Genomic DNA, 60,948 nt, shown 5'->3' with positions numbered 1-60,948 from the left:
TAACAACAACTATGTCAGATAGATAATAACAACTATGTCAGATAACAACAACTATGTCAGATAGATAACAACTATGTCAGATAGATAACAACAACTATGTCAGATAACAACAACTATGTCAGATAGATAACAACAACTATGTCAGATAGATAACAACAACTCTGTCAGATAGATAACAACAACTATGTCAGATAACAACAACTATGTCAGATAGATAACAACAACTATGTCAGATAGATAACAACAACTATGTCAGATAGATAACAACAACTCTGTCAGATAGATAATAACAACTATGTCAGACAGATAACAACAACTATGTCAGATAGATAACAACAACTATGTCAGATAGATAACAACAACTATGTCATATAGATAACAACAACTCTGTCAGATAGATAATAACAACTCTGTCAGATAGATAACAACAACTATGTCAGATAACAACAACTCTGTCAGATAGATAACAACAACTATGTCAGATAACAACAACTATGTCAGATAGATAACAACAACTATGTCAGATAGATAACAACAACTCTGTCAGATAGATAACAACAACTATGTCAGATAGATAATAACAACTATGTCAGATAGATAACAACAACTCTGTCAGATAGATAACAACAACTATGTCAGATAGATAACAACAACTATGTCAGATAGATAACAACAACTATGTCAGATAACAACAACTATGTCAGATAGATAACAACAACTATGTCAGATAGATAATAACAACTATGTCAGATAGATAACAACAACTATGTCAGATAGATAACAACAACTATGTCAGATAGATAACAACAACTATGTCAGACAGATAATAACAACTATGTCAGATAGATAACAACAACTATGTCAGATAGATAACAACAACTCTGTCAGATAGATAACAACAACTATGTCAGATAGATAACAACAACTATGTCAGATAACAACAACTATGTCAGATAACAACAACTATGTCAGATAGATAACAACAACTATGTCAGATAGATAACAACAACTATGTCAGATAACAACAACTATGTCAGATAACAACAACTATGTCAGATAGATAACAACAACTCTGTCAGATAGATAACAACAACTATGTCAGATAGATAACAACAACTATGTCAGATAACAACAACTATGTCAGATAGATAACAACAACTATGTCAGATAGATAACAACAACTATGTCAGATAGATAACAACAACTATGTCAGATAGATAACAACAACTATGTCAGATAGATAACAACAACTATGTCAGATAGATAACAACAACTATGTCAGATAACAACAACTATGTCAGATAACAACAACTATGTCAGATAGATAACAACAACTATGTCAGATAGATAATAACAACTATGTCAGATAACAACAACTATGTCAGATAGATAACAACAACTATGTCAGATAGATAACAACAACTATGTCAGATAGATAACAACAACTATGTCAGATAGATAACAACAACTATGTCAGATAGATAACAACAACTATGTCAGATAAAGATAATACAACAACTATGTCAGATAATCAACAACTATGTCAGATAGATAACAACAACTATGTCAGATAGTAACAACAACTATGTCAGATAGATAACAACAACTCTGTCAGATAGATAACAACAACTATGTCAGATAGATAACAACAACTATGTCAGATAGATAACAACAACTATGTCAGATAGATAACAACAACTATGTCAGATAGATAACAACAACTATGTCAGATAGATAACAACAACTATGTCAGATAAACAACAACTATGTCAGATAGATAATAACAACTATGTCAGACAAACAACAACTATGTCAGATAGATAACAACAACTATGTCAGATAGAACAACAACTATGTCAGATAGATAACAACAACTATGTCAGATAGATAACAACAACTATGTCAGATAGATAACAACAACTATGTCAGATAGATAACAACAACTATGTCAGATAACAACAACTCTGTCAGATAGATAACAACAACTATGTCAGATAACAACAACTCTGTCAGATAGATAACAACAACTATGTCAGATAGATAACAACAACTATGTCAGATAACAACAACTATGTCAGATAGATAACAACAACTATGTCAGATAGATAATAACAACTATGTCAGATAGATAACAACAACTATGTCAGATAGATAACAACAACTATGTCAGATAGATAACAACAACTATGTCAGATAACAACAACTATGTCAGATAGATAACAACAACTATGTCAGATAGATAACAACAACTATGTCAGATAGATAACAACAACTATGTCAGATAGATAATAACAACTATGTCAGACAGATAATAACAACTATGTCAGATAGATAACAACAACTATGTCAGATAACAACAACTATGTCAGATAGATAACAACAACTATGTCAGATAGATAACAACAACTATGTCAGATAGATAACAACAACTATGTCAGATAGATAACAACAACTATGTCAGATAGATAACAACAACTATGTCAGATAACAACAACTCTGTCAGATAGATAACAACAACTATGTCAGATAACAACAACTATGTCAGATAGATAACAACAACTATGTCAGATAGATAACAACAACTATGTCAGATAGATAACAACAACTATGTCAGATAACAACAACTATGTCAGATAGATAACAACAACTATGTCAGATAGATAACAACAACTATGTCAGATAGATAACAACAACTATGTCAGATAGATAACAACAACTATGTCAGACAGATAATAACAACTCTGTCAGATAGATAACAACAACTATGTCAGATAGATAACAACAACTATGTCAGATAGATAACAACAACTATGTCAGATAGATAACAACAACTATGTCAGACAGATAATAACAACTCTGTCAGATAGATAACAACAACTATGTCAGATAGATAACAACAACTATGTCAGATAGATAACAACAACTATGTCAGATAGATAACAACAACTATGTCAGATAGATAACAACAACTCTGTCAGATAACAACAACTATGTCAGATAGATAACAACAACTCTGTCAGATAGATAACAACAACTATGTCAGATAGATAACAACAACTATGTCAGACAGATAATAACAACTATGTCAGATAGATAACAACAACTATGTCAGATAGATAACAACAACTATGTCAGATAGATAACAACAACTATGTCAGACAGATAATAACAACTATGTCAGATAGATAACAACAACTATGTCAGACAGATAATAACAACTCTGTCAGTTACACCCGGAACACACAAGGGGTCTGGTTCCCGGACACAGAAGCAGCATGCAAATAATAACATCTGGTCCATATTGGAAACCCAGGGACAGGATACAACTAAGGACTGAGTAGGAACGATAGAGTTGCTGTTGTCATCCTCTGTGGATGAGAATACAATAGCAGGAAACCACTCGTGGTAAAGCTGGGCAGGTGCAGAGTAGTGTGGGTGTGCTCATGGGAGCGAAACAATCTGTTAAGGAATTCCTAGATCCACATACCTTACCTACACAGACAGAGACACAGACGTTTGCAAGCATGCACGCACAAAAACACACACACACACACACACACACACACACACACACACACACACACACACACACACACACACACACACACACACACACACACACACTTCCATTTGTGGACATTGTCTATGAGTACTACCAAGTGGTGTAGTGAGAGTGGTTGGTTGGCCTGGGTGAGAGACAGGGTGTGCGTCTCAAATGGCACCCTACTTCCTATATAGTGCACTACTTTTTACTGGGGCAAATTGCACTCTATTTCATATATAGTGTACTACTTTTGACCAGGGCAAATTGTACTCTATTTCATATATAGTGCACTACTTTTTACTGGGGCAAATGGCACCCTATTCCCTACATAGTAAACTATTTTTGACCAGAGACCAAAAAGTTGTGCATTTTGGGGCAACCTGGCTCTGCCCTAAGTCCTGTTGTCTCCTCAGAGTTGAACAAACAGCCTGTCGGTCCCCAGCTGGAGGGACCAGGGAGCCGCTGGCTCTGCCCTAAGTCCTGTTGTCTCCTCAGAGTTGAACAAACAGCCTGTCGGTCCCCAGTTGGGGGGACCAGGGAGCCACTGGCTCTGTTCTGAGACCTGTTGTCTCCTCAGAGTTGAACAAACAGCCTGTCGGTCCCCAGCTGGGGGGACCAGGGAGCCGTTGGCTCTGTTCTGAGACCTGTTCTCTCCTCAGAGTTGAACAAGCAGCCTGTCGGTCCCCAGCTGGGGGGACCAGGGGGCCGCTGGCTCTGCTCTGAGACCTGTTGGCCCAAGGCCTGTAGGGCTCTATAGGCTTTACATTCACATGGTAATGTTCTGGGGCCGCATGCTTTGTCCATTGGGAAACTATGTTCACAGGGCACTAAAACACTGCTTAGAGGTCTACACAAGACAGTGCCAAATAAGACACAAAACGGGGGGAGAGAAAGGGGGGAGAGAGAAAGAAGGGGAGGGAGAGAGAGAAATGCTAAGCCAATGTTTGCTTAGTTTACAGGTGTTAGGCTACTACACTGTTTGTCATCAAACAGCTAGAATGGGATTTTTTCAATCAAATGAATTAACAAGTATTATGGTGTGGACTGAATTGATTCCTGAATTGATTCCCACCCTCATCTAAAACCGTCACAAAGTCAGCAACGTTTGTGTCAGCATAGGGTCTAGGCTACTGGTAACATCCAGTGGTTTCATGCTAGGCCTCCAGTCTCCTGGATCACTTCACCCGTTGTAGGCTAGTGTCTTTGCCTTTTAAATTATATTCATCTAACATTAAAAATGAACCTTTCGTATTCCAAACGAAGTAAAAACATTCCACTCTAGGCTAATTATTCCGTAACAATGTCATGTGAAAAAAAGACCCTAAATCACATTTAAAAAAGCAGAATATTAATTGATGTAATAAAGTAATTATTTAAATATCGAATTAATTAACATATTACAGATTTACCGTCGCTTTCATTGTGTATTGTCATAGCGGCATTTTAGTTGAAACCGTCCCATTCTGCGGTAGGAAGCACCTGTCCACGTCACATACACTACCTGTTTCTGGGTGGGGTCTGTCTGTCTCCGCAACCGTCAAACCAAATTCCCCAAAGGTGTCGGACAAGGAAGGAGCCGTCTTCAACACAAAACACAACACAGACAGAACAATGGGGAGTCTGTTTAGGAGGATAATGTAGGTCTTTCCTTTTTTTATATAGATAATTCATTGGACGATATATTTATTAGTTTAATCGATCAATCATCAACGATGAGGAGGTTGATACTGGCCGCGTTCGTCCTCTCTTCCCTACCGACAGGTGAGTTTTTGTTGATGAAAATTAGCAATTCATATTTGAATCGTTAAACGTTGTCAATTCGTCCTGTTCTTGCATTAGAGCTTCGTTTCATTTAGTCGCCTCAAAAGTTTATACTATTGTAATGTATCCATCCACAACCCAAAAAGTTACAATGACTTTAGGCACGAGCCGGGGTATCGGTCACATGATGGACAGATACCGATGAGTTCTCACGATGACTCGCACTGTAGTCCTATCAAATTACAGTTACTGATCCTTATCTAGAGTTAGACCTACTCATAATGAAATACTGTAGATTGAAAATGGAATTCACCTTTTTTAGAGCCAAACTCCTGTTGGTTTGGCTCCTCTCGAGAGAGGTGGAATGGGTGTTAGTTAATCTGACATTTCACCTCAATAATTGTAATTATGGAGGGTATTCAAGGACAAGGACATAGACTGACAGTTACAGAGTAACCTGACTAGCCTAAATGGCAACCTGGTCTCAGAGCATTTCGTATTATTCTGTACGTAAATCCGGGTCACTCCATTTAGTGTGATATGTCATGTTTGGTATGGTTACATAAGACTAACTGTTACTTAAGGCAAAAACGAAAGTTGGGTGGGTGTATAATGCAAACGTCTAGCTCTAGCAACCCAAAGGTTACGAGTTCATCACGGACAACTTCAGCATTTTAGCTTATTAGGAACTTTTCAACTACTTGCTACTTTGCATCTACTTAGCATGTTAGCTAACCCTTCCCCTAACAATTTTAGCTAACCCTTCCCCTAACACTAGCCTTAATCCTTTAACCTAACTCCTAAACTCAACCTTAACCCCTAGTCTAGCTAACGTTAGCAAGCTGTCTAACGTTAACCACCTAGCTACAATTTGTAACATATCATACTTTTAGAAAATTCCTAACATAATGTATGTTTTGCAAATTCCTAACATGTAATACGAATTGTAAGTTTTAACATATCATAGGAAATGTGTGATGGACATCCACAAATTAATACATACCATATGAAACTTAACATATCATACTAAATGGAGTGTCTCGGATTTACATACAGAATAATACGAAATGCTCTGAGACCAGGTTGTAAATGGTGGTCTATTGCCTATATCCCTCAACTCTGGACCTCAAAGTCAGTTCCATTGCGTTTTTTCAGGGCTCTCCAAAACTGTCCCTGGGGAGAAACCGTCCCGTAGGTTTTCACTCTAACCTTAATCTAGCACACCTGATTCTAATAATTAGCTGGTTGATAAACTGAACCAGGTTAGTTACACTTGGACTTAGAGCGAAAACCTACAGGAGGGTAGCTCTCCAGGAACAGGGTTGGAGAACCCTGTCGTATGGTAAGGGTTGAATACACCTGGCCTATACTGTAGAGGTATTTTTACAATCAAAATGGAAGTTGAGTCTATTTGAATAGCATCAAACTGTTTCCTGTCTCTTTCTTTCAGTCACTAGTTTTTCTGGTTGAACCACTTTCAGCAGGGCTCTGTCACACACACGTACACATACTCTATTCCATTATTTTATTCTCTCTATCTCAAATTCAATATGCTTTAACCCAATGAGTCCCACCGGAACGCCAGCGCATTTTGGTAGCAACGATTCATCTGTGATATAACGGGGGCTGAGCTAGAGCGGTGTTTGTGAGACTAGGGCAATCCGAATGGTTTGAGCTACAAACTATTAAAGCCATCTCTGAAAAGCTGAGACTCTCAGGAACACGTACATGTGACATATTTAGGTCTATGACCTCACAAGCTACAGAAGTGTCGTTAGAAGGTAAGGTTCTTCTACATAGATCATAGGAAATCCCAGGACATAGTGTCTATAATACTGTAAGGGGTTCTTCTACATAGATCATAGGAAATCCCAGGACATAGTGTCTATAATATTGTAATAAGCTCACATAGTTGCTGTCACAAACTCCACACAGTTGTCACTGACTAGTTGGATATTCATTTCCCCAGTGAGCAAAGTATTTCTGTACTTACAGCATTCATATAAATTCATTCTGATCAGGTTTGTGCTTTGGCTGACCTTGTTTTTTGTATTGACATTTGTCATTAAAACTCATGAATACAACTGTTTATGTCAAATAGTTTTGTGTTCTACTTGTAGCCCTGGTTGTCCTGAAAATAAACTGTTTAAACACTTCATTGTGAGGGTAAATATAAGGGCTGGACGTGCAGATCAATGAGAAGCTGATTTTTGCTGGGGCCTCGGGACTGATGGGGTTAACGCACAACTGAGCAAGAGGACAAGTACATTAGAGTGTCTAGTTTGTGTCTAGTTTGAGAAACAGATGCCTCACAAGGCAGCTTCATTAAATAGTACCCGCAAAACACCAGTCTCAACGTCAACAGTGAAGAGGCGACTCCGGGATGCTGGCCTTCTAGGCAGAGTTCCTCTGTCCAGTGTCTGTGTTATTTTGCCCATCTTAATCTTTTATTTTTATTGGCCAGTCTGAGATATGACTTTTTCTTTGCAACTCTGCCTAGAAGGCCAGCATCCCGGAGTCGCCTCTTCACTGTTGACGTTGAGACTGGTGTTTTGCGGGTACTATTTAATGAAGCTGCTAGTTGAGGACTTGTGAGGCGTCTGTTACTTAAACTAGACACTCTAATGTACTTGTCCTCTTGCTCAGTTATGCACTGGGGCCTCCCACTCCTCTTTCTGTTCTGGTTAGAGCCAGTTTTCACTGTTCTGTGAAGGGAGTAGTACACAGCGTTGTACGAGATCTTGTTGCTTGGCTATTTCTCGCATGGAATAGCCTTCATTTCTCGGAACAAGAATAGACTGAAGAGTTTCAGAAGAAAGTACTTGGTTTCTGGCCATTTTGAGCATGTAATCGAACCCACGAATGCTTATGCTCCAGATACTCAACTAGTCTAAAGAAGGCCAGTTTTATTGCTTCTTTAATCATAACAACAGTTTCCAGCTGTGAAGTGCACCAGTCCCTCCTGCAGCAAAGCACCCCCACAACATGATGCTGCCACTCCCGTGCTTCACGGTTGGGATGGTGTTCTTCGGCTTGCAAGTATCCCCCTTTTTCCTCCAAACATAACGATGGTAATTATGGCCAAACAGTTCTATTTTTTTTCATCAGACCAGAGGACATTTCTCCAAAAAGTACAATCTTTGTCCCCATGTGCAGTTGCAAATCGTAGTCTGGCTTTTTTATGGTGGTTTTGGAGCAGTGTCTTTTTCCCTGCTGAGCGGCCTTTCAGGTTATGTCGATATAGGACTCGTTTTACTGTGGATATAGATACTTTTGTACCTGTTTCCTCCAGCATCTTCACAAGGTCCTTTGCTGTTGTTCTGGGATTGATTTGCACTTTTCGCACCAAAGTACGTTCATCTCTAGGAGACAGAACGCGTCTCCTTCCTGAGCGGTATGACAGCTGCGTGGTCCCATGGTGTTTATACTTGCGAACTATTGTTTGTACAGATGAACGTGGTACCTTCAGGCGTTTGGAAATTGCTCCCAAGGATGAACCAGACTTGTGGAGGTCTACAATTTTTTTTCTGAGGTCCTGGCTGATTTCTTTTGATTTTCCCATGATGTCAAGCAAAGAGGCACTGAGTTTGAAGGTAGGCCTTGAAATACATCCACAGGTACCCCTCCAATTGACTCAAAAATATATCAATTAGCCTATCAGAAGCTTCTAAAGCCATGACATCATTTTCTGGAATTTTCCAAGCTGTTTAAAGGCACAGTCAACTCGGTGTATGTAAACTTCTGACCCACTTGAATTGTGATTCACTTATAATTCACTGTAATAATTTGTCTGTAAACAATTGTTGGAAAGATTACTTGTGTGATGCACAAAGTAGATGTCCTGACCGACTTGCCAAAACTATAGTTTGTTAACAAGAAATTTGTGGAGTGGTTGAAAAGCGAGTTTGTGACTCCAACCTAAGTGTATGTAAACTTACGACTTCAACTGTAGATATTCCATGAAGAATCTGCCGTTTCCAGCTACAATAGTCATTTACAACATCAACAATGTCTACACTGATTTAATTTAATGTTATTTTAATAGACAAAAATGTGTTTCTTCAAAAACAAGAACATTTCTAAGTGACCCCAAACTTGTGAACGGTAGTGTACATTCACCCTTTCACATTTATACATATACATACACACACACACACACACACACACACTGACATGATGTATTCTCTCCCATCAGAGGTGCAGAGTGTCCAGGTGAATGTTCCTCAGACAGAGAGGAGTACAGCTCTGTTTGCCTCCGTCATCCTGAAGTGTGACTACTCCACCTCCGCTAACCAGCAGGATGTCCAGGTCACCTGGCGATACAAGTCCTTCTGCAAGGACCCCATCCTGGAGTATTACTCCCAAGGTTAGTTATGGACCCTGTACTAGTCCCCAGGTTAGTTATGGACCCTGTACTAGTCCCAAGGTTAGTTATGGACCCTGTACTAGTCCCCAGGTTAGTTATGGACCCTGTACTCGTCCCCAGGTTAGTTATGGACCCTGTACTAGTCCCAAGGTTAGTTATGGACCCTGTACTAGTCCCAAGGTTAGTTATGGACCCTGTACTAGTCCCCAGATTAGTTATGGACCCTGTACTAGTCCCAAGGTTAGTTATGGACCCTGTACTAGTCCCCAGGTAAGTTATGGACCCTGTACTAGTCCCAAGGTTAGTTATGGACCCTGTACTAGTCCCAAGGTTAGTTATGGACCCTGTACTAGTCCCCAGATTAGTTATGGACCCTGTACTAGTCCCAAGGTTAGTTATGGACCCTGTACTAGTCCCAAGGTTAGTTATGGACCCTGTACTAGTCCCCAGGTTAGTTATGGACCCTGTACTAGTCCCCAGGTTAGTTATGGACCCTGTACTAGTCCCCAGGTAAGTTATGGACCCTGTACTAGTCCCCAGGTTAGTTATGGACCCTGTACTAGTCCCCAGGTTAGTTATGGACCCTGTACTAGTCCCCAGGTTAGTTATGGACCCTGTACTAGTCCCCAGGTTAGTTATGGACCCTGTACTAGTCCCCAGGTTAGTTATGGACCCTGTACTAGTCCCCAGGTTAGTTATGGACCCTGTACTAGTCCCCAGGTAAGTTATGGACCCTGTACTAGTCCCCAGGTAAATGATGGACCCTGTACTAGTCCCCAGGTAAATGATGGACCCTGTACTAGTCCCCAGGTAAATTATGGACCCTGTACTAGTCCTCAGGTTAGTTATGGACCCTGTACTAGTCCCCAGGTAAGTTATGGACCCTGTACTAGTCCCCAGGTTAGTTATGGACCCTGTCCTGGAGTATTACTCCCCAGGTTAGTTATGGACTCTGTACTAGTCCCCAGGTTAGTTATGGACTCTGTACTAGTCCCCAGGTTAGTTATGGACCCTGTACTAGTCCCCAGGTTAGTTATGGACCCTGTACTAGTCCCCAGGTTAGTTATGGACCCTGTACTAGTCCCCAGGTTAGTTATGGACCCTGTACTAGTCCCCAGGTTAGTTATGGACCCTGTACTCAGTCTCCCCAGGTTAGTTATGGACCCTGTACTAGTCCCCAGGTTAGTTATGGACCCTGTACTGGAGTTTACTCCCCAGGTAAGTTATGGACCCTGTACTGGAGTTACTCCCCAGGTAAGTTATGGACCCTGTCCTGGAGTATACCCCCAGGTAAGTTATGGACCCTGTACTGAGTTACCCCCAGGTAAGTTATGGACCCTGTCCTGGAGTATTCTCCCAGGTTAGTTATGGACCCTGTCCTGGAGTCTCCCCAGGTTAGTTATGGACCCTGTCCTGGAGTATTACTCCCCAGGTTAGTTATGGACCCTGTCCTGGAGTATTACTCCCCAGGTTAGTTATGGACCCTGTACTGGAGTCCCCCAGGTTAGTTATGGACCCTGTCCTGGAGTTACCCCCAGGTTAGTTATGGACCCTGTACTGGAGTTTACTCCCCAGGTTAGTTATGGACCCTGTACTGGAGTATTCCCCCAGGTTAGTTATGGACCCTGTACTGGAGTTTATCCCCAGGTTAGTTATGGACCCTGTCCTGGAGTATACTCCCCAGGTTAGTTATGGACCCTGTCCTGGAGTATTACTCCCCAGGTTAGTTATGGACCCTGTCCTGGAGTATTACTCCCCAGGTTAGTTATGGACCCTGTCCTGGAGTATTACTCCCCAGGTTAGTTATGGACCCTGTCCTGGAGTATTACTCCCCAGGTTAGTTATGGACCCTGTCCTGGAGTATTACTCCCCAGGTTAGTTATGGACCCTGTCCTGGAGTATTACTCCCCAGGTTAGTTATGGACCCTGTCCTGGAGTATTACTCCCCAGGTTAGTTATGGACCCTGTCCTGGAGTATTACTCCCCAGGTTAGTTATGGACCCTGTCCTGGAGTATTACTCCCCAGGTTAGTTATGGACCCTGTCCTGGAGTATTACTCCCCAGGTTAGTTATGGACCCTGTCCTGGAGTATTACTCCCCAGGTTAGTTATGGACCCTGTCCTGGAGTATTACTCCCCAGGTTAGTTATGGACCCTGTCCTGGAGTATTACTCCCCAGGTTAGTTATGGACCCTGTCCTGGAGTATTACTCCCCAGGTTAGTTATGGACCCTGTCCTGGAGTATTACTCCCCAGGTTAGTTATGGACCCTGTCCTGGAGTATTACTCCCCAGGTTAGTTATGGACCCTGTCCTGGAGTATTACTCCCCAGGTTAGTTATGGACCCTGTCCTGGAGTATTACTCCCCAGGTTAGTTATGGGGGAAGTGAAGGGAACTGGCCTGGAGCTGGGTTTGGGAGTTGGGCTACATGTTAACTACTTGGGCTACAGTTTGACGGTGTATATAGGCAAATTCTAAGGTTGTTAGTGGTTGGGTAGATGAGTTTGCTGTAGTGTTTTCTTCAGGTTTGTAGTGAGGCCCAAACTTCCTGTCTCCCTCTAGAACCTGAAATATTAATTAAATTACAGGTGATGTACAGTAACACTCAGTCAGTCACACACAGACACACACTTCTGTATGAAACATATCTCCCTCTATAGCGTACCAGAATGCTCTGCAGCTGGGTCAGGATCCGGCCAATGACTGCCCAGACCGCCAGCGCACGGTGAGGATCATCGTCCAGAAGAGAGGCACCAACGAGGCCATACTGGGCACAGAGTACCGGGAACGCAAGATCTCCGTCCAGAACAGTGAGTCTAGACAGCCTTGGGTTGCAAAGTTCCAGTAACTTTCCCTAAATCCCCCAGTTTGATAGAAATCCTGGTTGGAGAATTCCAAATTCCCTGCTTAAATCCCTCCTGATACCGGATATCATCCAACCTGGGGATTTCTGGAAAACCTGGGAATTTTAGGAACGTTACTGGAATTTTGTAACTTTAATCCAGACACAATATCACACCTGCATTAACTAATCAAAATAGTGGTGGAAAACAACAACAATGTGAAATGACTGGCGGTTCCCAGAAGAATGGATTGAGAAACAATGTATGAATGTGTGCTCTTTGTTGCTACTCTGACATGTTATGACGTTGTTGGGCTGTCTTCCCCCACAGAGGCTGACCTGGTGATCAATGAGATCATGTGGTGGGACAACGGAGTTTACTACTGTTCTGTGGAAGCCACAGGAGACACCAGCGGCGGCTTGGATGGCGTGATCAACCTCATGGTCTACAGTAAGTTGACCACAACCACAGCTATGACCACAACCTGTCGTGTTCATAAAGCGTCTCTGAGTAAGAGTGCTGATCTAGGATCAGGTCCTTCCTGTCCATGTCATCTGATTCGTTAAGAGGTCCTTCCTGTCCATGTCATCTGATTCGTTAAGAGGTCCTTCCTGTCCATGTCATCTGATTCGTTAAGAGGTCCTTCCTGTCCATTTTTATTGTATTTTTATTTCACCTTTATTTAACCAGGTAGGCCAGGTGAGAACAAGTTCTCATTTACAACTGCGACCTGGCCAAGATAAAGCAAAGCAGTGCGACAAAAACAACAACACAGAGTTACACATGGAATTAACAAATGTACAGTCAATAACACAATAGAAAAATCTATTGCACCTACTTGCACCCATGACCAGTGTGTGCAAATGTAGTAAGATTAGGGAGGTAAGGCAATAAATAGGCCATAGAGGTGAAATAATTACAATTTAGCATTAACACTGGAGTGATAGATGTGCAGATGATGATGTGCAAGTAGAGATACTGGGGGGCAATAGAGCTATATATATATATGGGGATGAGGTAGTTGGGTGTGCTATTTACAGATTGGCTGTGTACAGGTACAGTGATCAGTAAACTGCTCTGACAGCTGATGCTTAACTTCTATGGGCTAGGTGGGACGCTTGCGTCCCACCTACTCAACAGCCAGTGTAATCCCGTGGCGCGATATTCAAATACCTCAAAAATGCAAAAACTTCAATTTTTCAAACATATGACTATTTTACACCATTTTAAAAACAAGACTCTCGTTAATCTAACCACACTGTCCGATTTCAAAAAGGCTTTACAACGAAAGCAAAACATTAGATTATGTCAGCAGAGTACCCAGCCAGAAATAATCAGACACCCATTTTTCAAGCTAGCATATAATGTCACATAAACCCAAACCACAGCTAAATGCAGCACTAACCTTTGATGATCTTCATCAGATGACAACCCTAGGACATTATGTTATACAATACATGCATGTTTTGTTCAATCAAGTTCATATTTATATCAAAAACCAGCTTTTTACATTAGCATGTGACTAGCATGTGACTAGCATTCCCACCGAACACTGCCGGTGAATTTACTAAATTACTCACGATAAACGTTCACAAAAAACATAACAATTATTTTAAGAATTATAGATACAGAACTCCTCTATGCACTCGATATGTCCGATTTTAAAATAGCTTTTCGGTGAAAGCACATTTTGCAATATTCTCAGTAGATAGCCCGGCATCACAGGGCTAGCTATTTAGACACCCAGCAAGTTTAGCACTCACCAAAGTCAGATTTACTATAAGAAAAATGTTATTACCTTTGCTGTTCTTCGTCAGAATGCACTCCCAGGACTTCTACTTCAATAACAAATGTTGGTTTGGTCCCAAATAATCCATTGTTATATCCAAATAGCGGCGTTTTGTTCGTGCGTTCAAGACACTATCCGAAAGGGTAAATAAGGGTGACTAGCATGGCGCATTTCGTGACAAAAAATTTGTAAATATTTCATTACCGTACTTCGAAGCATGTCAACCGCTGTTTAAAATCAATTTTTATGCCATTTTTCTCGTAAAAAAGCGATAATATTCCGACCGGGAAAGCCTGTATACGTACAAAGAGAGAGAAAATAAATACATCTCGTGCCCTCGTGCACGAGCGTGAGTCTCAGAGTACTCTGACCAGCCACTATCCAAACGCGATAATGTGTTTCAGCCAAAGGCTGCCTCGATATCATTCAGCTTTTTCCCGGGTTCTGAGAGCCTATGGGAGCCGTAGGAAGTGTCACGTTACGACAAAGATCCTCAGTCTTCAATAAAAAGAGCCAAGATGAACAACAACTTGTCAGAGAGGGCGCTTCCTGTTTGGAATCTTCTCAGGTTTTTGCATGCCATATGAGTTCTGTTATACTCACAGACACCATTCAAACAGTTTTAGAAACTTTAGGGTGTTTTCTATCCAAAGCCAATAATTATATGCATATTCTAGTTACTGGGCAGGAGTAGTAACCAGATTAAATCAGGTACGTTTTTTATCCGGCCGTGTCAATACTGCCCCCTAGCTCTAACAGGTTAAAGTTAGAGAGGGAGATATAAGACTTCAGCTTCAGTGATTTTTGCAATTTGTTCCAGTCATTGGCAGCAGAGAATTGGAAGGAAAGGAGGCCAAAGAAGGTGTTGGCTTTGGGGATGACCAGTGAAATATACCTGCTGGAGCGCGTGCTATGGGTGGGTGTTGCTATGGTGGCCATTGAGCTGAGATAAGGCGGGGCTTTACCTAGCAAAGACTTATAGATGACCTGGAGCCAGTGGGTTTGGCGACGAATATGTAGCGAGGGCCAGCCAACGAGAACATACAGGTCGCAGTGGTGGGTAGTATATGGGGCTTTGTTGACAAATCGGATGGCACTGTGATAGACTACATCCAATTTGCTGAGTAGAGTTGGAGGCTATTTTGTAAATGACATCGCCTAGGTCAAGGATCGGTAGGATAGTCAGTTTTACGAGGGTATGTTTGGCGGCATGAGTGAAGGAGGCTTTGTTTTGCGAAATAGGAAGCCGATTCTAGATTTCATTTTGGATTGGAGATGCTTAATGTGAGTCTGGAAGGAGAGTTTACAGTCTAACCAGACACCTAGGTATTTGTAGTTGTCCACATATTCTAAGTCAGAACCGTCCAGAGTAGTGATGCTAGTCGGGCGGGCAGGTGTGAGCAGCGATCGGTTGAAGAGCATGCATTTAGTTTTACTTGCATTTAAAAGCAGTTGGAGGCCACGGAAGGAGTGCTGTATGGCATTGAAGCTCGTTTGGAGGTTTGTTAACACAGTGTCCAAAGAAGGGGTAGATGTATACCGAATGGTGTCGTCTGCGTAGAGGTGGATCAAAGAATCACCAGCAGCAAGAGCGACATCATTGATGTTTACAGAGAAAAGCGTCGGCCCGAGAATTGAACCCTGTGGCACCCCCATAGAGACTGCCAGAGGTCCGGACAACAGGCCCTCCGATTTGACACACTGAACTTTATCTGAGAAGTAGTTGGTGAACCAGGTGAGGCAGTCATTTGAGAAACCAAGGCTGTTGAGTCTGCCGATAAGAATGCGGTGATTGACAGAATCGAAAGCCTTGGCCAGGTCGATGAAGACGGCTGCACAGTACTGTCTTTTGTCGATGGCGGTTGTGATATTGTTTAGGACCTTGAGCGTGGCTGAGGTGCACCCATGACCAGCTCTGAAACCAGATTACATAGTGGAGAAGGTACGGTGGGATTCGAAATAGTCGGTGATCTGTTTGTTAACTTGGCTTTCGAAGATTTGAGAAAGGCATGGCAGGATGGATATAGGTCTGTAACAGTTTGGGTCTAGAGTGTCTCCCCCTTTGAAGAGGGGGATGACCCCGGCAGCTTTCCAATCTTTGGGGATCTCGGACGATACGAAAGAGAGGTTGAACAGGCTAGTAATAGGGGTTGCAACAATTTTGGCGGATAATTTTAGAAAAAGAGAGTCCAGATTGTCTACCCCAGCTGATTTGTAGGCGTCCAGATTTTACAGATCTTTCAGAACATCAGCTGTCTGGATTTGGGTGAAGGAGAAGTGGGGGGGGGCTTGGGAAAGTTTCTGCGGGGGGTACAGCGCTGTTGGCCGGGGTAGGGGTAGCCAGGTGGAAAGCATGGCCAGCCGTAGAAAAATGCTTATTGAAATGCTTGATTATCATAGATTTATGTTTCCATGTCATCTTATTCATTAAGAGAAGCCACAGCTTATATCAGCACTAGTCCTACTGTGAAACACTTTGTAAATACGGACCCTGGTGGGAATGGACTCTTAAGTGAAGTGACATGGGTATAAGTGCATGTCTGTTTCCCAACCTAGTAAGTATCATCTGGTGTAATGATTTCCTGTGTTGTGGCTGTCTCCAGACTGGCTGACGGTGCTGTTCATGGTGATTGGAGCTCTGCTCCTCATCCTGCTCTTCTGTATCTGCTGCTGCCAGTGTTGTCCTCAGAGGTGCTGCTGCTACGTCCGCTGTCCCTGCTGCCCACAGACCTGCTGCTGTCCTGAGAAAGGTAGGGAAGGGCCTCTCTGTCTGTCCCTGCTGCCCACAGACCTGCTGCTGTCCTGAGAAAGGTAGGGAAGGGCCTCTCTGTCTGCCCCTGCTGCCCACAGACCTGCTGCTGTCCTGAGAAAGGTAGGGAAGGGCCTCTCTGTCTGTCCCTGCTGCCCACAGACCTGCTGCTGTCCTGAGAAAGGTAGGGAAGGGCCTCTCTGTCCCTGCTGCCCACAGACCTGCTGCTGTCCTGAGAAAGGTAGGGAAGGGCCTCTCTGTCCCTGCTGCCCACAGACCTGCTGCTGTCCTGAGAAAGGTAGGGAAGGGCCTCTCTGTCCCTGCTGCCCACAGACCTGCTGCTGTCCTGAGAAAGGTAGGGAAGGGCCTCTCTGTCCCTGCTGCCCACAGACCTGCTGCTGTCCTGAGAAAGGTAGGGAAGGGCCTCTCTGTCCCTGCTGCCCACAGACCTGCTGCTGTCCTGAGAAAGGTAGGGAAGGGCCTCTCTGTCTGTCCCTGCTGCCCACAGACCTGCTGCTGTCCTGAGAAAGGTAGGGAAGGGCCTCTCTGTCTGTCCCTGCTGCCCACAGACCTGCTGCTGTCCTGAGAAAGGTAGGGAAGGGCCTCTCTGTCCCTGCTGCCCACAGACCTGCTGCTGTTCTGAGAAAGGTAGGGAAGGGCCTCTCTGTCTGTCCCTGCTGCCCACAGACCTGCTGCTGTCCTGAGAAAGGTAGGGAAGGGCCTCTCTGTCTGCCCCTGCTGCCCACAGACCTGCTGCTGTCCTGAGAAAGGTAGGGAAGGGCCTCTCTGTCTGTCCCTGCTGCCCACAGACCTGCTGCTGTCCTGAGAAAGGTAGGGAAGGGCCTCTCTGTCTGTCCCTGCTGCCCACAGACCTGCTGCTGTCCTGAGAAAGGTAGGGAAGGGCCTCTCTGTCCCTGCTGCCCACAGACCTGCTGCTGTCCTGAGAAAGGTAGGGAAGGGCCTCTCTGTCTGTCCCTGCTGCCCACAGACCTGCTGCTGTCCTGAGAAAGGTAGGGAAGGGCCTCTCTGTCTGTCCCTGCTGCCCACAGACCTGCTGCTGTTCTGAGAAAGGTAGGGAAGGGCCCCTCTCTCTTCTTTCTTTCTCTCACTCACTCTCTTTCTCCCACACTTAGGCTCCCTCTCACCTCTTCCTCTGTGTCTCTCTCTCTCCAGCGGTGATGCAGCACAGGATGATGAAGGATGCCCAGAGGGCCATGGGTCCATGGATGGGAGGTCAGCCTATGTACAGCCCCATGAGCCACGGCTCCTCACAGATGAACCCTCTGCTGTATGCAGGTTAGTACCACACACACACACAGCAGAGCTATGCTTCTGATCTTCTAAATGTGTCTTTAACAAATCCATATTTGTCACTTATCATGGTTTTCTCTATCCCATCAGGCTCCCAATCAGGGAAGAGCATCGCCATGGCCCCCATGCCCCTCCCCCCTCCCCCGTCCGGCTACAACATGCCCCCCAGTGTCCATGCTGCCAGCGTCTACGGCAACCAACATCCCGGCAACAAGCAGATGCTGGACTACCTGGAGAGCCAGGTGAGGGGCATGGATGGGACCAGCCCCATGATGCAGCCACAGCCCCACCACCAGCAGCTCCAGATGATACCCCCTCCCCCTCAGTACATGATGCAGCCCCAGCATGTCCCCTTCTCAGCGGGTCCTCCCAGCATGCTCTCTGGCCTGGACGACGGGGCCGTGGAGTACCGCGGGGTCATCCAGATGCCTCCCATCATAGAGCAGCCTGGACGAGGGGGTCGGAGAGGGGGCCAGCCGCCGCTTGCTCCTAAAACACGTCCACCCAGCTCCAGAGAAAGCAGCCGCAGTGAGAGTCGCTTCACCAATCACCGTGACGACCGCAGCGAAGCCGGCGGGCGCCATTACCCGTCGCCGCCAAGGAGCCATGGCATGCCAAGGAGCTTCAGCGAAGACTTTCTGGACGGGGAGAGCCGGGGGGCGCGAGGTCGAACGGGTTCACGTGACGACCTCAGCGACAGGGTCCCTCGATCCCGCTCCAGAGACGACCTGTTTGAGGAGCAGCGTCGCGCCCCGCCTCCCAGCAACTACTCCCGCTCCCGCAGAGGGTCGTTCAGTTCAGATGAGGATGAAAACAGCAGGAGAGGAGAGGGCAGAGGTCACAGGAGAGGAGGAGGAGAAATGTATTCGGACACCCCGTCCAGCTATTCTGAATACGAGCCGGGACAGAAACCACCAAGGAGGAATGAGCGTTACTCTGTTAAAACTCTGCTTTAGTTAGTACACTGAATACACACTCCTAAACACACACACACACACACACACACACACACACACACACACACACACACACACACACACACACACACACACACACACACACACACACCCCTTCAAAAGCATTTACCATCTGACAATGGTATTTGATCCATGCCTTCAATTACACATAATCATATTATCACGCAGATATGAAAGAATCACTCACAAAGACACATGGGTGCATACTACTTGGTCTCGTCACTGCTTCCATTCAGGGAGCCTTTAAATAATGTGTCCCGCTACAGGACAAGAGTTCTGGCAGGGGCACTGTGGTCATCTGATCTGGGCTCTCACTGGCTACCTCTCCTTTCCTTCTGCTGGATGGTATTACAACAGCCCCCTCTGCTGGTTGAACGGATAAGTGCAGATAAGTGCCCAATCTTAACAATCTGTTGTGTAAACAAAAGCTGTGTGTGCAGTACAGTAGTCAGCCAGCCAGTCAGTCAGCCAGTCAGTCAGTCAGCCAGTCAGTCAGCCCTCAACAGTAAATGAGCAGTTGAAAGGCTCAGCATTGGGAAATCAGAGACTGTAGAAAGAGCTGAGGTTGGGCAATTTTGCAGAGCTAAGCAATTGTCTTTGGTCATCAGCCATGTTGTCCTCCTCCTTCACCTTCGCTCTTTGTTTTCCTCCATCGGCCCTACATCTCTCCATCTTGTATTATCCTAACGGGGAAAGAAAGGACTAAACGAGAGAAATGAATGACAACATATGAAAGACTTAGAAAGCACGAATGATAGCTTGCGGCATGCAATTCGACATGTCGATCTGATTTTCCAGATTCATACTCTAGAACATTTACAATTTCTTGAACGTTTTTGAAGTTACTACACATATCTTAAGTTGACGTTTTGAAGGGTATTTTGGTTTTATATTTGACATTTTATTTGTATCATTGCCATAACATTGTTAACAGATGAGAATAATACATAATATGCCTTATTTAATTGTTTGTCAAAAGTAAACCCGAAAACAAAATGTTTACTGTTTGTTTTTAGCCATAGCCTATGTAGGCTTGTATTCCATGATCATTCAGGTCCCTTTTCTACATGTTGTACATGTAAATAGTTTGAATTGTGCGCTCTGCCTGGACATGTTGACTTGTGAATATTCAGTTATGTAGGTATCGATATGGCTCACGATATTTCACATGTGAGGAAAATGAGCAAAGACGATGTGCTGTTACGTGAAGTCAGTTTGCTTAGGGACTTATCCTATTAGAGAAAGCAAAACCACCACCATCTCCTCAGGGGGAACTAGGCTTCGATGTGAAGATCACAGCTGTATGATTTGGTGGTGGTGTAAGTTACTCCCTCTTAGGGACAATGAAGGAAATGCTTTCAATAAAGTTATTTTATAGATACCTTTGTGTACAGGTGTCTTCTTCACCCAACTGGTTCCCATTTCAAACATGCAGGAGGCAAATGACACACTCACACTGACACCCAACAGGCTGGCCTATAGCACACTGACACTAGGAAGCTCCTCCATTGTCCAGTAAGTTCCACAGACAGGAAATGCCTGCTTCAGATCTATATATGATCACCTTGTGTTGTGATCAGATTAGCTCAAGGCAAGGTAAAGACAAATTGACAGAATTTATTTGAGTGAAATTACATTCAGGGTCAAATGCCATCCATATAAGATATGTGCCATGGGATGTCATACTCGCTTGTGATAATGTATTCAACATAACAAAGTTAGCAGGAATTAAATGCATATTTTTTATTTTACCCTGTGTTGAAAATGTTTACTTGAAAAGCCACTGCTTTGCAAGAGGATTGTACAATTAGTGTAAATCTTCGTCACCAAATTCGTGTGCGGCTGCGTGGCTGAAGAACACGTCGCATGAATGATGACGTTTTGTCCAAACAGGCATCGCTTTGCCACGTCGGTCTCTGTGTGCTACTGGTGACTGTAGCTAGCTACTGTTGCACTGCAAACAGACGCGTTTTTAACCGTATGTTTGTTGTTGGAGGTAAACCGATATAACGTTCTGTGTGTTTATAAGTAGCACACATCCCCCGTCCGCTAAAGCCTATGAATATATTCCCTTTTAAGACGAGAGAAATGTTCGCTCCTGTCTCGGCTTGTCAACCCACAATTGACTGATGCATCCGTGTCCACACCATCCGCTTTTTGTCAATGTTGTGTGAGTATTCTGTTTAATTCCTGCACGAGTAGCTAATTAGCTAGCTGTTTTTGTATACAGTGCATCAAATGAAACATAATGTAGCTATCTAGGCTAGCTAACTTCCCCATTTGAAATGATGAATCCTGGAAATTGTCTCGTTTCTCCTCTATAATAACACATAACAGTTCGATCATGTCCAATAACACAAAAAGCTAGCTAGCACCGTTCGTTAGGTAGCTTGACAATGTTACTGGAAATGACTAGCTAGTTACAAATTGCTTATACATATCTAGTTAAATGTGTAGTAAGTACAATGTGTGTTTAGCTAGCTAACGTTAGCTACGTGTCTTGAAAATACAACTTTTCAACTTCTATGAGAATGTTTCATCTTCTTGAATGTTCAGCTAGTTATAAAGTAGTTAGAAATTCGATGTTCAGCCATTGGGAATATTGCACTCTCAATACAAGTGTCAGACTTGTGTAACAGTTCCTATAATATTGTAACAGTTTCCATTCTATCAGCCAGTTGATCACGAACTGTCATAAAGCCGTTACTTTATTGCGCATGCCTTCTGATCTGGGCAGTTTCCGCATTTTGCTGTTGAAAAACTTCAGTTTCGATACAACACTACAGTCATGCTTAAGAAAGTGTTGCCTGAGAACAGTAGCTAGCTATGTTGGCAGATAGGCTACTCTGATCTGATGCGAGCATGGATAAGTTAATGTTTTTATAGCCATTATCACTCATCACCAGAAACATTAGTACATGGAAGGACAGCCTAGCTAGTCTAAGTTGACTGGCACCTTTGCATCCCTTCCCTGCTCCTCCAGTAGTCAAGGTTATAGTGTACTGAACTAGCCAGCTACCTTTGTGTTGTGGTTGTGGGCATTGTCTGTCTGTCTCTCCCTCCTTTCTGTTCAGTCTCCCTTAATGGAATGGCTGTGTGTGGATTGTTCCAGCAAACTATACATTAGCCTATGTACAGCCACTAGGAAGCTCCTCAATTATCTCACACACACACACACACACACACACACACACACACACACACACACACACACACACACACACAGAGACAAAGGTAATTGCGATAACCTGGTTTGCTTATCTCTTGTTCTATAACCGTGGCATCTACAGTAGCTACGGTTGTTGTCTCTCACCTGGCTGCCATTGTTAAGTGTGTTTGATGACTGTGTGCTTGTACATGCATTCGATGCCTGTCTGTCTGTGGGTGATGCCTGTCTGTCTGTGTGTGGGTGATGCCTGTCTGTCTGTGTGTGGGTGATGCCTGTCTGTCTCTCTGTCTCTCTGTGATGCCTGTCTGTGTCTGTCTGTGTGGGATGCCTTTCTGTCTGTGTGGGATGCCTTTCTGTCTGTGTGGGATGCCTTTCTGTCTGTGTGGGATGCCTGTCTGTCTGTGTGGGATGCCTGTCTGTCTGTGTGGGATGCCTGTCTGTCTGTGTGGGATGCCTGTCTGCCTGTGTGATGCCTGTCTGTTATCAGTCTGAGGATGTCGTCTTATGTAATGTTGCATGACCCTGGGTGCTTGACTATGGTGATGTTGTCCTACCAGTAACCTAGCCCAGGACCTATTCACCTACCTCTGTTCTATTGACTCTGTCCTAGTCCTGCCTTTTTTTTGGCACCATCTTCCCCAGGGCTGCGTTCAGTAGGACACCATGTTCTGGAAGGTTTAGACAGAAATACATTGTTTATCCTACGTCATATCATCCTACGTGCCACTAAGATGAGTAGAGTAGCGACTCATTCATGGCATGTTTTTTTCAGGAGACGTCTATCTGCAACTTGTGTGTACACATTCTGTCCTCTATTGGGACTGTTCTTCATTGCACCTGGGTTGTGTTCATTAGAGCACACACCATAACAAAATGGGTTGCAATGTGCACAAGTTCAGATAGTATTCTACCTCCCTGTTTGACTCTGTTTTCCAACGTGTTGTGCCTAATGAACATGACCCTGACGTTGTTTCCTCTCTCTGTCTCTCCAGTGGCCTGGCTGTGTTGGGCCGGGCTGTGAGGTGGTGCTGGTCTCTGGGTCTAGGTGGAGAGGCAGTAGCAGGGGGTGTTGAGGTGGTGCCTGGCCATGCCCGGGGGCCGCAGGGGGCCAAGTAGACAACAGCTGAGCCGCTCTGCTCTGCCCTCCCTACAGACTCTGGTGGGGGGCAGCCTCAGCAACAGCAACGGACTCAGAAACAGGTTAGGAAACGAACACAGATACTGTCAACACCCCTAACACACAGATGGGGTAAAGTAGTGTACTACAACAAGCAGACCTAACCCTCCTACCCCACCAAACACAAACAGGCCGACAGGATTTATTCAGCCAAGCCTTATGGGAAGTTAAATGTGTAGGCCTAGGCTATATGATCACACATTCTGTTTTTAAAATGTTACTGTCTGCATCTACCATGAGACGGTCATAGCTTCTTCCTTCCTGTCCTGACTGTGATTTAATATTCTAACATAATCAGTGTTAGTCAAATAGATGATTAGTCAGATTATTAATACCACCCCTCTGAGGAGGAAGAAGGTATGCCAGCTCAGATCAACACTGAGGAGGAGGAAGGTATGCCATCTCAGATCAACACTGAGGAGGAGGAAGGTATGCCAGCTCAGATCAACACTGAGGAGGAGGAAGGTATGCCAGCTCAGATCAATACTGAGGAGGAAGAAGGTATGCCAGCTCAGATCAACACTGAGGAGGAAGAAGGTATGCCAGCTCAGATCAACACTGAGGAGGAAGAAGGTATGCCAGCTCAGATCAACACTGAGGAGGAGGAAGGTATGCCAGCTCAGATCAACACTGAGGAGGAAGAAGGTATGCCAGCTCAGATCAATACTGAGGAGGAAGAAGGTATGCCAGCTCAGATCAACACTGAGGAGGAGGAAGGTATGCCAGCTCAGATCAACATCGATGAGGAAGAGGCATAGAGATCATTTCACTTCCATTGTTCTGTTCTTTTCTCGCCACAACATGTTCTCCTTTCCCTCGCTGTTAATCACATTCCTGCATTCTCCAGTAGTAGTCTGGCGGACTCATTCTCCAGTAGTAGTCTGGCGGACTCATTCTCCGGGGAGTAGTCTGGCGGACTCATTCTCCGGGGAGTCGTCTGGCGGACTCATTCTCCAGTAGTAGTCTGGCGGACTCATTCTCCGGGGAGTAGTCTGGCGGACTCATTCTCCAGTAGTAGTCTGGCGGACTCATTCTCCAGTAGTAGTCTGGCGGACTCATTCTCCAGTAGTAGTCTGGCGGACTCATTCTCCGGGGAGTAGTCTGGCGGACTCATTCTCCGGGGAGTAGTCTGGCGGACTCATTCTCCGGGGAGTAGTCTGGCGGACTCATTCTCCGGGGAGTCGTCTGGCGGACTCATTCTCCGGGGAGTCGTCTGGCGGACTCATTCTCCGGGGAGTCGTCTGGCGGACTCATTCTCCGGGGAGTCGTCTGGCGGACTCATTCTCCGGGGAGTCGTCTGGCGGACTCGGATGCTCAGCACGCTATAACACTCAAGCTCAAGGCTGCTCCAGAACCACAACACACCAGTAACCCCAGCTTCTCTCTATGCCCCCCTCCCTCCAGAACCACAACACACCAGTAACCCCAGCTTCTCTCTATGCCCCCCTCCCTCCAGAACCACAACACACCAGTAACCCCAGCTTCTCTCTATGCCCCCCTCCCTCCAGGAGCAGTAACTGTGTGGGTCTCTCTGCCCCGCCCCTCTCGGCCCTCATCACGCCGGAACCCGTCCGTCACTACCGGATCCCTGACCTCCCATTGGACAGCAGCCTGCTGTTTGAGTTCCTGCTCTTCCTCTACCTGCTGGTGGCGCTGTTTGTTCAGTATATTAATATCTACAGGACTGTGTGGTGGTACCCTTATAGTCACCCTGCTGCCTCCACCTCTCTGGTGAGTAGTAGTGAACACACACACACACACACAGAGAGAGATGCCTATAACTCTGGTGAGTTCACACCCCTTCAGTCCGTTTGTTGCCTCCTCTCTGCAGAACTTCCATCTGATGGACTACCACCTGGCTATCTTCATCACAGTGATGCTGGCCAGGAGACTGGTGTGGACTATAGTGTCAGAGGTATCTCTCATTCTATATCTCTCTCTACCTCTCTCTTTATCTCTACCTCTCATCTTCTCTCTTTCTACCTCTCTTTATCGCTCTACCCCTCATCTTCTCTCTTTCTACCTCTTTATCGCTGTACCTCTCATCTTCTCTCTTTCTACCTCTCTCTACCTCTCTCTTTATCTCTCTCTCTCTCTTTCTACCTCTATCTCTCTCTCTCTCTTTCTACCTCTATCTCTCCCGTCCTCAACTTTATCTGCAGAATAGGCAGATAAATAGTCTGTTTCTAAACTGGTTGCATCATGTTTAGTGGTGTAGTAGCAGAGATGGGAGTGAACATGTTTCCAGTATTTAGGCCTACGCTGATCCTCCTAGTTGCATCGTTAGTGTGTGACTGGCTTAGTATTGTTGTCTGGACTCTGGCCAGGGTTGTGTGTGTGTGTGACTGGCTTAGTATTGTTGTCTGGACTCTGGCCAGGGTTGTGTGTGTGTGTGACTGGCTTAGTATTGTTGTCTGGACTCTGGCCAGGGTTGTGTGTGTGTGTGACTGGCTTAGTATTGTTGTCTGGACTCTGGCCAGGGTTGTGTGTGTGTGTGACTGGCTTAGTATTGTTGTCTGGACTCTGGCCAGGGTTGTGTGTGTGTGACTGGCTTAGTATTGTTGTCTGGACTCTGGCCAGGGTTGTGTGTGTGTGACTGGCTTAGTATTGTTGTCTGGACTCTGGCCAGGGTTGTGTGTGTGTGTGACTGGCTTAGTATTGTTGTCTGGACTCTGGCCAGGGTTGTGTGTGTGTGTGACTGGCTTAGTATTGTTGTCTGGACTCTGGCCAGGGTTGTGTGTGTGTTTGACTGGCTTGTCGGCTTTACAGTGAGGATTGTAGTCTTGTTATGTCCGAGTTAAGAACATAGTGTGTAGCAATGCATTGTGGTTGATTGTGCTGTCTGTCGGTGGATTGTGTTTGTGTAACCTCTAACCTGTGTGTGTGTGTGTGTGTGTGTGTGTGTGTGTGTGTGTGTGTGTGTGTGTGTGTGTGTGTGTGTGTTGTTTTTTTGTTTTTTTTTTGTGTGTGTGTGTGTGTGTGTGTGTGTGTGTGTGTGTCCCAGGCGTCTCAGACCAGTCCATGTTCCTTGGTGCGGTACGTGGTTCTGATCGCAGCACGGCTCAGCCTCCTCACTCTGTGTGGCTGGGTTCTCTGTTGGACCCTGGTCAACCTGTTCAAGAACCACTCGGTGCTCAACCTGCTCTTCCTTGGATACCCGTGAGTGTCTGTGTTCAGAGAGAGGAGTTACCACAGGTTTCAGACTACTTACTGTATGACAGCAGCTCTACAGTTGATGTGTCAGTATAGCTCTGTAGATGCAACTGTAGTGGTTTGATTCAGAGATGGTGTGTGTACTGGGAAGTAGTGTGTGTTATTGTTATTCAGAGATGGTGTGTGTGTACTGGGAAGTAGTGTGTGTTATTGTTATTCAGAGATGGTGTGTGTGTACTGGGAAGTAGTGTGTGTGTGTTATTGTTATTCAGAGATGGTGTGTGTGTACTGGGAAGTAGTGTGTGTGTTATTGTTATTCAGAGATGGTGTGTGTGTACTGGGAAGTAGTGTAGGGTGTTTTATTGTTCACCATTATCTAGTTGATCACAGTGTCACGTTCTCCATTATCTAGTTGATCTAACACATGGTTCTTTATTTCCTGTTGTCCTTTCTCTTCCTCTTCCCCCTCTCTGTGTGTCAGGTTTGGGGTGTATGTTCCCCTGTGTTGCTTCCATCAGGAGAGTAGGGCTCAGCCAGTGCCTTCAGACTGTGGTTACTCAGACCAGGACCTGTCCCACGGGCCCTTCTTCAGGTAAACACTCTCATAAACACACACGCTCCCCATATTCAGGTAAACAAATAAACAACAGACTTCAATGTTCTCTCCCCCAGCCAAACACACCCTTCTGGTCAGAGTGGGGGACAGAACAAACACGCCCTTCTGGTCAGAGTGGGGGACAGAACAAACACGCCCTTCTGGTCAGAGTGGGGGACAGAACAAACACGCCCTTCTGGTCAGAGTGGGGGACAGAACAAACACGCCCTTCTGGTCAGAGTGGGGGACAGAACAAACACGCCCTTCTGGTCAGAGTGGGGGACAGAACAAACACGCCCTTCTGGTCAGAGTGGGGGACAGAACAAACACGCCCTTCTGGTCAGAGTGGGGGACAGAACAAACACCCCCTTCTGGTCAGAGTGGGGGACAGAACAAACACGCCCTTCTGGTCAGAGTGGGGGACAGAACAAACACGCCCTTCTGGTCAGAGTGGGGGACAGAACAAACACCCCCTTCTGGTCAGAGTGGGGGACAGAACAAACACGCCCTTCTGGTCAGAGTGGGGGACAGAACAAACACGCCCTTCTGGTCAGAGTGGGGGACAGAACAAACACCCCCTTCTGGTCAGAGTGGGGGACAGAACAAACACGCCCTTCTGGTCAGAGTGGGGGACAGAACAAACACCCCCTTCTGGTCAGAGTGGGGGACAGAACAAACACGCCCTTCTGGTCAGAGTGGGGGACAGAACAAACACGCCCTTCTGGTCAGAGTGGGGGACAGAACATTGACTTAAAAACTGGCAATAAAAGTTCCCTGTGAGGTGGTTGGAATCAGAGGCAGTCAGGAACTGTTCTTGATTTCCCCTCTCACAGCCTGGGACAGATTCCTCTGTTTGATTGTGAGTTTAGTTAATGGTCTTTTTAGCTGCCACCCCACCTAAATGGTGGGCATTTGAAGTACCATAGAGAGCACACTGCAAAGAGACAACAATGTGATATTCCTGTCATGTGACGTTTTGATCAATTCAATAATAGTGTCATTTAAAAAGAATGAAACGGAATAAGCCAGAAGAATACTTGGTTTTACCTGTTCTATTTCTGGGCCTGTATTAATAATGGCAGTAGGAGTGCTGGGCCCTCTGAGAGGCTCAGAGTAGAAAATTGGTAATTGGTTGAGAATACAAGCTATTCATGAAACCTCTAGTCATAAGAGTCCTACCTAGCTGACAGATCTTCAGGACACCAGCTGTCCTAATCAATGAACAGTTACCAGCAGGCTTCTTCTTTATTATTATAATCATTATTTTAAAGCAAACTTATTGATAATAGAGAAAGGCAGTGAGTCAGTGGTACCTGCACCATAGTCAGGCAATGGCTTTGGAGTTGTTGAAAGAATGTTGTAATATTTCTGTAAGATAAATCCATACATCTAGACTTAAATGCAACATTATTTTCATTTGTCATTTTTATTACAAAAATTACCCCCTTTTTCTCCCCAATTTCGTGGTATCCAATTGGTAGTTACAGTCTTGTCTCATCGCTGCAACTCCCGTACGGACTCAGGAGAGGTGAAGGTTGAGAGTCGTGCGTCCTCCGAAACACAACCCAACCAAGCCGCACTGCTTCTTGACACAATGCCCACTTAACCCGGAAGCCAGCCACACCAATGTGTTGGTGGAAACACCGTACACCTGGTCAGCGTGCACTGCGCCCGGCCCGCCACAGGAGTTGCTAGTACGCGATGGGACAAGGACATCCCTGCCGGCCAAACCCTCCCCTAACCCGGGCGACGCTGGGCCAATTGTGCGCCGCCCCATGGGTCTCCCGGTCGCGGCCGGTTGCGACAGAGCCTGGACTCGAACCAGGATCTCTAGTGGCACAGCTAGCACTGCCTTAGACCACTCCACTGAGGCGACGCAGCAGTATTTTTGACAGTGATTTCACATGAGGCTTATTTCACATAATATAATAAATAATCACATTTTTATTTGGATTATTTCATTAACCTACATCATGTTATTTCAAGTTATCCCTTTGGAGCACAATATCACATTGTTAAAAAAGGTGCCTAAATTGGACATGGCTATAAGTGGGGCAGTTGAAGGCATCTGAGCCTATGTTAACTTTTGATTGTGTTCAGGAAAAGAATTATAGACCTTTCAAACATCGTATGCAACATTATCATACATGATCAGAATTAGTTAACTGGTTATGCTTGCCAACATATTCATCCACAATTAAGAGAAGGAAGTGATCGTATCATGTGAAAATGAAATCAAACGTTTTATCATATCAATGTTTTAACGTCCAGTCACATTCACTGTGGTTGTCTGACACATGCTATTGGATTCACAGCGATTGATTATTCTCCATCATTGGATGTTGCCAATTATTTACATTTAAAAAACGAGTAATGAAAGAAAAGCATTGTACGTTAGAATTTTGTGAAGTTAGTGTGGGAGAGGGGGAATAATTATTGTTACCCATCAATAATGACAAACCTCCTGGCATTGACAACTTAGATGGAAAGCTTCATAGGAGTGGCTATAGAGTCAGCTACCATCCTATCTGTCATATCTTTAATCTGAGCCTAGAGAAAAGTCTTTGTCCTCAGGCCTGGAGGGAAGCCAAAGTCATTCCGCTGCCCAAGACTTGTAAAGCGGCTTTTACTGATTCTAACAGCAGACCTATCAGCTCGCTGCCAGCTCTTATCAAACTGTTGGGGAAATAGTTTTTGGAGCAAATACAATGCTGTTTCTCTGTAAACAAATGAACAACAGACTTTCAGCATGCTTATAGAGAAGGGCACTCAATATGTACTGCACTGACACAAATGACTGATTGGTTGAAAGAAATTGATAATAGTAAGATTGTTGGCCCTCTACTGTTAGATTTCAGTGCAGCCTTTGATATTATTGACCATAACCTGTTGTTGAGAACTTGTGTGTTGTGGCTTTTCAACTTCTGCCATATTGTGGATTCAGAGCTATCTATCTAATAGAACTCAGAGGGTTTTCTTTAATGGAAGCTTCTCTAATGTCAAACATTTAAATTGTCGTGTACCGCAGGGCAGCTCTCTAGGACTTCTACTCTTTTCTATTTTCACCAATGACCTGCCACTGGCATTAAACAAAGCATATGTGTCTATGTATGCTGATGATTCAACCATATCCGCATCAGAAACCACAGCTAATGAAGTCACTGAAACCCTTAAAGAGTTGCAGTCTGTTGTGGAATGGGTAGCCAGTAATAAACCGGTCCTGAACATCTCTAAAACTAAGAGCATTGTATTTGGTATAAATCATTCCCTAAGTTCTAGACCTCAGCTGAATCTGGTAATGAATGGTGTGGCTGTTGAACAAGTTGAGATTAAATTACTTGCTGTTACTTTAGATTGTAAACTGTCATGGTCAAAACATATAGATTTAATGGTTGTAAAGATGGGGAGAAGCTTAGCCGTAATAAAGAGATGCTCTGCTTTTTGACTCCACAAAGCAAGTCCTGCAGGCTCTAGTTTTATCTCATCTTGATTATTGTCCAGTCATGTGGTCAAGTGCTACAAAGAAAAACCTAGTTAAGCTGCAGCTGGCCCAGAACAGAGCAGAACGTCTTGCTCTTCATTGTAATCAGAGGGATAATGTAGAAACTATGCATGCCAGTCTGTCTTGGCTAAGAGCTGAGGAAAGACTGACTGCTAGGGCTGGGCAGTATACCGTATTTTACTATATACCGGTATTGATGCACGGACCGGTTTGGGTTTTTACTTTACCTTCTATAACAGTATTTGAATGTTTGGTTTGTTAAATGTGATACGCCGTGTGACACACACTCTTACCCCACCAGACATGCCACCAGGGGTCTTTTCACAGTTCCCAGGTCCAGAACATATTCAAGGAAACGTACAGTATTATACAGAGCCATGAGTTTATGGAACTCCCATCTAATTTTTTTACATTTGTATTTTTATTTCACCTTTATTTAACCAGGTAGGCCAGTTGAGAACAAGTTCTCATTTACAACTGCGACATGGCAGTTGTAAATGAGTGACACACACAACAACACAGAGTTACACATGGAATAAACAAACATGCAGTCAATAACACAATAGAAAAGTCTATATACAGTGTGTGCAAATGAGGTAAGATAAGGGAGGTAAGGCAATAAATAGGCCATAGTGGCGAAATAATTACAATTTAGCAATTAAACACTGGAGTGATAGATGTGCAGAAGATGAATGTGCAAGTAGGGATACTGAGGTGCAAAGGAGCAACAAAAAAAAATAACAGTATGGGGATGAGGTAGTTGGATGGGCTATTTACAGATGGGCTATTTACAGGTGCAGTGATCTGTGAGCTGCTCTGACAGCTGGTGCTTAAAGTTCGAGAGGGAAATATGAGTCTCCAGCTTCAGTGATTTTTGCAATTCGTTCCAGTCATTGGCAGCGGAGAACTGGAAGGATAGGCGGCCAAACGAGTAATTGGCTTTGGGGATGACCAGTGAAATATACCTTCTGGAGTGCGTGCTACGGGTGGGTGCTGCTATGGTGACCAGTGAGCTGAGATAAGGCGGGGCTTTACCTAGCAAAGACTTATAGATGACCTGGAGCCAGTGGGTTTGGCGACGAATATGACGCGAGGGCCAGCCAACGAGAGCATACAGGTCGCAGTGGTGGGTAGTATATGGGGCTTTGGTGACAAAACGGATGGCACTGTGATAGACTGCATCCAATTTGCTGAGTAGAGTGTTGGAGGCTATTTTGTAAATGACATCGCCGAAGTCAAGGATCAGTAGGATAGTCAGTTTTACGAGGGTATGTTTGGCAGCGTGAGTTTGGCAGCGTGAGTGAAGGATGCTTTGTTGCGAATGAAATTGGAGATGTTTAATGTGACTCTGGAAGGAGAGTTTACAGTCTAACCAGACACCTAGGTATTTGTAGTTGTCCACATATTCTAAGTCAGAACCGTCCAGAGTAGTGTTGCTGGATGGGCGGGCAGGTGTGGGCAGCGATCGGTTGAAACGCATGCATTTAGTTTTACTTGCATTTAAGAGCAGTTGGAGGCCACGGAAGGAGAGTTGTATGGTATTGAAGCTCATCTGGAGGTTAGTTAACACAGTGTCCAAAGAAGAGCCAGAGGTATACAGAATGGTGTCGTCTGCGTAGAGGTGGATCAGAGAATCAGCAGCAGCAGGAGCGACATCATTGATGTATACAGAGAAAAGAGTCGGCCCGAAAATTGAACCCTGTGGCACCCCCATAGAGACTGCATGAGGTCCGGACAACAGGCCCTCCGATTTGACACACTGAACTCTATCTGAGAAGTAGTTGGTGAACCAGGCGAGGCAGTCAATTGAGAAACCAAGGCTGTTGAGTCTGCCAATAAGAATGCGGGGATTGACAGAGTCGAAACCCTTGGCCAGGTCGATGAATTCAGCTTTACAGTATAGTCTCTTATCGATGGCGGTTGTGATATTGTTTAGGACCTTGAGCGTGGCTGAGGTGCACCCATGACCAGCTCAGAAACCAGATTGCATAGCGGCGACGGTACGGTGGGATTCGAAATAGTCGGTGATCTGTTTGTTAACTTGGCTTTCGAAGATTTGAGAAAGGCATGGCAGGATGGATATAGGTCTGTAACAGTTTTGATCTACAGTGTCTCCCTTTGAAGAGGGGGATGACCCCGGCAGCTTTCCAATCTTTGGGAATCTCAGACGATACGAAAGAGAGGTTGAACAGGCTAGTAATAGGGGTTGCAGAAATTGAAGGGGATCATTTTAGAAAAAGAGAGTCCAGATTGTCTAGCCCAGCTGATTTGTAGGCGTCCAGATTTTGCAGCTCTTTCAGAACATTGGCTATCTGTATTTGGGTGAAGGAGAAATAGGGGATGCTTGGGTGCTGTGGGGGGTGCAGGGCTGTTGGCCAGGGATAGGGGTAGCCAGGTGGAAAGCATGGCCAGCTGTAGAGAAATGCTTATTGAAATTCTCAATTATGGTGGATTTATCGGTGGTGACAGTGTTTCCTATTCTCAGTGCAGTGAGATGCACTCATATAGAGCAAATAAACAACAAACCTGGTTTCAAATAATGCAACACCTCACGGCCCAACGCCTCTCCCCCATGTGACCTACTGGTTGTGTGTCTGTACTGACGTGTATGTGGAACTGGTTGATGCAGACACTCTATATGTTCATGTTTTTAACTGTATCATTATTTGTTGGACCCCAGGAAGACTAGCTGTCACCATTGGCTAATAGGGGATCCTAATAAATCAAATCATTTGCAACTTGGTTAATGAGCGTCATCATTATCTTTCCTTTGTGGTACCTCAAACTGTCATGAGAACCATCTGAGAGAAACTTTCATGACTTGATTTTCCTCCTGGCTCAGAGTTTGGCTGGGCAGTATCTTAACATCATCCTAAAACCTACTCTCAGCTGGGAGTTTTGTCATAAAACAGGTTTTAACAGGATTCCTACGACCTTTTCTGAGATGCTTTGTGGACAGGGGCCTAGGGCGTGACTCTTATTAATAAAGAGGGTTCATGCATAGCTTTTTATTTTTACCCATAAGAGTAGGAGTAAAATTTATATTCTCAGCACTTCTCACCAATTGTCTACTCTGAGATCATTTGTGGATACGGGGCCCTGGTCTCCCCTGTCCATGTAGTCTTATTCCATTATGAAAAAACTGATCCTAGATCATTCTTACTTCTCTCTTCTCCCTCCAGGCCTAAGGACTTCCTAGCGTTACTAAGGGAGAACTTGAGAGAGCAGTTTACCACTCCAGGCCACATTCCCCAGCACACCTGTCCCCAGCCCCCGTCTCCAGAACTCATCCGCAGCGAGGTGGAGGAACTCCGGAGCGACTTCAACCGTCGCATCAAGGAAGTCCTCTTCAACTCCCTCTTCAGCGCTTACTACGTAGCCTTCCTCCCCCTCTGCTTCGTTAAGGTACTAACTCTTACTACGTAGCCTTCCTCCCCCTCTGCTTCGTTAAGGTACTAACTCTTACTACGTAGCCTTCCTCTGCTTCGTTAAGGTACTAACTCTTACTACGTAGCCTTCCTCCCCCTCTGCTTCGTTAAGGTACTAACTCTTACTACGTAGCCTTCCTCCCCCTCTGCTTCGTTAAGGTACTAACTCTTACTACGTAGCCTTCCTCCCCCTCTGCTTCGTTAAGGTACTAACTCTTACTACGTAGCCTTCCTCCCCCTCTGCTTCGTTAAGGTACTAACTCTTACTACGTAGCCTTCCTCCCCCCTCTGCTTCGTTAAGGTACTAACTCTTACTACGTAGCCTTCCTCCCCCCTCTGCTTCGTTAAGGTACTAACTCTTACTACGTAGCCTTCCTCCCCCTCTGCTTCGTTAAGGTACTAACTCTTACTACGTAGCCTTCCTCCCCCTCTGCTTCGTTAAGGTACTAACTCTTACTACGTAGCCTTCCTCCCCCTCTGCTTCGTCAAGGTACTAACTCTTACTACGTAGCCTTCCTCCCCCTCTGCTTCATCAAGGTACGTCTCTCTCTCTCTTTTTCTCTTTCTCTTTTTTTCTCCTCCTCTCTTTTCCTCCCTCTAGCAGGTTGCTGCTTTCCTCCCCTCCCTGTTATCCAAGGAACTGTCAACCCTCCTGGTACTCATCTCCCCTCCCTGTTATCCAAGGAACTGTCAACCCTCCTGGTGCTCCCCTCCCTGTTATCCAAGGAACTGTCAACCCTCCTGGTGCTCCCCTCCCTGTTATCCAAGGCACTGTCAACCCTCCTGGTGCTCCCCTCCCTGTTATCCAAGGGACTGTCAACCCTCCTGGTGCTCCCCTCCCTGTTATCCAAGGCACTGTCAACCCTCCTGGTATCTCCCCCTGTTTCCAAGAACTGTCAACCCTCCTGGTGCTCCCCTCCCTGTTATCCAAGGAACTGTCAACCCTCCTGGTGCTCCCCTCCCTGTTATCCAAGGAACTGTCAACCCTCCTGGTGCTCCCCTCCCTGTTATCCAAGGCACTGTCAACCCTCCTGGTACTCATCTCCCCTCCCCTGGGTCTTTGTGCGTTCACAGTTTCCTCCTTCAGTCTCCAGGTATCCTAGGTGCTGTCTCCTGCATTTGTGTTAAGCAAGGCCCTTGAAGCCTAAAACGTGGTTTTGTCTCCCCCTCCAGAGTACCCAGTACTATGACATGCGCTGGTCCTGTGAGCACCTGATCATGGTGTGGATCAATGCGTTTGTGATGCTGATGAGCCAGCTGTTACCTCCCAGCTACTGTGACCTGCTGCACCGCTCTGCAGCCCACCTGGGGCGCTGGCAGAAGCTGGAGCACGGATTCTTCAGCAACGCGCCACAGCACGTGTAGGTGGTCCACACACACACACATACTTCAACAGCAATGGCCCACAGCACGCTTAGGTGGTCCACACACACACACACACACACACACACACTATTACAACAACGCCCCGCAGCACTTGTGTATGTACGTAACCCAACCTTTTCTCCTGGAGAGCTAGACATGTGCAGGATTTGGTTCCAACACGTCTGACTCTAATCAACTGGTCTTCAGGACTCCACCAGGTGCGTTAGAGCAGGGATGGAGTAAAGCCATGCGTAAGGAGGCTGTCTCCAGGAAGAGGGTTAGCCACCCTGCTGTCCACCAGACTCTGCTGTCCACCAGACTCTGCTGTCCACCAGACTCTGCTGTCCACCAGACTCTGCTGTCTCTGCTGTCCACCAGACTCTGCTGTCCACCAGACTCTGCTGTCCACCAGACTCTGCTGTCCACCAGACTCTGCTGTCCACCAGACTCTGCTGTCCACCAGACTCTGCTGTCCACCAGACTCTGCTGTCCACCAGACTCTGCTGTCTGGTCTTCTAGGCAGGGTTCTATTTGATCTGTCGGCTGTAGGATCAATCTCCACCTTTTCATTGTGTGTTGCAGGTGGTCTGAGAGTACAGTCTGGCCCCAGGGGGTGTTAGTACGTCACAGTCGTAGCCTGTACAAGGCTGTAGGACCCTACAACGTGGCCCTGCCCTCGGACGTCTCCCACGCTCGGTTTTACGTGAGTCACTGCCTTTACTAGACCTCTTGTGTGTGTTTATATCCTGCCCATGTACTGCCTTGAGATTTCACTTTATTTCCAAGTCTAACTATAAATACATGTTTATAAATAAATACCAATTGTGATATTATTTATTGTGTTGTAGTTCCTTTTCCACAAGCCGTTGCGGATCCTGAACCTGTTAATCTGGATCGAGTCTAGTGTAGTCCTGTACCAGCTGTACTCCCTGCTCCGCTCTGAGAGCTGGAATCACACCCTGTCCCTGGGCCTCATCCTGTTCTGTAACTACTACGTCCTCTTCAAGCTGCTCCGGGACCGCATCGTGCTGGGCAAGGCCTACTCCTACCCTGTTACCTCCAGTACAGGGTCCAACAGTACCGCCACCAACGGCCTGGGGCTAAAGTCCCAGTGACACCCCAGGAGAGGGTTCTGGAGCTGGGGGACGTGGGTTCGGATACTCCCTAGCCTCCCTGCAACTATGGTTGTACAGCGGGATGGATGGAAGGGGTGGAGGTGAGAGAGGGGTTTGGGGGTGCAGCAGTGGGGTGGGATGGACTGACTGTGAACTCATATTGTTTTGATACGGTTCTATTTTTCATGCAATGTTTATACCTATTTAAATAATATTTTATTTTGTATACTGTTTCAAAAGTAACACAGGGCATTACGGTAGTATTGTCATGTGATGTTTGTTGTTGCCTCATTGTGCAAAGCGATTGAATGGGAGAGAGTGAGTTGTGTTCTTGATGCCATGAGGCCCCGCCCACGCGCTGTGCTAAGCTCCTCCTCCTATGCTCACCGCGTTCCGACTTCCACCAAAGATGCTTAAAGAAGGCTTCAGAGCCAATCAGAGGGATAGACTGCCGCCGGCGGCCAATCAAGGAAGAGACTTTGGCTCGGTTGGCCAATCAAGGAAGCGACTGAGGAGACCCCGCCTCTCCCTGCACACCTCTTTAGAGAACATATTCATCCCTTTACGGTGTTTTATTAGGATTCGTTTCGTAGCAAGACTGTCTGCAGTTTGGCCATGAGCGCTGACTCTGGTGCCTGTAGAACATATCCACGTCCCAAATGACCCCCTATTCCCTACATAGTGCACAGCTTTTGACCAGAGCCTTATTAGCCCAGGTTAAAAGTAGTGCACTATATAGGGTAAAATTTGGAACAGGCCCAATGTCTTCTTTGCAGTGTCATGTTACATTCAGGTCATTCATTTACCACAAATAGCCGCTCTTCATTTCACTGTGCCTGAGAAGCGGACAACATAGATATAGTCTGAATAGAATGAACACCACCACCGCAACAGATTGCATGGCCGTTTTTCTAGATGGGACACAAACCGCATTGAATGAGCAGACATATGTATGTGCTTTACTTTCCAGTGTGTGCTTGAAATTAAATTACAAATTACACTTGGTATCTTCAATGCTGCAAGTTGTGCTCAGCTGCTAGCAGTGTTATTTTAAACAGCTTGCCTTGTTGCGAGTCCCAGATGATGTTGTGGGATGGGTTCTGGTGCCATAATTGTCCGTTCATCCATTCTATTTTGTTCCTTTTCTATGAGCAGCTGATCTAGAATGATTCATGTTTTTATCAACGTGCCAAAATCCCAGGTTGCCTGTATGATGTTTGTTCATGGGTGCGTTCCACCTTGTCTTTTAATGCAGTCCTGTTGAAGGCACCTCTCAGCAGATTGCTATATCAAATGAATGTGGTACCTGAGATGTGACATCTGATATGTGCAGGATGACTGCAATAAAGATGACCTGGAACGTTAGCTGTGTTTATATTTTCAGTGGGTGAGGTGGAAGGAAGATGGAGGGGGGAGACATGCTGTCGTATGGCTCAGTGTTTGATTTTCGATGAGCATTTTTTTATGCCGTTGAAATAAAAAAATCAAATAAAAATGCTGTTAAACTGACGTGTGAAATGTGTTTGTTTGTCCATGAGATCGTGTAGATAAGAGATGAAACCACAAAGACCCATTAGCAAAACTGCATTATGCATTTTATTCCAAAGCATTATAAAGTTGATATATTTATCACTGCACAATTGTTTTTGAAACAGAAAAATAGCTCACCCATAAAGTTTGACAAAGTGCATATCATGAGTAGTTGAGGGTCAGTACGACAGGGTCAGTATACGACAGGGTCAGTATACGACAGGGTCAACACTCTGGTGCTACGCAGCAGAGTGGCCTGTAGTATTGTATTTGGCCCAGCAGAGGGAGTTATGGATATTTTACTCTGGTCCATTTGAAAAACCAACAGTTTGTACTGTGACAGTCTATACCTTGAGTTTACATTTTTGAAGAGCAGGGTAGCACCTTTGGTTGATGACAGGGTTACATTCATTGGCAATAACAGAGAAAAAAAGAGATGTCCCAACAGAGCTCTGACAATCTATAGAATTAGCAGTGAAACTGCGTCTGTCTCTCCACCAATCTCTTACACGTCTTGTTCCTCTTATTTCATCCTTTCTTTCAGTGCAGTAAATGTTCTCTTCACCATCATGACACGTTGGTCCAGGGAGTCCCTGGTCAAAGCCATCTTCTAAAGCTCAGTCATAAGACCTTTCAGTTGTGTTTCAAAGCACAGTGTTGATCATGCAGTAAGAAGGGCACGAATACATTTGTACATTTTATTTCATGTACGATGGAAAGGGTTAGTGAGGATGTATGTACAGAAGGACTTCCTGGGTGTAAATGTGAGTGGTTCTAGTTGTGTTTTGGGAGGATGTCTGCATGCAGAACGATGGATGTATTAGTAATGAAACAGTATTAATGCATGATGAAGTGTGTACTGCATGTGTATGAATGACATGTCCACTGGTCAACTTCACTTCCTCAGCAAGGGAAGTGAAGACCCCCTTCACTTTCTCCTCCATCAATCCTCCTTGTGTGTGTATCTCTGTGTGTGTGTACAGTATGTGCATGACATGTCCACCTCTTCCTCATCCTTCTCGGCAGTCTACATAGTTTCCCTTGATCCAGTAGCAGATCTGGGCGTATTTCAGAGGTGTCACCCTCACCGCCACGTTAAACTCCTGCAACGCCCCGTCTCGATCCACCCACTGGTGCCCTGAGAACACCCCGATCACCTTCCTCTCCCAGCGCCGCCTCCTCCGGTCCCACATACGAGCGTAAATCCCCGAGCCGCTGGCCCCGGGCTGGGCATCACAGTGCTGGTAGAGAAGGTCTGGCGTCTCCTCTCCAGCCCGGCAGAACCGGTAGACCAGCTGGCCCGGCCGGTCGTTGTCATAGCCGGAGAACTGGACCCTGCGCCCGGGCAGTTGCTTCGCCGGCGGGGAGACGCCCAGCTTCATGTGGCGTCTTTTGTGGGCCTTCTTGAGCTCTAATAAGGCGTAGTCGTAGTCCATTCCGATGTCGTTGCCGTTGCCCTTGATCCAGCCTTTGGGCACGTGGGTGCGCTTGGCACGAATCCACTGGAACTTCATCTTATCTGGGGGTGATGGATGGGCGTTGGATGCATTGGTGGCAGAGGCAGGATTGGGAGAGTCACGCTGCTTTGGCTTCAGGAAACCCACCCGGAGCTTTTGCGCCCCTTTCACGTAGTTCTTCCCGTCGTGGACGCAGTGGGCGGCGGTCAGAACGTGCCGGTCGCCCACCAGTGTTCCGGAACACCCGGTGGACAGCTTGACCGCTGCCGAGAATGGGTAGTTCAACAGGAAGTCTTGCCCTACGATGCTGAAACGCCCGTCATGGCCAAAGATCTGACGTTTGCGTCGGGAAGGCAGTGCTGGCGTGGTCTGGGGGCGGGCGGTGTACCCGTAGATCCCCACGGCGGTTTCGGTGAGGCGACCGTTGCTATGGAGTGTCTCGTATGACAGGATGCTACGCAGGTCCCAGTAGCTGGGGGGAAGAGCCTTCTTGTGGCATTCCGGGTCACATGGGGAGGTGACGTCCAATCGGGCGTCAGCCTGGAAGTGGGGGGCGGGGCGGTCCTCTGTCACCTGGGGTAAGACCACAGGGACGCGCTGCAGGGGCCATTGGGGCTGGATAGGAGCCACTGGAGGGATGGAGAGGAGGAGGAAGAGGGAGAGGAGGGGAAGGGGGGATGGGATAGAGGGAAAAGAGGCCATAGAGAAGGGAGACCTAGAAGAGGAGAAAGGGAGAGGACAGGTGAGATGTGATGTCACTAAATACCTAGACAGGTGAGATCAAATCAAACTTTATTTGTCACATGCGCCGAATACAACAGGTGTAGACCTTACAGTGAAATGCTTACTTACAAGCCCTTAACCAACAATGCAGTTCAAGAAGAGTTAACAAAATATTTACCAAATAAACTAAAGTATAATAAAAAGTAACATAACAACAACAATGAGGTTATATACACGGGGTACCGGTACCGAGTCAGTGTGCGGGGAACAGGTTAGTTGAGGTAATTTGTACATGTAGGTAGGGGTGAAGTGTGATGTCACTAAATACCTAGACAGGTGAGATGTGGTGAGCTAGTAATACCTAGACAGGTGAGATGTGGGGAGCCAGTAATACCTAGACAGGTGAGATGTGGTGAGCCAGTAATACCTAGACAGGTGAGATGTGGTGAGCTAGTAATACCTAGACAGGTGAGATGTAGTGAGCCAGTAATACCTAGACAGGTGAGATGTGGGGAGCCAGTAATACCTAGACAGGTGAGATGTGGTGAGCTAGTAATACCTAGACAGGTGAGATGTAGTGAGCCAGTAATACCTAGACAGGTGAGATGTGGTGAGCCAGTAATACCTAGACAGGTGAGATGTAGTGAGCCAGTAATACCTAGACAGGTGAGATGTAGTGAGCTAGTAATACCTAGACAGGTGAGATGTAGTGATCCAGTAATACCTAGACTGGTGAGATGTGGGGAGCCAGTAATACCTAGACAGGTGAGATGTGGTGAGCCAGTAATACCTAGACAGGTGAGATGTGGGGAGCCAGTAATACCTAGACAGGTGAGATGTGGTGAGCTAGTAATACCTAGACAGGTGAGATGTGGGGAGCCAGTAATACCTAGACAGGTGAGATGTAGTGAGCCAGTAATACCTAGACAGGTGAGATGTGGTGAGCCAGTAATACCTAGACAGGTGAGATGTGGTGAGCCAGTAATACCTAGACAGGTGAGATGTGGTGAGCCAGTAATACCTAGACAGGTGAGATGTGGGGAGCCAGTAATACCTAGACAGGTGAGATGTGGTGAGCCAGTAACACCTAGACAGGTGAGATGTGGTGAGCCAGTAATACCTAGACAGGTGAGATGTGGTGAGCCAGTAAAACCTAGACAGGTGAGATGTGGTGAGCTAGTAATACCTAGACAGGTGAGATGTGGTGAGCTCGTAATACCTAGACAGGTGAGATGTGGGGAGCCAGTAATACCTAGACAGGTGAGATGTAGTGAGCCAGTAATACCTAGACAGGTGAGATGTGGTGAGCCAGTAATACCTAGACAGGTGAGATGTAGTGAGCCAGTAATACCTAGACAGGTGAGATGTAGTGAGCTAGTAATACCTAGACAGGTGAGATGTAGTGATCCAGTAATACCTAGACTGGTGAGATGTGGGGAGCCAGTAATACCTAGACAGGTGAGATGTGGTGAGCCAGTAATACCTAGACAGGTGAGATGTGGGGAGCCAGTAATACCTAGACAGGTGAGATGTGGTGAGCTAGTAATACCTAGACAGGTGAGATGTGGGGGAGCCAGTAATACCTAGACAGGTGAGATGTAGTGAGCCAGTAATACCTAGACAGGTGAGATGTGGTGAGCCAGTAATACCTAGACAGGTGAGATGTGGTGAGCCAGTAATACCTAGACAGGTGAGATGTGGTGAGCCAGTAACACCTAGACAGGTGAGATGTGGTGAGCCAGTAATACCTAGACAGGTGAGATGTGGTGAGCCAGTAAAACCTAGACAGGTGAGATGTGGTGAGCTAGTAATACCTAGACAGGTGAGATGTGGTGAGCTCGTAATACCTAGACAGGTGAGATGTGGGGAGCCAGTAATACCTAGACATGTGAGATGTGGTGAGCCAGTAACACCTAGACAGGTGAGATGTGGGGAGCTAGTAATACCTAGACAGGTGAGATGTGGTGAGCTAGTAATACCTAGACAGGTGAGATGTGGTGAGCCAGTAATACCTAGACAGGTGAGATGTGGTGAGCTAGTAATACCTAGACAGGTGAGATGTAGTGAGCCAGTAATACCTAGACAGGTGAGATGTGGTGAGCCAGTAACACCTAGACAGGTGAGATGTGGGGAGCCAGTAATACCTAGACAGGTGAGATGTAGTGAGCCATTAATACCTAGACAGGTGAGATGTAGTGAGCCAGTAAAACCTAGACAGGTGAGATGTGGGGAGCCATTAATACCTAGACAGGTGAGATGTAGTGAGCCAGTAAAACCTAGACAGGTGAGATGTGGGGAGCCAGTAATACCTAGACAGGTGAGATGTGGTGAGCCAGTAACACCTAGACAGGTGAGATGTGGGGAGCCATTAATACCTAGACAGGTGAGATGTAGTGAGCCAGTAAAACCTAGACAGGTGAGATGTGGGGAGCCAGTAATACCTAGACAGGTGAGATGTGGTGAGCCAGTAATACCTAGACAGGTGAGATGTGGTGAGCCAGTAATACCTAGACAGGTGAGATGTAGTGAGCCAGTAACACCTAGACAGGTGAGATGTAGTGATCCAGTAATACCTAGACAGGTGAGATGTGGTGAGCCAGTAATACCTAGGCAGGTGAGATGTGGTGAGCTAGTAATACCTAGACAGGTGAGATGTAGTGATCCAGTAATACCTAGACAGGTGAGATGTAGTGATCCAGTAATACCTAGACAGTTGAGATGTGGTGAGCTAGTAATACCTACACAGGTGAGATGTGGTGAGCCAGTAATACCTAGACAGGTGAGATGTAGTGATGCAGTAATACCTAGACAGGTGAGATGTGGGGAGCCAGTAATACCTAGACAGGTGAGATGTGGTGAGCCAGTAATACCTAGACAGGTGAGATGTGGTGAGCTAGTAATACCTAGACAGGTGAGATGTAGTGAGCCAGTAATACCTAGACAGGTGAGATGTGGGGAGCCAGTAATACCTAGACAGGTGAGATGTGGTGAGCTAGTAATACCTAGACAGGTGAGATGTAGTGAGCCAGTAATACCTAGACAGGTGAGATGTGGTGAGCCAGTAATACCTAGACAGGTGAGATGTAGTGAGCCAGTAATACCTAGACAGGTGAGATGTAGTGAGCTAGTAATACCTAGACAGGTGAGATGTAGTGATCCAGTAATACCTAGACTGGTGAGATGTGGGGAGCCAGTAATACCTAGACAGGTGAGATGTGGTGAGCCAGTAATACCTAGACAGGTGAGATGTGGGGAGCCAGTAATACCTAGACAGGTGAGATGTGGTGAGCTAGTAATACCTAGACAGGTGAGATGTGGGGAGCCAGTAATACCTAGACAGGTGAGATGTAGTGAGCCAGTAATACCTAGACAGGTGAGATGTGGTGAGCCAGTAATACCTAGACAGGTGAGATGTGGTGAGCCAGTAATACCTAGACAGGTGAGATGTGGGGAGCCAGTAATACCTAGACAGGTGAGATGTGGTGAGCCAGTAACACCTAGACAGGTGAGATGTGGTGAGCCAGTAATACCTAGACAGGTGAGATGTGGTGAGCCAGTAAAACCTAGACAGGTGAGATGTGGTGAGCTAGTAATACCTAGACAGGTGAGATGTGGTGAGCTCGTAATACCTAGACAGGTGAGATGTGGGGAGCCAGTAATACCTAGACAGGTGAGATGTAGTGAGCCAGTAATACCTAGACAGGTGAGATGTGGTGAGCCAGTAATACCTAGACAGGTGAGATGTAGTGAGCCAGTAATACCTAGACAGGTGAGATGTAGTGAGCTAGTAATACCTAGACAGGTGAGATGTAGTGATCCAGTAATACCTAGACTGGTGAGATGTGGGGAGCCAGTAATACCTAGACAGGTGAGATGTGGTGAGCCAGTAATACCTAGACAGGTGAGATGTGGGGAGCCAGTAATACCTAGACAGGTGAGATGTGGTGAGCTAGTAATACCTAGACAGGTGAGATGTGGGGAGCCAGTAATACCTAGACAGGTGAGATGTAGTGAGCCAGTAATACCTAGACAGGTGAGATGTGGTGAGCCAGTAATACCTAGACAGGTGAGATGTGGTGAGCCAGTAATACCTAGACAGGTGAGATGTGGTGAGCCAGTAACACCTAGACAGGTGAGATGTGGTGAGCCAGTAATACCTAGACAGGTGAGATGTGGTGAGCCAGTAAAACCTAGACAGGTGAGATGTGGTGAGCTAGTAATACCTAGACAGGTGAGATGTGGTGAGCTCGTAATACCTAGACAGGTGAGATGTGGGGAGCCAGTAATACCTAGACATGTGAGATGTGGTGAGCCAGTAACACCTAGACAGGTGAGATGTGGGGAGCCAGTAATACCTAGACAGGTGAGATGTAGTGAGCCATTAATACCTAGACAGGTGAGATGTAGTGAGCCAGTAAAACCTAGACAGGTGAGATGTGGGGAGCCAGTAATACCTAGACAGGTGAGATGTGGTGAGCCAGTAACACCTAGACAGGTGAGATGTGGGGAGCCAGTAATACCTAGACAGGTGAGATGTAGTGAGCCATTAATACCTAGACAGGTGAGATGTAGTGAGCCAGTAAAACCTAGACAGGTGAGATGTGGGGAGCCAGTAATACCTAGACAGGTGAGATGTGGTGAGCCAGTAATACCTAGACAGGTGAGATGTGGTGAGCCAGTAATACCTAGACAGGTGAGATGTAGTGAGCCAGTAACACCTAGACAGGTGAGATGTAGTGATCCAGTAATACCTAGACAGGTGAGATGTGGTGAGCCAGTAATACCTAGGCAGGTGAGATGTGGTGAGCTAGTAATACCTAGACAGGTGAGATGTAGTGATCCAGTAATACCTAGACAGGTGAGATGTAGTGATCCAGTAATACCTAGACAGTTGAGATGTGGTGAGCTAGTAATACCTACACAGGTGAGATGTGGTGAGCCAGTAATACTTAGACAGGTGAGATGTAGTGATGCAGTAATACCTAGACAGGTGAGATGTGGGGAGCCAGTAATACCTAGACAGGTGAGATTTGGTGAGCCAGTAATACCTAGACAGGTGAGATGTGGTGAGCTAGTAATACCTAGACAGGTGAGATGTAGTGAGCCAGTAATACCTAGACAGGTGAGATGTGGGGAGCCAGTAATACCTAGACAGGTGAGATGTGGTGAGCTAGTAATACCTAGACAGGTGAGATGTAGTGAGCCAGTAATACCTAGACAGGTGAGATGTGGTGAGCCAGTAATACCTAGACAGGTGAGATGTAGTGAGCCAGTAATACCTAGACAGGTGAGATGTAGTGAGCTAGTAATACCTAGACAGGTGAGATGTAGTGATCCAGTAATACCTAGACTGGTGAGATGTGGGGAGCCAGTAATACCTAGACAGGTGAGATGTGGTGAGCCAGTAATACCTAGACAGGTGAGATGTGGGGAGCCAGTAATACCTAGACAGGTGAGATGTGGTGAGCTAGTAATACCTAGACAGGTGAGATGTGGGGAGCCAGTAATACCTAGACAGGTGAGATGTAGTGAGCCAGTAATACCTAGACAGGTGAGATGTGGTGAGCCAGTAATACCTAGACAGGTGAGATGTGGTGAGCCAGTAATACCTAGACAGGTGAGATGTGGGGAGCCAGTAATACCTAGACAGGTGAGATGTGGTGAGCCAGTAACACCTAGACAGGTGAGATGTGGTGAGCCAGTAATACCTAGACAGGTGAGATGTGGTGAGCCAGTAAAACCTAGACAGGTGAGATGTGGTGAGCTAGTAATACCTAGACAGGTGAGATGTGGTGAGCTCGTAATACCTAGACAGGTGAGATGTGGGGAGCCAGTAATACCTAGACAGGTGAGATGTAGTGAGCCAGTAATACCTAGACAGGTGAGATGTGGTGAGCCAGTAATACCTAGACAGGTGAGATGTAGTGAGCCAGTAATACCTAGACAGGTGAGATGTAGTGAGCTAGTAATACCTAGACAGGTGAGATGTAGTGATCCAGTAATACCTAGACTGGTGAGATGTGGGGAGCCAGTAATACCTAGACAGGTGAGATGTGGTGAGCCAGTAATACCTAGACAGGTGAGATGTGGGGAGCCAGTAATACCTAGACAGGTGAGATGTGGTGAGCTAGTAATACCTAGACAGGTGAGATGTGGGGAGCCAGTAATACCTAGACAGGTGAGATGTAGTGAGCCAGTAATACCTAGACAGGTGAGATGTGGTGAGCCAGTAATACCTAGACAGGTGAGATGTGGTGAGCCAGTAATACCTAGACAGGTGAGATGTGGTGAGCCAGTAACACCTAGACAGGTGAGATGTGGTGAGCCAGTAATACCTAGACAGGTGAGATGTGGTGAGCCAGTAAAACCTAGACAGGTGAGATGTGGTGAGCTAGTAATACCTAGACAGGTGAGATGTGGTGAGCTCGTAATACCTAGACAGGTGAGATGTGGGGAGCCAGTAATACCTAGACATGTGAGATGTGGTGAGCCAGTAACACCTAGACAGGTGAGATGTGGGGAGCTAGTAATACCTAGACAGGTGAGATGTGGTGAGCTAGTAATACCTAGACAGGTGAGATGTGGTGAGCCAGTAATACCTAGACAGGTGAGATGTGGTGAGCTAGTAATACCTAGACAGGTGAGATGTAGTGAGCCAGTAATACCTAGACAGGTGAGATGTGGTGAGCCAGTAACACCTAGACAGGTGAGATGTGGGGAGCCAGTAATACCTAGACAGGTGAGATGTAGTGAGCCATTAATACCTAGACAGGTGAGATGTAGTGAGCCAGTAAAACCTAGACAGGTGAGATGTGGGGAGCCAGTAATACCTAGACAGGTGAGATGTGGTGAGCCAGTAACACCTAGACAGGTGAGATGTGGGGAGCCAGTAATACCTAGACAGGTGAGATGTAGTGAGCCATTAATACCTAGACAGGTGAGATGTAGTGAGCCAGTAAAACCTAGACAGGTGAGATGTGGGGAGCCAGTAATACCTAGACAGGTGAGATGTGGTGAGCCAGTAATACCTAGACAGGTGAGATGTGGTGAGCCAGTAATACCTAGACAGGTGAGATGTAGTGAGCCAGTAACACCTAGACAGGTGAGATGTAGTGATCCAGTAATACCTAGACAGGTGAGATGTGGTGAGCCAGTAATACCTAGGCAGGTGAGATGTGGTGAGCTAGTAATACCTAGACAGGTGAGATGTAGTGATCCAGTAATACCTAGACAGGTGAGATGTAGTGATCCAGTAATACCTAGACAGGTGAGATGTGGTGAGCTAGTAATACCTACACAGGTGAGATGTGGTGAGCCAGTAATACCTAGACAGGTGAGATGTAGTGATGCAGTAATACCTAGACAGGTGAGATGTGGGGAGCCAGTAATACCTAGACAGGTGAGATGTGGTGAGCCAGTAATACCTAGACAGGTGAGATGTGGTGAGCTAGTAATACCTAGACAGGTGAGATGTAGTGAGCCAGTAATACCTAGACAGGTGAGATGTGGGGAGCCAGTAATACCTAGACAGGTGAGATGTGGTGAGCTAGTAATACCTAGACAGGTGAGATGTAGTGAGCCAGTAATACCTAGACAGGTGAGATGTGGTGAGCCAGTAATACCTAGACAGGTGAGATGTAGTGAGCTAGTAATACCTAGACAGGTGAGATGTGGTGAGCTCGTAATACCTAGACAGGTGAGATGTGGGGAGCCAGTAATACCTAGACAGGTGAGATGTAGTGAGCCAGTAATACCTAGACAGGTGAGACGTGGTGAGCCAGTAATACCTAGACAGGTGAGATGTAGTGAGCCAGTAATACCTAGACAGGTGAGATGTAGTGAGCTAGTAATACCTAGACAGGTGAGATGTAGTGATCCAGTAATACCTAGACTGGTGAGATGTGGGGAGCCAGTAATACCTAGACAGGTGAGATGTGGTGAGCCAGTAATACCTAGACAGGTGAGATGTGGGGAGCCAGTAATACCTAGACAGGTGAGATGTGGTGAGCTAGTAATACCTAGACAGGTGAGATGTGGGGAGCCAGTAATACCTAGACAGGTGAGATGTAGTGAGCCAGTAATACCTAGACAGGTGAGATGTGGTGAGCCAGTAATACCTAGACAGGTGAGATGTGGTGAGCCAGTAATACCTAGACAGGTGAGATGTGGTGAGCCAGTAACACCTAGACAGGTGAGATGTGGTGAGCCAGTAATACCTAGACAGGTGAGATGTGGTGAGCCAGTAAAACCTAGACAGGTGAGATGTGGTGAGCTAGTAATACCTAGACAGGTGAGATGTGGTGAGCTCGTAATACCTAGACAGGTGAGATGTGGGGAGCCAGTAATACCTAGACATGTGAGATGTGGTGAGCCAGTAACACCTAGACAGGTGAGATGTGGGGAGCTAGTAATACCTAGACAGGTGAGATGTGGTGAGCTAGTAATACCTAGACAGGTGAGATGTGGTGAGCCAGTAATACCTAGACAGGTGAGATGTGGTGAGCTAGTAATACCTAGACAGGTGAGATGTAGTGAGCCAGTAATACCTAGACAGGTGAGATGTGGTGAGCCAGTAACACCTAGACAGGTGAGATGTGGGGAGCCAGTAATACCTAGACAGGTGAGATGTAGTGAGCCATTAATACCTAGACAGGTGAGATGTAGTGAGCCAGTAAAACCTAGACAGGTGAGATGTGGGGAGCCAGTAATACCTAGACAGGTGAGATGTGGTGAGCCAGTAACACCTAGACAGGTGAGATGTGGGGAGCCAGTAATACCTAGACAGGTGAGATGTAGTGAGCCATTAATACCTAGACAGGTGAGATGTAGTGAGCCAGTAAAACCTAGACAGGTGAGATGTGGGGAGCCAGTAATACCTAGACAGGTGAGATGTGGTGAGCCAGTAATACCTAGACAGGTGAGATGTGGTGAGCCAGTAATACCTAGACAGGTGAGATGTAGTGAGCCAGTAACACCTAGACAGGTGAGATGTAGTGATCCAGTAATACCTAGACAGGTGAGATGTGGTGAGCCAGTAATACCTAGGCAGGTGAGATGTGGTGAGCTAGTAATACCTAGACAGGTGAGATGTAGTGATCCAGTAATACCTAGACAGGTGAGATGTAGTGATCCAGTAATACCTAGACAGTTGAGATGTGGTGAGCTAGTAATACCTACACAGGTGAGATGTGGTGAGCCAGTAATACCTAGACAGGTGAGATGTAGTGATGCAGTAATACCTAGACAGGTGAGATGTGGGGAGCCAGTAATACCTAGACAGGTGAGATGTAGTGAGCCAGTAATACCTAGACAGGTGAGATGTCGGGAGCCAGTAATACATTAAGGGTCTTTCAGCTGATAAAACAGACCATTCTCTCACTGTTACATATGATTTAGTATTTGTTTATATGATGATGCTATTTCTTATACTAGTCATGCTGTCTATAGACACTGTAGTTCTGCTGCAGCGAGCAAGAGACCAGAGAGTTCTGTAGTTCTGCTGCAGCAATCAGAGAGATCTGTAGTTCTGCTGCAGTCACCAGAGAGATCTGTAGTTCTGCTGCAGTCACCAGAGAGATCTGTATTTCTGCTGCAGCGACCAGAGAAACCTGTAGTTCTGCTGCAGTGACCAGAGAGATCTGTAGTTCTGCTGCAGTGACCAGAGAGACCTGTAGTTCTGCTGCAGTCACCAGAGAGACCTGTAGTTCTGCTGCAGCGATCAGAGAGATCTGTAGTTCTGATGCAGTGAGCAGAGAGATCAGAGAGATCTGTAGTTCTGCTGCAGCAACCAGAGAGATCAGAGAGATCTGTAGTTCTGCTGCATTGATCAGAGAGATTTGTACTTCTGCTGCAGCGATCAGAGAGACCTGTAGTTCTGCTGCGGCGATCAGAGAGATCTGCAGTTCGCCTGCAGTGACCAGAGAGATCTGTAGTTCTGCTGCAGTGACCAGAAAGATCTGTAGTTCTGCTGCAGCGATCAGAGAGATCTGTAGTTCTGCTGCAGTGACCAGAGAGATCTGTAGTTCTGCTGCATTGATCAGAGAGATCAGAGAGATCTGTACTTCTGCTGCAGCGATCAGAGAGACCTGTAGTTCTGCTGCAGTGACCAGAGAGACCTGTAGTTCTGCTGCAGTGACCAGAGAGATCCGAGAGATCTGTACTTCTGCTGCAGTGATCAGAGAGACCTTTAGTTCTGCTGCAGTGACCAGAGAGACCTGTAGTTCTGCTGCAGTGACCAGAGAGACCTGGAGTTCTGCTGCAGTGACCAAAGGGACCAGAGAGATCTGTAGTTCTGCTGCCACGATCAGAGAGATCTGTAGTTCTGCTGCCACGATCAGAGAGATCTGTAGTTCTGCTGCCGCGATCAGAGAGATCTGTAGTTCTGCTGCAGTGACCAGAGAGATCTGTAGTTCTGCTGCAGTGACCTGAGAGATCTGTAGTTCTGCTGCAGCGACCAGAGAGATCAGAGAGATCTGTAGTTCTGCTGCAGTGACCAGAGAGATCTGTAGTTCTGCTGCAGCGATCAGAGAGATCTGTAGTTCTGCTGCAGTGACCAGAGAGACCTGTAGTTCTGCTGCATTGACCAGAGAGATCTGTAGTTCTACTGCAGTGACCAGAGAGATCTGTAGTTCTGCTGCAGTGACCAGAGAGATCTGTAGTTCTGCTGCAGCGACCAGAGAGATCAGAGAGATCTGTAGTTCTGCTGCAGCGATCAGAGAGATCTGTAGTTCTGCTGGAGCGACCAGACAGATCTGTAGTTCTGCTGCAGCAACCAGAGAGATCAGAGAGATCTGTAGTTCTGCTGCAGTGACCAGACAGATCTGTAGTTCTGCTGCAGCGATCAGATAGATCTGTAGTTCTGCTGCATTGATCAGAGAGACCTGTAGTTCTGCTGCATTGATCAGAGAGATCTGTAGTTTTGCTGCAGTGACCAGAGAGATCTGTAGTTCTGCTGCAGCGATCAGAGAGACCTGTTGTTCTGCTGCAGCGATCAGAGAGACCTGCAGTTCTGCTGCAGTGACCAGAGAGACCTGTAGTTCTGCTGCAGTTACCAGAGAGACCTGTAGTTCTGCTGCAGCGATCAGAGAGACCTGTAGTTATGCTGCAGTGACCAGAGAGACCTGTAGTCCTGCTGCAGTGACCAGAGACATCTGAAGTTCTGCTGCAGTGACCAGAGAGATCTGTAGTTCTGCTGCAGCGATCAGAGAGACATGTAGTTCTGCTGCAGTGATCAGAGAGATCTGTAGTTCTGCTACAGTGACCAAAGGGACCAGAAAGATCTGTTGTTCTGCTGCAGCGATCAGAGAGATCTGAAAGTTCTGCTGCAGTGACCAGAGAGATCTGTAGCTCTGCTGCAGTGACCAGAGAGATCTGTAGTTCTGCTGCAGCGATCAGAGAGATCTGTAGTTTTGCTGCAGCGATCAGAGAGACCTGTAGTTCTGCTGCAGCGATCAGAGAGACCTGTAGTTCTGCTGCAGTGACCAGAGAGATCTGTAGTTCTGCTGCAGTGACCAGAGAGACCTGTAGTTCTGCTGCAGTGACCAGAGAGATCTGTAGTTCTGCTGCAGTGACCAGAGAGATCTGTAGTTCTGCTGCAGCGATCAGAGAGATCTGTAGTTCTGCTGCAGCGATCAGAGAGACCTGTAGTTCTGCTGCAGTGACCAGAGAGATCTGTAGTTCTGCTGCAGTGACCAGAGAGACCTGTAGTTCTGCTGCAGTGACCAGAGAGATCTGTAGTTCTGCTGCAGTGACCAGAGAGATCTGTAGTTCTGCTGCAGTGACCAGAGAGATCTGTAGTTCTGCTGCAGCGATCAGAGAGATCTGTAGTTCTGCTGGAGCGACCAAACAGATCTGTAGTTCTGCTGCAGCAACCAGAGAGATCAGCGAGATCTGTAGTTCTGCTGCAGCGATCAGATAGATCTGTAGTTCTGCTGCATTGATCAGAGAGACCTGTAGTTCTGCTGCATTGATCAGAGAGATCAGAGAGATCTGTAGTTCTGCTGCAGTGACCAGAGAGATCTGTAGTTCTGCTGCAGTGACCAGAGAGATCTGTAGTTCTGCTGCAGCGACCAGAGAGATCAGAGAGATCTGTAGTTCTGCTGCAGCGATCAGAGAGATCTGTAGTTCTGCTGGAGCGACCAGACAGATCTGTAGTTCTGCTGCAGCAACCAGAGAGATCAGAGAGATCTGTAGTTCTGCTGCAGTGACCAGACAGATCTGTAGTTCTGCTGCAGCGATCAGAGAGACCTGCAGTTCTGCTGCAGTGACCAGAGAGACCTGTAGTTCTGCTGCAGTGACCAGAGAGACCTGTAGTTCTGCTGCAGCGATCAGAGAGACCTGTAGTTCTGCTGCAGTGACCAGAGAGACCTGTAGTTCTGCTGCAGTGACCAGAGAGATCTGAAGTTCTGCTGCAGTGACCAGAGAGATCTGTAGTTCTGCTGCAGCGATCAGAGAGACATGTAGTTCTGCTGCAGTGATCAGAGAGATCTGTAGTTCTGCTACAGTGACCAAAGGGACCAGAAAGATCTGTTGTTCTGCTGCAGCGATCAGAGAGATCTGTAGTTCTGCTGCAGTGATCAGAGAGATCTGTAGTTCTGCTGCAGTGACCAGAGAGATCTGTAGTTCTGCTGCAGCGATCAGAGAGATCTGTAGTTCTGCTGCAGCGATCAGAGAGACCTGTAGTTCTGCTGCAGCGATCAGAGAGACCTGTAGTTCTGCTGCAGTGACCAGAGAGACCTGTAGTTCTGCTGCAGTGACCAGAGAGATCTGTAGTTCTGCTGCAGTGACCAGAGAGATCTGTAGTTCTGCTGCAGCGATCAGAGAGATCTGCAGTTCTGCTGCAGTGACCAGAGAGACCTGTAGTTCTGCTGCAGTGACCAGAGAGATCTGTAGTTCTGCTGCAGTGACCAGAGAAACCTGTAGTTCTGCTGCAGTGACCAGAGATATCTGTAGTTCTGCTGCAGCGATCAGAGAGACCTGTAGTTCTGCTGCAGTGACCAGAGAGATCAGAGCCCTTCTGAATGTGACCGGATGTCTGGACCGTCAGTCACAGTGGCTGGGAAACATTCTCCAACCCAGACCCGGCGAGCCCTGCATCATATTTTTAGCCACCAGACTGGGGGGGGGGGTTGTGTGCACAAGGGACTAAGATTTCTGCCTTAGGAATTTTGAGCTGCGGTGGAATTCAGCCAAGCAGTTACACAACTTCCACTGTTTTAATATGGCTTAAAAATGTCCTTCCCCTGGGGTTAAAGGTTAGAGGTCAGGTGCTCTATTCAGCGCAGGGCAGCGCTGGAGGAAAGTTCCAGAGGCTGGGAGGGTGAGGATGCTGTGTTCGCTGTGTCAAGTAGGAGGAAACTCTCACTGTGTGGTTATGTCCCAAATGGCACCCTATTCCCTATATACCCAAATGGCACCCTATTCCCTATATAGTACACTATTTTTGACCAGTTCTCTATGGGGTTCTAGTCAAAAGTAGTGCACTTCATAGGGAATAGAGTACTCTGCCTCAGAGTCGTCACCAGTACAGACCAGAAGCAGGGACTGTATAGTAGTCTTTCAGTACAGACTGGAAGCAGGGACTGTATAGTAGTCTTTCAGTACAGACTGGAAGCAGGAACTGTATAGTAGTCTTTCAGTACAGACTGGAAGCAGGGACTGTATGGTAGTCTTTCAGTACAGACTGGAAGCAGGGACTGTATAGTAGTCTATCATACTGGTTCTATCAACTAGATTTATCCATAGGAATACAGCAGGCTGTAGAACAGTCTGCAGGGGTGGTGGCTTGTCCGTGGTAAAAAAATGCTTAGGTTTGTAAAGCACAGTGGTAGGATCAGGCAACCAACCCCTAAAGTGATGGTTCATTAATAAACATGTAATAACTTCCAATGAATGAAGTCATTCTGAATAAGAACATGTGTATAAACTATAGCCAACAGTAGCCTACTTGCATCTATCTGTATGCCTTCAAGTCCTGGACAGTAGAAATGTCCTGAACCTGTTTTATGAACAAACAAACGGGAAGTACTGGTTAAAACAGTATCTCTTTTCTTCTGATTATCTCTTATCTCCATGACGTCAGCCAATACTTTGGGAATCTGATGTATGGGCTAAAATAACACGATAAAGAGTGATAATGACCTTTGCACTTTGTTATTAACAGATATCAACACAGTGTCCAAAACACGAACGTTTGCATTCTAAATGTTGATGAAACTTTGTTTCACCATCGCTCACATATGACTATAGATATAAGTTTAAATCTGCTTGGGCATGAATTATTCCAGAACTTCTCAAAGAGTCTCGCTCAGATGCTCCCCGTGCTCATTAGCCTACACTGGACGCCTGAATAGGTAATTATATAGGAATGGTGGTGGTGGTGAATAATAACCTAGATCACGCAGACATGAAATAAGAGGCTGTAAAAGGTGAAAATCCTTACCCACGGAGCGCTTCAACCCACGTACGCTTGGTTTGCATTGGCAAGTGGCACGCGATGGGGGTCTGGGGAAGCTGCGGTTGTTGCTGCTACCGCGCGGACATCAGAGGGGCATCGGTGCGATAACGCGGGTGCTGCGAAGGGGTGGAAGTAAAACTAGTCCTTTCAAAAAGTAGATCCTTACATCAGGAGAGAGGAGGTCAAATGAAAACGATGTATTCTCTCAAAAGATTTCCGAAGGCAACCGGTCCGCTGTAGACGCCCCTCCATTGAAACAGGCGCTCACTCGGTGGATTCTAACCGGAGTTTAATGACCACCAGCAAAAGCTACTGCCTCTGCTATAACCGGCCCGGTCACGTGGCTGATGATATTTTGCTTGTCATTTGCATGGCAACGATTTACGCTGACAAACAATATCAGAGATGAGGAAACTATTTGTTGTTGATTTATTTATGAACCTTCCCCCACTGAATTCTGATATTATTTCCAGAATTTTTGTATTCAGACTAAAGGCATGCATCAGTGAATATTCAGTTACAGTATGACACATGTCATCATCATCATCAACATCAATCATCATAATTCTTTGCACCTGTTAGTGTTTTCAGATTATGATTTTGTGATACTGAATGTGAAGCTGGAGTTAGTGCCCTGCAGTGTTAAAACAATTAGGGTGTGGACTGAAGGAATGGAGAAAGAGAAGGAGAGAAGAATAGAGAGAGCAAAGGTGAGGAAGTGAAGAATAAGAGGAGGAAGTGAAGAAGGGAGGGAGGAATACATAGCAGGAGAAGGGAGGGAGGAGTACATAGCAGGAGAAGGGAGGGAGGAATACATAGCAGGAGAAGGGAGGGAGGAATACATAGCAGGAGAAGGGAGGGAGGAATACATAGCAGGAGAAGGGAGGGAGGAATACATAGCAGGAGAAGGGAGGGAGGAATACATAGCAGAGGCATTAGATGAAAGACTTCTCTGTGTTCTAGAACTGTCTATGTCTCCATGGTACCACTGAAGACTGCATACTGCAATCCCAAGCTTCTATTGTCACCCACCTACTCCTAGTTACTGCTCTGTCACAACACGCACACACACTCCTAGTCATCGCTCTGGCAGGACACCCACACACGGACTGAAGAACACACACACACACACACACACACACACACACACACACACACACACACACACACACACACACACACACACACACACACACACACACACACACACACACACACAGATTTGACAGGACACACACATTGCTCTCTGCACACACACACACACACACACACACACACACACACACACACACACACACACTTTACTGGTTTCAGGCGTTAGCCTCCGTGACAGTCAACACACAGCAGGGTTTCTTCAACTGTACTACCCACATGTTGCCCTTCTGGCCTGAATCCAGAACTAAAACTACAATTACAATGACAACAAGGTAATAAAACTGAACACACAGTTTACAGAGGTGTATAGTGTTGTTTATAACAGTATCATACTGTCGTTACCCATATCTGGTGTTGTTTATAACAGTATCATGCTGTCGTTACCCATATCTAGTGGTGTTTATAACAGTATCATGCTGTCGTTACCCATATCTAGTGTTTATAACAGTATCATGCTGTCGTTACCCATATCTAGTGTTTATAACAGTATCATGCTGTCGTTACCCATATCTAGTGGTGTTTATACAGTATCATACTGTTTTTACCCATATCTAGTGGTGTTTATACAGTATCATACTGTCGTTACCCATATCTAGTGGTGTTTATAACAGTATCATGCTGTGGTTACCCATATCTAGTGTTGTTTATAACAGTATCATACTGTCGTTACCCAGATCTAGTGGTGTTTATACTGTATCATACTGTCGTTACCCATATCTAGTGTTTATACAGTATCATGCTGTCGTTACCCATATCTAGTGTTTATAACAGTATCATGCTGTCGTTACCCATATCTAGTGTTGTTTATACAGTATCATACTGTCGTTACCCATATCTAGTGGTGTTTATACTGTATCATACTGTCGTTACCCATATCTAGTGTTGTTTATAACAGTATCATACTGTCGTTACCCATATCTAGTGGTGTTTATACTGTATCATACTGTCGTTACCCATATCTAGTGTTTATACAGTATCATACTGTCGTTACCCATATCTAGTGGTGTTTATACAGTATCATACTGTCGTTACCCATATCTAGTGTTGTTTATAACAGTATCATGCTGTCGTTACCCATATCTAGTGGTGTTTATACAGTATCATACTGTCGTTACCCATATCTAGTGTTGTTTATACAGTATCATACTGTCGTTACTCTTATCTAGTGGTGTTTATACAGTATCATACTGTCGTTACCCATATCTAGTGGTGTTTATAACAGTATCATACTGTCGTTACCCATATCTAGTGGTGTTTATACAGTATCATACTGTCGTTACCCATATCTAGTGTTGTTTATAACAGTATCATACTGTCGTTACTCATATCTAGTGTTTATAACAGTATCATACTGTTGTTACCCATATCTAGTGTTGTTTATACAGTATCATTCTGTCGTTACCCATATCTAGTGGTGTTTATACAGTATCATACTGTCATTACCCATATCTAGTGGTGTTTATACAGTATCATACTGTCATTACCCATATCTAGTGTTTATAACAGTATCATACTGTCGTTACCCATATCTAGTGGTGTTTATACAGTATCATACTGTCATTACCCATATCTAGTGGTGTTTATAACAGTATCATACTGTCGTTACCCATATCTAGTGGTGTTTATAACAGTATCATGCTGTCGTTACCCATATCTAGTGTTTATAACAGTATCATGCTGTCGTTACCCATATCTAGTGTTGTTTATAACAGTATCATACTGTCGTTACCCATATCTAGTGTTGTTTATAACAGTATCATGCTGTCGTTACCCATATCTAGTGGTGTTTATACAGTATCATACTGTCGTTACCCATATCTAGTGTTGTTTATACAGTATCATACTGTCGTTACCCATATCTAGTGGTGTTTATACAGTATCATACTGTCGTTACCCATATCTAGTGGTGTTTATAACAGTATCATGCTGTCGTTACCCATATCTAGTGTTGTTTATAACAGTATCATACTGTCGTTACCCATATCTAGTGGTGTTTATAACAGTATCATGCTGTCGTTACCCATATCTAGTGGTGTTTATAACAGTATCATACTGTCGTTACCCATATCTAGTGTTTATAACAGTATCATACTGTCGTTACCCATATCTAGTGGTGTTTATAACAGTATCATACTGTCGTTACCCATATCTAGTGTTGTTTATAACAGTATCATGCTGTCGTTACCCATATCTAGTGGTGTTTATAACAGTATCATGCTGTCGTTACCCATATCTAGTGGTGTTTATAACAGTATCATGCTGTCGTTACCCATATCTAGTGGTGTTTATAACAGTATCATACTGTCGTTACCCATATCTAGTGTTGTTTATAACAGTATCATGCTGTCGTTACCCATATCTAGTGGTGTTTATAACAGTATCATGCTGTCGTTACCCATATCTAGTGTTGTTTATAACAGTATCATACTGTCGTTACCCATATCTAGTGTTGTTTATAACAGTATCATACTGTCGTTACCCATATCTAGTGGTGTTTATACAGTATCATGCTGTCGTTACCCATATCTAGTGTTGTTTATAACAGTATCATACTGTCGTTACCCATATCTAGTGTTGTTTATAACAGTATCATACTGTCGTTACCCATATCTAGTGGTGTTTATACAGTATCATGCTGTCGTTACCCATATCTAGTGTTTATAACAGTATCATGCTGTCGTTACCCATATCTAGTGTTGTTTATAACAGTATCATACTGTCGTTACCCATATCTAGTGGTGTTTATACAGTATCATACTGTCGTTACCCATATCTAGTGTTGTTTATAACAGTATCATACTGTCGTTACCCATATCTAGTGGTGTTTATACAGTATCATACTGTCGTTACCCATATCTAGTGTTGTTTATAACAGTATCATACTGTCGTTACCCATATCTAGTGGTGTTTATACAGTATCATACTGTCGTTACCCATATCTAGTGGTGTTTATACAGTATCATACTGTCGTTACCCATATCTAGTGTTGTTTATACAGTATCATACTGTCGTTACCCATATCTAGTGGTGTTTATAATAGTATCATACTGTCGTTACCCATATCTAGTGTTGTTTATACAGTATCATACTGTCGTTACCCATATCTAGTGGTGTTTATAACAGTATCATACTGTCGTTACCCATATCTAGTGTTGTTTATACAGTATCATACTGTCGTTACCCATATCTAGTGTTTATAACAGTATCATGCTGTCGTTACCCATATCTAGTGTTGTTTATAACAGTATCATACTGTCGTTACCCATATCTAGTGTTGTTTATACAGTATCATACTGTCGTTACCCATATCTAGTGTTGTTTATACAGTATCATACTGTCGTTACCCATATCTAGTGTTGTTTATAACAGTATCATACTGTCGTTACCCATATCTAGTGGTGTTTATACAGTATCATACTGTCGTTACCCATATCTAGTGGTGTTTATAACAGTATCATACTGTCGTTACCCATATCTAGTGTTGTTTATACAGTATCATACTGTCGTTACCCATATCTAGTGTTGTTTATACAGTATCATACTGTCGTTACCCATATCTAGTGGTGTTTATAACAGTATCATACTGTCGTTACCCATATCTAGTGGTGTTTATAACAGTATCATACTGTCGTTACCCATATCTAGTGTTGTTTATAATAGTATCATACTGTCGTTACCCATATCTAGTGTTGTTTATAACAGTATCATACTGTCGTTACCCATATCTAGTGTTGTTTATACAGTATCATACTGTCGTTACCCATATCTAGTGGTGTTTATAACAGTATCATACTGTCGTTACCCATATCTAGTGTTGTTTATAACAGTATCATACTGTCGTTACCCATATCTAGTGTTGTTTATACAGTATCATACTGTCGTTACCCATATCTAGTGTTGTTTATAACAGTATCATACTGTCGTTAACCATATCTAGTGTTGTTTATACAGTATCATACTGTCGTTACCCATATCTAGTGTTGTTTATAACAGTATCATGCTGTCGTTACCCATATCTAGTGTTGTTTATAACAGTATCATACTGTCGTTACCCATATCTAGTGGTGTTTATACAGTATCATACTGTCGTTACCCATATCTAGTGTTGTTTATACAGTATCATGCTGTCGTTACCCATATCTAGTGTTTATACAGTATCATACTGTCGTTACCCATATCTAGTGGTGTTTATAACAGTATCATACTGTCGTTACCCATATCTAGTGGTGTTTATAACAGTATCATACTGTCGTTACCCATATCTAGTGGTGTTTATAACAGTATCATACTGTCGTTACCCATATCTAGTGGTGTTTATACAGTATCATACTGTCGTTACCCATATCTAGTGTTGTTTATAACAGTATCATACTGTCGTTACCCATATCTAGTGTTGTTTATACAGTATCATACTGTCGTTACCCATATCTAGTGTTGTTTATACAGTATCATACTGTCGTTACCCATATCTAGTGGTGTTTATAACAGTATCATACTGTCGTTACCCATATCTAGTGTTGTTTATACAGTATCATACTGTCGTTACCCATATCTAGTGTTGTTTATACAGTATCATACTGTCGTTACCCATATCTAGTGTTGTTTATACAGTATCATACTGTCGTTACCCATATCTAGTGTTGTTTATACAGTATCATGCTGTCGTTACCCATATCTAGTGTTTATAACAGTATCATACTGTCGTTACCCATATCTAGTGTTGTTTATACAGTATCATACTGTCGTTACCCATATCTAGTGGTGTTTATAACAGTATCATACTGT

General features: G+C 45.3%; 3 protein-coding genes across 3 annotated transcripts; 2 read left to right on the top strand and 1 right to left on the bottom strand.

Annotated features, from left to right (window-relative positions):
* Window positions 1–5,066: 5,066 nt before the first annotated feature.
* Window positions 5,067–20,720, top strand: LOC106574900 (immunoglobulin-like domain-containing receptor 1). The gene is made up of 7 exons (XM_045699488.1): window positions 5,067–5,305; window positions 9,501–9,671; window positions 12,331–12,480; window positions 12,844–12,963; window positions 16,906–17,052; window positions 18,225–18,347; window positions 18,453–20,720. Exons 1-7 carry the CDS (start codon window positions 5,257–5,259, stop codon window positions 19,316–19,318), a joined length of 1,626 nt encoding a protein of 541 aa, XP_045555444.1. The 5' UTR covers window positions 5,067–5,256; the 3' UTR covers window positions 19,319–20,720.
* A 455-nt stretch (window positions 20,721–21,175) lies between these two features.
* Window positions 21,176–38,352, top strand: LOC106595138 (transmembrane protein 39A). Its single transcript, XM_045699489.1, has 10 exons — window positions 21,176–21,509; window positions 23,501–23,708; window positions 25,194–25,416; window positions 25,517–25,600; window positions 26,690–26,844; window positions 27,320–27,430; window positions 34,118–34,340; window positions 35,537–35,724; window positions 36,311–36,431; window positions 36,577–38,352. Exons 2-10 carry the CDS (start codon window positions 23,596–23,598, stop codon window positions 36,841–36,843), a joined length of 1,485 nt encoding a protein of 494 aa, XP_045555445.1. The 5' UTR covers window positions 21,176–21,509; window positions 23,501–23,595; the 3' UTR covers window positions 36,844–38,352.
* A 64-nt stretch (window positions 38,353–38,416) lies between these two features.
* LOC106598227 (serine protease 23) lies at window positions 38,417–55,313 on the bottom strand. Its single transcript, XM_045699490.1, has 2 exons — window positions 54,994–55,313; window positions 38,417–40,545 (listed from the first exon to the last, which is right to left on the bottom strand). Exons 1-2 carry the CDS (start codon window positions 55,029–55,031, stop codon window positions 39,384–39,386), a joined length of 1,200 nt encoding a protein of 399 aa, XP_045555446.1. The 5' UTR covers window positions 55,032–55,313; the 3' UTR covers window positions 38,417–39,383.
* Window positions 55,314–60,948: the final 5,635 nt, after the last annotated feature.

The sequence above is a fragment of the Salmo salar genome, chromosome ssa17, assembly GCF_905237065.1.
Source record: "Salmo salar chromosome ssa17, Ssal_v3.1, whole genome shotgun sequence".
NCBI lineage: Eukaryota > Metazoa > Chordata > Actinopteri > Salmoniformes > Salmonidae > Salmo > Salmo salar.
The sequence above is the reverse complement of the archived record's forward strand: the minus strand, read 5'-3'. Positions and strand labels throughout refer to the sequence as shown.

Bases quoted from the DNA above. Each gene is read 5' to 3' on its own strand.
- LOC106574900 (XM_045699488.1), top strand. From the start codon at position 5,257: ATGAGGAGGTTGATACTGGCCGCGTTCGTCCTCTCTTCCCTACCGACA. The intron at 9,672-12,330 runs GTTAGTTATGGA...CTCCCTCTATAG, and splicing joins CCTGGAGTATTACTCCCAAG to CGTACCAGAATGCTCTGCAG. The intron at 17,053-18,224 runs GTAGGGAAGGGC...CTCTCTCTCCAG, and splicing joins CTGCTGCTGTCCTGAGAAAG to CGGTGATGCAGCACAGGATG.
- LOC106595138 (XM_045699489.1), top strand. From the start codon at position 23,596: ATGCCCGGGGGCCGCAGGGGGCCAAGTAGACAACAGCTGAGCCGCTCT. The intron at 25,417-25,516 runs GTGAGTAGTAGT...TCCTCTCTGCAG, and splicing joins CTGCTGCCTCCACCTCTCTG to AACTTCCATCTGATGGACTA. The intron at 35,725-36,310 runs GTAGGTGGTCCA...TGTGTGTTGCAG, and splicing joins AGCAACGCGCCACAGCACGT to GTGGTCTGAGAGTACAGTCT.
- LOC106598227 (XM_045699490.1), bottom strand. From the start codon at position 55,031: ATGCAAACCAAGCGTACGTGGGTTGAAGCGCTCCGTGG. The intron at 40,546-54,993 runs GTAAGGATTTTC...CTCCTCTTCTAG, and splicing joins TGGGTTGAAGCGCTCCGTGG to GTCTCCCTTCTCTATGGCCT.